A 72,089-nucleotide genomic window follows, 5' to 3' on the forward strand; every position below is an offset into this window, starting at 1 on the left:
GACACCATCTCATCAGGAGGTCTGTTCTACACAACATAGGAAATCTTTAGCGTTGTGGCACCTACCCTTTGGAATTCACTCCCCTTAAATATTAGACAGGCGCTTTCTCTGTTGTCTTTTCAGTACCTACTGAAGACCGTCCTCTTTCAACAAACCTTTAAAGTTGATACTTTTATCCCAATCTGCATCTCTACTTGAATTGTTGTACAGATGTTTTCAATGTTTTAATATTTGTTGTTTGCCACACTGGACTCCTTTTGAGAGAAAGGGCAGGATATAACTTTATTAAATAAAAATTGTGCCCCATCTTCCTGGTGATTCCTACAAAAAGTGCCACAGTTTAATGGGATCAGAGCACATCACAATAGCTTCTACACTACCAAGGCCAACATCTAAACTGGGCTGGAATCTAAGTCCCAGAGAAGTAACAGAAACTTCATTCTTAGGTTCATAGCTGCCTCAAGTTGCATTGCTATCCCAAAGAATTTTTTTTTTGCAACAATACTTTACAACACAACTGCTGTCATCCCCAGCAAGCACAGCCAGTTGTCAGGGATGAGGGAAGCTGCTGTCCAATCCCATCTGCAAGACCGCAAATTCTCTCTTGTTGTATGGTGGGGCAGGAAAGGGATGTCCTCTCAAGAGTTTCATCTCCACAATTAACAGCCCTCTTCTCTTTTCCTCTAAATGAAACATGGGTAGAGGAAAGATCTGTAGTTTGGAAAATCTTATGGGATATGTCACTTGCCCCCTTGCTCTAGAATCTGTTATCCTGAAGTTTTTTAGCATGTTGAGCAAGTCCCCTCTTTAAGGTTTTCCAGTAGTCTCCTTTATTGTGTAACATCAGGCACCAGCTTGCATTACCAACTGGGTTGGACCGGAGTGGACAGATTTCTTTTGCTCTGTAAAATGCAATGGATCCATTATCTGCTGACAAATGACCTTGAGGTTAAGATTAGGCTGAGGTGCAATAATGGTTGCCTACTGCTATGCAGCGTTTGAACCTTCTTCCAGTTTTTAACCAACCACACTATACAGTTCACCACACTGAACATTCTTGGGTGAATGGAAGCTTACCAACTTTACACATAGGGTTACGGGGCCTAGATATGTCCAAATTCTCCAGCACACATAGCAAACATTGAAATGGAGCAGAAAGGGAACAAGAAAATCCACAGAAGGCATTATTTCCATAGGAAAAAAATATTTTATTTTTTTAAAAGAATGAATTCGGTTCGAAACATATGTGGAATGTGAATTTTCATAGATTTCATTTTCTGAAGGGGGCTAACTGCAATGTTGAACAAAAGCAGATTTCAAATCTATGACAGTCTAGTTTTTTTTAAAAAAGAGAAAAAATATTTATAACTCAAGCATAATACTGCGTTACTTACAAAGTGGACAAAGGAATTCTTAAATAAATATTCATGGTACACAATTACAGCACAAATATGCAGCAATTTGGCAACCTTTTCTTTTTTTTCCTGGATACTGTGCAAAGGGGAAATGATGGCCTTTAAACAAGCTGTAGCTAAATACATAGCAAAAGTCAGATTTTTATACAAAACATCTCGCTTAGACTTTATTAAAAAACCAATGTTGCTCTATATACACAATCTGGTTAAGAAAAGATGTTTGCTCTTGTTTCCATGTGTATTTTTATTTTATATTTATTTAAAAAGGTGAATAAGGCTACTGTAACACCCCAAATCCATATACAGTAACTCTGAACTTATTTACAGCATCTTCACCCTTAGACATGATGGTGTAAATTTCAAAAAGTTAGGCGATGAAGGGGTAATTCAAGCAAGGCATTTACAGTAACTTTTCAAAGCTGAACCAAACACCAACTAAAGGAAGTTGGTAAGATTGTCATTATTCTGCACAAGACACAACACTGATACACAGGGCTCTTCTTCTGTTTCCCTTCTCCCCAACTGATTGCAGGTTGCTTCTTCTTCATTGATTCATCCAATATTTTCTCCTCTCCAAGTTTAGTACATAATCAGAATGTAACCAACTGACTAAACATACTCTTGATTAAAAACAAAAAACAGGCCCATCTATTACCCCCCCCCTAAAATCTTAATGATTTACAAGAAAAACCTTTCATGGATGGATTCACAGAAAGGAAGGTTTTAGGAAAGAACTACATCTGTATTGTGATTAGTTACTATGGTAACCTCCCACAGAACCATGCTTCTCCCTCTGCCCCGTTTCTCCTTCTTGGACCAACAGCATTTTCAGGATCAGAAAATACAAAGAGTAATCATTTCTATGACAGTACATTTTTGCACGTGCTCAGTGGAGATTTGAGAACCTTAAAATGCTGTAGTTACATGTTCTTTCCAGTCCAGAAAGTGAAGTGTTGCTATGGTAACAGGACTATGTGAAAAGACATCTATTTTGCATAGCACATAAAAAAGTAGGACCTCCCCCCCCCCGGCAGGGTGTAGAGGTTGGAAGGAGGACAACAACCATGCTTCAAGCAGAAACTTTAAACGGAAACTCTCCTGATTTGTGACCAGCTGAAATACTCCATCTCGTAAGGCAAGGGGGAATAAAAAAACAAAGACACAGGAAAAACACACACATCAGAATATCCCGTTGTTAATACATGATGTAGTTATACTGATTTCATGATGTTTTGGGGCTTGTATCTCCTAGTCTACTAGTTATGCAAGACAGCTTAGAGGGCTTCATTATTTTCTCAGTGTTGTTCTTTTTGGAGTGAAGCTATTTTCCCCCCCAAGCATTGCCAATTTTGTTTTTCTTTAATGCTGACAATTTAAGTTTGATCTCATTGCAACAGATGAAATTCACATCTTCTGGTGTACAGTCTGTGCAATCTCTCTCTCTATATATATTAGTAATCATAACAAAATCTGCTACTTTATATTCCTTGGGTTCTATACACCTACTATAAATAAGTCATACCTTACATCTCCCTCTTGTGTGTCTAAATGTATTGGATCTTTATGGACTGTGAGCAGTTTACCATATGTGCTTTAACTCTGAAAGAAAATACCCGAGTTAATAGCAGTGTCCACTACTGGACTACCTTGCAAATGCGCTGCCAGAAACCAGAGTGTCAAAAGGCTTCATTGGAAGAAAAATAAAATCCTGATTAAGTTTTAGAGATGTGAACAATTTTTTAAAAAGTGATGGAATTATAGCCCTCTTGACTGTTAAGCGTATGATTTTTCTATGGCATATGTTGCTGTTTTCTTAGATGCTTTTTTCCCTGTGATTAGTTAAAATGTGATAAGCATAGCAGCTGAGTCTGCTTTTAAAAAAAGCAAATGTCATTTGAAGCAGACTAAGATTTTGCTACAGCTAGTTCAAAGCTGTACATCTTATTGCTGGTACAGTAAGTACCACAGCAGTCCTGCCCTAATATATCACCAGTGGCCTTCTATTGTCTTGTCTTCCAGGCACGTTTATTTACTGACACTCCTTGCCCTAGTTTGAGGGAGAAAACGATTTCCCCCTCACACACTGCTATTTGAGAATAACCTTGGCATCCTTCAAGTAGAGACCCTAATCAGCTGTTCGTGTTGCTGTGTGTCCCAACTTGCTTCTTAGAACTCCAGATTTCAAAGTGCTGCGCTACCTAAATTGTCTGGCTTTGTCCAGTTGATATTCCAGAGGCAGGAGCATTCTATCGGCCCTTTCTTCTCCCCATGCACTACTTATCTTATATTCTCAAGTCTGCTGACAAGCTAGCTTTTGGCTGGAAGATTCCCTTATTAGCAAGCCCAGTTTCCCCCAAAGCATTATCCATTCAAGTGAGGCTGCTATCACAAACAGATGGAGTATGGAATGGCAAAAAACATTTAAAGTTTTCCAATAGTGATGCAGGATGTGGAGTGTGAAAGAATACTAGTGTGAAGAATGCCAGAATGCTACCCAACTGAAGTAAAATGCATCAGGGACTGACTGAAAGCAAGAAAGCGATTAAAGTCTTACTTAAAAGCAGAGGTCTGTATGACAAATCCATAAGCTCTTAAGAGATAAGTACACACAAAGTCACAGGGTTGCATTTCAGGCTTGATGACTTCAGACTTCTTCCCAGAATGCCTTAAACCATTAGCATCCATGAGTTGCTCCATCTTCCCTGGGCTTTTTATGCGTGCCTGAATGCCTGCAGCACATGGCTTAGAAGGTGATGAACGTACAGCAGTTGGGTGGGTTTTTTCTATGCAAATTCTTCCAGCAAGTAAATGCTTGTTCACCGAGGCAGGAATTCTAGGCTAGAGAAGCTGTCCATCAGAAAGTGGCTCTCTGTATCAAGGTGGGGACTTGCTGTTCCCTCCACTGCACCTGGTCCAATAACCAGGACAGGGGTTCATCACAACCCCCACCCCACCCCCGCATCGTGGATAGCATTTGACCAGAAAGAGAGCTTCAAAAAGGTACCACGCTGAGTGTTCATCAGACCTTGTAATAAATGTTTGCAGGACTCTGAGGGGGCATTTCTTGAACTATGTACACTGGGTGTCCATAGTCACCACTGACTTTTTCATAGTGTGGGCAAAAGACACTATCTGCAGTCCTCAGAGGAATGATGATGTCACTGGGTTCAGACCCATTGTTGTTCCCACTGCGTTTTGGGGTGGCTAATGTACTAAGTGACAGAGTTGTTGTGTGCTGGGGTGAATGCTTCCTGTGTCTCCTTCGATATTTCAACAACAGAACCACCAGAGTTATGATGATGATGAGGAATATGATGGACCCTGAAGCTATGCCTGCAAATAAGGCCACCTCTGAACCGAGGATACTGGAATGTCCAGCCTTGCTCCCATCTGAGTTGGGACCTAAGAATAAGGGGGGGGGCAGAGAGAAAGAGAGAGAGATCTAAGTTCAAAATGGTCAGTATCCCATCACCACTTTGCAGTACTGAAAGACTTGACTGTTGACTGAACTTTGACAAACCAATTACCCTGCAAGACAGCTAGGCACAATCAACCAAAGTCGGCCATACATATTAAGCAAGACGCATCTGTTTCTCTCACTTTTATGTTGCTCCCAAACCACACTGTGTTCTTTTCATCTATCATCGCCCCTCAGCAGCAAGGACTGGCACTGACAAGGCAGCCTTTGATGCACCCCATGTCTTAACAGATGTTGGTCAGCTCAAAGCAGCTAATGGGGTTAAAAACAGGGGGAAAGGAAATTCTCAAGACTCGCTGCTGCCCTGCCACTTTTTTTTCCAAACACTAATTTGAACTAAACTTTGCCATTGTGCTCCTACTCCTGTCTGGAGGTGCATCTTTGTTGTAGAGCAGAGGAAATTAAAGCAAGATGGGAAGTAAGTAAAAATGCTGAAAGACCCAAACTTCATTTTAGTTTTTTTTTTCATTTTTAAGCTGTATATTCAGTTGAAATAGAGGGGAAATGGAGCCTCCGGCTGACGTTTGGCCTCATCCTTGGTCAGTTTGCTTACACAGGTCTGCTGATAGTGAGATGGGTCCCTGCCCTGCCCTTTTGTGCAGCATCCAGTGGAGCATCTTGGCCCACTAGATCTACACAGGCCAGCAGGTATGAGTGCTGGACATAGCTGGTAGCAAGGGGGCTTTGCTGGATTCCAGTGTAGCTGCAGCAGAAACAAGGATGACAAGCGTGTTTTAAATTAAATCTGGTGCTTTTCTTGCTAAGAAAATAATCTGAAATATAGTTTTACTGCAGTTTGATGTGTGTACCAAGATCAAATATTGCTGTGAAGGCTAAATTTAGGTAAAAAAATCATCTGTTGTATGCTTAGCACAAAATTGCTGATGCCTGTTCAATAACTGCCAAGTAAAAGATTTAATAGCATGATAGCAAATAATGTCACACAGATAAGAAGTTATAAAACAACAAATGCGGACCCTACAGTCAAATGACTGAGCAGTGATCTCAATCTGGTCTTCTTCTCACTGACTTCCTTGTTCAAGTGAAATAAAGAGAAGAAAGTGATGTTACAGTGGTGGCCGGTGAGGAGGTTTGCTGAGATGGCAATAGCAGAGGAGAGGCCTTTCGACCCTTGTTTGTCAATGCCGGGAGATGGCAATGCAGACATGGATGGCCCAGCCAGAACATGATTGCCTGAGTGGGTAATTGGTTGTCCTGCCATAGGTGTAGGCTGCTGTTGTCATCAGAGGTGACCATGTCCTTGAATGATGCTGATGCAGCATCCCATATCTCTACTGCCACCTTCACTGCTGTGATATATATGTGCTGTGGCATGAACCACCTCAACATCTGCCACTGCGGTATTTTTCATTTGAGTTTTAAGATAAAGAATCTTCTTTATACTAATCTAAGTATCAGCTCAGTCATTTTATAGAGTTCAGATGAGTTATTCAGAGTGTTGATGTGATCAGCTAAAGGATGACAGCAGTAATTATACATGTATTAAAGCGAGTCTTATCAAGTGCTATGAGAATGCTTCAGAAATACTGTTAGAAGACAATAGCTACAATCTAGTGCCCAGTTAAAGATCCTTAAGCCTAACTGAAATCAACTAGAGTTAAGTGTGCTTAACTATGTACTGGATTGCAGTCAATGATCACAAAGTCAACTTTTCTTGTAAGCCAGCTCTAATAATAGTTGTAAAACTATTTCAAATAATCTCTATTTTTTGCAAGTCAGTGTTCTTATATGGAACCACTAACTTTCTATAAAGTGCAAATGAAAACAGAGAGGCTTCCTTTTGCAGAAGTAATGCTCTTTCACTTCGCACACAGTGGTCTACATGCTTCCTCTCACTATGCAAATATCTGTTCTACTTCTTGTTTTTATGATTTAATAAACTCGTAGTTTGGACAAAATGTGAGAAAAAAGTCTTTAAAATAACCTCCTTCAAGATCTAAAAGCTCTCCTGTTTACCTGCATGATCCTTTACAAAGGGACTTGTTGTGGAGCTTTTCCCGTTGGTACCAGCTTCCTGTTCCGGGCGTTTAGTTGGATCAGCATTATTTGGGGACCCACCAGAATTGGGAACTGAAAGAACACAAATGATCACTACAAACTAACAATAATGTGCTTTATAAGCTGGTTATCAATTTTCACGAGGCATGAATGGCTTTGAACAGAAGATCCTTTATGCGGGAATACAAGAAGATATGAGAATGTAATTTTCTCCTTTAAAGCAAGCAAGCAGGGAAAAAAGCTATATAGTTATTTCAGAGATTTGGATTGTGAAGCTAGGAGCAGAAAATGAAGGGGATCCCTGAAATTGGCAGGAAAACCTTTGCAGATGACATTTCAGCATAGCTGAACAAATTGATTGACTATTAAACCAACCTCTAATTAGAAAGAATACTTTTTTCTGCACAATAGGTTATCTGTACATGAAAAAAGGACAATGAACAAAACCCTCTCTTCTTTAGCAAGGATTTGTAACAAGCAAACTATGGAAACATTAGCTCCCTCTCCTTTTCATTTGTTTTAAATAATGTTGAGCTCTGAAAGTGTGCGTTAATATTTAGAATGCAAGCAAGAATAACTGCAGTACATGTTGTTCACGGATGACCTTTCCTTCCAAGGAGAGCTCTCCAATGAAGAGATCTTACTGCATTAACTCTTCCTGTAAAATCCGTCAGTAACTTAGGTGTAGAAAATAGGCTTTGCCTTCAGAATCTAAGAGAGGCAGACTAATATAGACTCCACTGTTTCATGCTGTTTCACCTTATTAGCAGAAGCTGAAGCACTCAATGGGGCCCAGGGGCTGATCAAAGATGTTTGATGAATAAAACAAATGGTCTTTACCTTGTCCAACTTTCATTAGGATCTTCATGGCTTTTGTCTGGCACACCCCTCCCTCCTGGTTATCCAGGCCTTCCAGTGATCCATTAGACGTTGCTGATTGAAAAAACAAAAACGGAGTAAAATATTTCACCATGGCACCAGGTGAAGTTACACAAAACAAGGATACCTGAAAATAGATGTTATCTGTCCAAATTTACTCCTGCTGTTCAGGTTTACCCAGAAAAAAGTTGTGAAACGTTGACAGCCAAGGGAATGAACAGGCTGTGCTATATACCTAAAGCTGGAACACATCATCCAGTTTCAAATTTATCCAGGCACTTTTCTTTCATGAACAACTGACTGTTTTGTTATTATGCCACTGGTTGAAAGAGTAGAAGTTCTCCATACCCACACCTGGGACTTGGCTGGGGGGGAAAGGGAGCCCTGCCACCTCAGCAGAGCAAGGCACTTGCATTCCCCCCCCCGCTCCCTTCAAGCCAGAGTTCTACAGATTGAACAAATGCAGGCGCATGGGTTGTAACAGAGCTGTGCTATGGCTTTAACTTACAATTTCCAGCTGCTCATTTGTATACTCCAGTATCTGCCAATATACAATTCAACCTACAACTGTCAGAACTGGGAGCACAACATCTACTTCCCTTTCTGGCTTCTCTTGAACACAGGGAAACTGTGCTCCAGCTTGCTTTAGAAACTCTACAGAAACTGATATATGCACTCACACAAAGACAAACTCAAATAACATCCATCCATCCATCCATCCATCCACCCACCCATCCGAAACAGAACTTGGCAAAAATCTCCCTGCAGCAATCCCCCTTCTCATAGATCAGTGCACACTCCAAAAGGATTGGGGAAATATATGGATCAGCTGAGAGCCATAAGGGAGGGGAAGATGTCAGCAGCAGGTTGCTCAAGAAAGCTGGCAGAAGAGTGGGATCGGACTGGGGGAAAGGGTAGTTCTGGGCATTTTAATTATCAACTGGAAAACAGGGGGCACTTTGAAGGCTTTAACGGGCTGAATGGAACTTGCAGGCCATGACAGTACTTAGAACAGAACTGAAGTTATCTATTACATGGACTTTGAAAATGTGAACAATTTTTCAAACACTGAACAGAAAGAGTTTTGCAGACTGTCTATCTTGAAGAACAGTATCATGACAACTTCGTAGTTGACTATAGCCCTCTAAAATTTAATATCAACTCTTTTTTTAGTATTTCCTCCTACCCTAGTGTCCTTTGGACTTTCCTAGGCACATTTGCAGCAACACCTGGCCACTTACTAAAATATTAAAGGAAAGGAAAAGAAAAGGCCATAAGAGCACTTGTAGGGGGTTCCCATGGAGAAAAAGCAATTAAATGGCACTTCTGGTGCTAAGAAGAATCTCCTTTTCATCTAATTTAGATCTGGCCACATAAGTCTTCTCTTCAGTTATCCTGTATCTTTCTTTCTTTGGAAAAAAGATGTACCATATATACATTCCCTAGTTCCTTCATATGCCCATACTCCCTTTCACTGTCTTCCCAGCCCCATGTTGATATTTTTCTTTCTCTAATCTTCTCACTAGCTGCAAAATCTATGAACTTTTTCCTTGCCTTTGATCTAGTTCCTGCTTTTGTTCTATGTCTCCCTCCTTCTGGGTGTAACATAATTCCTCACTGCATGAACTTCCCTTCTTACAGCTCCCTCTCCTATTATCCTTATAGCTGAGCCTACCCAGGCGGCCTTGGCTGATTTCAGTTTTCCATCTTACACAAAAGTAGTTAGCCAGACTTCACCTCTTCATTTTCTAATTTATTGCGTACATTTTTGTTAATTGAGGCATTTGGTAGAAAAATGTATCTGATGTGCACATCTGCAGTGCCAAAGCTCAGAAAATAATGGAGATGTATAGCTTTGTTCTGTTGCTATTTTTTCTCCCCTCCCCTCCAAGAGTAAAGAAAATCAATACTAAGAAACCAGTTTTGGACATAAATCAAATGCATCTTTTGCTGTGTTTTTATGCCCTCTTTGTTTCTGCCCTTGTGCCTGTACACTAGCCAACAGTATATAGAAATGCTGAAATTGAGCTTCAGTAGAGAGAATAACTAATAAACAGTGACCATCTTGTTCTCCTTAATACTAAGTTGCAGGAATTTTGCAACTTTTGCAGATTAAAACATAATAGAGTCAAAGTGCGGTTGGTGTCACTCCATGCTTAAAAAAAAAAGACAATCTTGTTTAACCTGTGATATAGGCAATGGCAATACAGTTCCAAACAATTCACAGCTTAACCTCTGTATGACACAGCAGAGAAGGCTGCAGAAGAAAAAAACTCAAACTAGAGCCACAAAAGGAATATAGGAGTTATTATACCATCATGTTCCTAAACGATCCCTACCTGCCTTGCAAGTAAAATCAAAGTTTCAATGCGGATTTTGCAGAAATCCCTGCTAAAATGTTGAATAAAATTTACAGTGGGGAATACTGCGTTCAGGAAGAGTGGTGAATGTTTGGCAAATGATAACGCAGACCATTATGCTGACTATTAACCAACATAAAGTCTCCATTTCAGCAGCCAAATGCTCCTTTTGGAACTAGTTTTCTCTGGGAATCCTCACAGATACCTAGTTTTCCTTATCCCCCAATGAATAAACTCTTTGGAACTGAGATTTTAATATTAATTTAGAACAACAACAACAACAACAACAAAAGGCTCCTGCACCTCCTGGATTCCACATTTGTTTGTTTTATGGTTCTGCCCTTTAAAAACAGTAATATTTAATTTACAATATTTTAACCACCATAGAGGATTTTTCTTAGTCATCAACATATCTTGGACAGTGTCTGCCTGGGATGCAAGTCTGTGTGCTATTTCAAGCTCTTGATACCTGCTGACATATGAGTGTATAAACAACGAGAGAGGAAAAATAGAATATCCCCAGATCATTTGCACCTTTTACAATATTTGTCATGTTCCTCCTTTTTAGATAAATGTAAAGATTTTTTTTTAAAAAAAGTGACCCAATATCAAGCTTCATCACAGCCATACTCCAACTGGGCAGCCACAGGCAATTCATTTTGTTAGCCTCCGTTCCCATCATGGAAGGCTTAGAGGTCCCATCATCAGGAAATTAGACAAGATTTCTCTCTCTCTTAAAGAAGAACAGAACAGCAACAAGAATCTCCTGACTCCACTGAGATAAAACTATGTCCAGTGCCACGTAATGGCCAAATTACAATTACACTATCCACACAGTTCCTCACCTGTATAAAAGGGGGCATTACTGTATCATAGGGCAGTTGAAGGGTATCAGCATTGTAACAAAAACTGAACAATCATAGTACAGTAACTGTTAAATTCCCGAGTTTTTTTTCCTGCCAAGCTGCAAGTTACTTAGGAACAGACCAGTGGTCTGCCCTGCTTTTGCCAGTATCTCTCAGCAAACTGCAAAAAGGGAGACTCGGATTTGCAACACGGATGTAAAGGTCTAGCTTACTTTTCTATATTATCAGAGCCATTTCTGTTCCATGTTAAGTCAACAGTAAGGTTTCCATGGACAAATAAAAGTGAATACTTTTTCCATTTTTAAAAATATCACATCACACACACATACATAAAATATTTTAGATATAAAATCTTTTTCGTTATTACCAAATAAACCTGCTACAGAATTTGTAACTAACCATTCCAAGACCAGCCTAATATCACTGGGACTGATGCCATTTTTGCTCTTACAAAGTTACCTGAAATTTCTTTTTTATATTATTATTTTTTATTCTGGATCACTTTGGGGTGGTTTGTGAACTGCTTTGAGTGCTTCATATTAAGGCAGAAAGGTGAGACATAATTATTTTTAATAAATAAATTAAAGTCAGTCCACCGAGGACTACATAAACCTCCTGCTTTTGCTGTCTATAAAGTTAGCAAAACTGGCCACTGAGCTGCATCCTGCTTGGTGTGTCACATGTTCTGCAGGCTAAAGTAGTCTCCTTGCTGGTTTTATGTTAGTTTTATATTATTTTTAGTTTAGTTGCTGTGTTTGTGTTGGTTTTGGCTGTCTTGGTTTATAACTGTTTTTAGTGTTTTTATCATTTAAATGTTGCGTTGCATTTTTTATTTCTGTAAAATCACCCAGAGATATAGGCAGAATATAAATGTGATGCACACTCTAACGTAACACATTTTTGTCACTGAGATATTATTTTATCTCAATATTCCAACTTGTGTTCACTGAAGTTACAGGAATTATAAATCTATAAAGAAAGCGTTAGTGCTTTATTGAATTTGTTTTGTATCATTGATGCTTTTTTAAAAAAAAGATAATGAAGGAACACAATTAAAAACTAAGAGAGCAATGTAGAGCAATTGTAAAATACAATCCAAACATGGTTTAGAGCGAAAGGAACCTGTTAGATTTACTTGGCAGAAAATATTTGGCCTTCGACTGGTATACATTAAAAGTACTGGAAATTGTATAAACCAAGTTTTGATCTGTCACATTTCTGTGCTTCAAAAACTATACAAACCCTGTTTATAATTATAACGTGTTCACTCTAAATGCAGAGGAAAAGAAATCATTGAGACAGACAGACAAAAAGTTTCTGGGTTATGATTTTATGCAGTCCCTGTGGAGCACAAGTAATATTACATTTTAATATGCCTTCATTTGATTGTTATTACTCTGCCTCCCAGGAGGCTAAGCTACTGCCTCGATCTCGGCTGTTTTCAACCTATCGAGTTAGTAACATTGCTCTAATCAGATGGAGAATTAAGCTGCTGGATTTCTGCTGGGATACAGCCTTTCATTCACAAAGAGATTAGAAATGAAGCAAACACAAAATCAAGACATATGCTCTCTTCCAAAGAGAATGCAAAATTGCTTTATAAAAGCGAGAAAAAAAATCACTGCAATGAAACCACATATCCTATTGATCATCTACTAATTATATTATTACGCTTTGGCTGATGGTGTCCTCTTCAACCACAATCCCATTTTTTGTTTTATTTAATATTGTGTACTTTGGTCTAGACTAGCATATCTCAAACAATCTGTCCAATTTGAGCTAAATAATATAGATGATAGATTTTATCCGCATTACCCTATGAATATTCCTGTAAAAGCACATATGCACAACTGGATAAGGAAAATAATACTGATAAACAAATGCTGTATGATTATGGAACTTCGTCCCTGGTGATATACATTTGTCTCAGTCATTATCATCATTCAGGAAGAATCTCAAAATGCTTTTGTTCATCCTGATGTTTGGTAGTTGAAAGATAGTTGATTTTAGCAGTGTTGAAATTGTTATTGTGGAGGATGTTTTGAAGTGCATTCTGACTAAATATATCTTCCCCTCTCCATCGTTTTATTCACACAATAACCATACGAAGTAGGTTAGGTTGGGCAGTCCAAGGTCACCCAGTGAGTTTCATGGCTGGGTGGGGATTTGAGCCCTGGTCTCCCAGGTCCTAGTCTCTCACACTGTAACCACTACGCCACACTGGCTTTCAGAATACTAACCAAATCCAAAAACATGCATGTTGCTTTTCTGTATATTTGGTTGATCCAATTCAACAAATTCCTTTTGGGGTGACCCCACTCTTATTTCAACCATGCCTCCCAAACATCCTCCTGTTTGTTGTGAAGATATAAACATAGTGCTGGCAGTGATGGGGTAACAAATCTTAAAACATTACCCTCCCATTCTCTCTCTCCCCCCCCCCAGAAGTAATATGTCCTGGCTCAAGAACTAAGGAGGTTGATCAACGCTTTACCATTGGTGTCTACTTGGTATTGTTTATGTGCTATTTTCTGTGTTGTTTTAAACTGTTTTTAGTGCTTTTTCTTGCATTTTGCACATTGCCTTGAGACATGTATGGACGGCATGCTTTGAAGTGCTGTCTCATCCCATAGTCCACCTGTTGTAGCTGGATAAACAGTTTCAAAAAAATGGATTAAAGAGACAAATTGTGATATGAGTTTACACACCATGAGGATAAATCCAGCACTCTGGATGGCGGTGGGCGGCTCTCAGCCTAAGGTATCACATGCAGTGTACACACAAAACTAGAGCTTCTCACCATAGTACATATTGATGGCTAAGAATGACCAGAACAAAGGTTACCAAGTCAAGAAAATTACTAAGTCAAGGTCAAAAAAATCTTCTCCTGGGTAACCAAGCAGTCACTCTGGCTGCCACCCTCAAACAACTTTGTCTCATTGTCTTCAGCGGGATTAGAACAAAGTGGGAGGCAGAGAACTGTCAAGCCCACCCCAAGGCTTCTTCAGAGATAGTAAAAACAATATTTTCAGCAATTTATGTTCTTAAAAAGTAAGATTCTTAAAAATTAAGAAGACTTGAAAATGTGAGCTATTATCTAAATTTCAGCAAATACTATCCTTAAAAGATAAATACGTTTAAAGAAATTCATAAAAGGAAAAAAATCATCAAAGCCTTAGAAACAGATACCAATAAGGGCTATTCTTTATATAAAGCTGTGCTTGATCTAATGTGAATTTACAGGATTATCATGTTCTTAGAAAAAATAGAAGAAAGTGTGTTTGATAGGAATTGCATATATATTCCGTAGCTGCTGTCAGTTGCTTTTGCCTTCATTAAATGCCTTCCTTGGTAAAACATCAAGTAATTACATCTTACACATATGTTATCTAATTTTACAAGACAGCTTTAAAAACACCATGAACCACACAGACTGAAAAACCACAAATCAAGGTGCTTGTTTCTGGAACAACTAGAAACTGCACATAAACCAGCTGTGGTGATCTAAACACAGTGTTTTAATTAAATGGTATTAAAATTGCTTTTTATACCAATCCTCTTATCCCAGAGCTTCAAGAGCTTGGAAGACATAGAAGAAGCTCATGCAAAGCCATGGAAGTCCTCAGTTGCTGTACTTGTTGATCTGTGGCAAATTTACTTTGGGGAAACAGTCTGTTTTTTTTACTAACAAAAACAATAAGGAACTCGACATTTTAAATTATCTTTAATTTTTGTATTTAAACAGGTTTCTAATAGGATCATTTGGTTGTTCCATATATAGATCCTGCTGCCTACAAATATATTTCTATTGTTAATTTAAGAAATGTATGTCGCTAAATAATATTACACATACACAATCATCAAGATGGGGACCAGACGATTCACTCCTCCCAAACAAGAGGTCCTGCTAGACACTTGATATGGTATCATACTTCTGAGGTCATCAGAGTAGAGGAGGCAACTGCCAGGGACCCTTCCATCATGCCCAGACCTAGTTACAGTTTATGACATTTCCCCTCCACACACATCCAACTACCATTCCTCAACTTCTCCATGACCTTTGCCTTGTGTGTCATGCGTTTTCTTAAGACTGTAAACCTACAGGTTGGGACTCATCATTTTTATATTTAATCTGTAGAACCAGTTAGGATTTTATGTACACACACTTTCTCCAGGATAAAAGGGTACCTGAGTACCCGTGAGGCAAAAAAGCAGAACAAACCCGCCGTCTTCAGCTTTGCCTGTCAAGCGATAAGGAAGACTTGAACCCCTCCTCTCATACATTGTGAAAATTGGGTTTCTACATGTTTATCACAGTCCATGCCTGACCCCTCCACATGATAGGGAACCCATTTTAGCCAACTGGCACAATCATGGTTTCCCATCAAATGGAGAATAAATGCATGGAGCATTCATTGGAAGAATTCTGGTTGCAAGCACTCTTCCTTGAATCTCATGGTGCTCTTGCAGAGAGGGAGGGAGACCAGCACATGCCAGTTCATTTCCTCTGACTGGCTTGGAGGCAACTATTTGTACAGGGTGGGACAAAAGTAGTGTCAGTAATGCAAGACTGTCAACTGGCAGTTTTGCTATGAAATTATCACCCAGGTCCATGCTGGTTTCACTAGTTTTCATTTCTCATTTACAGCTGGTCCTTTTTCTGGTCTTTTTCATCCAGCCTCTTCACAGGTCTGCACTTGTTTTCTGTCCTACGCAATAACCACATCATATGACATCAATATTTAACTGGAGCTCAGCCCATATGGCACTGCTGTTGTATACCCACTATTTTTTGTACTATGGCACCTATTAACATAATCTCTTAGGCACCTTTCCTCTTGGTTCCCTAAATGCTTTTTCTCCCCCAACATTTTCTTAAATTGCTTTTTACAAAACAAAACAAAAAGAAAGAAAAAAGAAAAACAAACCTACTTTATAAGGAGCAATGATTTACACAATCTAAATGTTTCATTACAGCTAAGAGTTTTCTGCGGCATTGTTTCAGTTAGTGTGTTCTCATCAAGAATTGCTCCTGGGAATGTTTTACAACTTTTCAAGTTGGGAAGAAAAACCAGAAATGTGTAAACACTGAAAGACAATGCTGTAAAAGTCCCACGAGAGTTAACACCAAAGTCCTCTGTTCCCGCAATGGATGTGGATGCAAGTGGCCTTACCCAATCTCCATGTTCTAGACATGGAGTAGGAGAATCTCATTAGAAGCGTATTTTTTTTAAAAGGGAGGGAAGAGAAATGGGTAACAGTACAAAAGTGCAGCAGTGAGACTGTTATTGCAGGCACCAGCAATTTGCAAATACTCAAGCAGACTCAGTTTGTACAACACTCACAGACACAAGCACTAGTCAAAAGTAGGGAAAGGACTATCACATTTATCCAAAGGAATTTCCTTTCTTTAAATGCTGGACAAGAAATTATCCAGGGTTTTGTTTTTTTAAAAGCACTAGCTTTAGAAAAAGGTATTTGAATTCTCCTAAACTTTACTGAGCAAAGTCTCTCATCTGAGAAGGCCCTGGTAAACACACTGAACCACACTGTATATGGCAATTTACAGAGTTATGAAGGCCATGCAGACAGGTCTCTGCTTCCAAGGAACTTACTTTTGGGATGAGCCATCCAAACCCTGGTTGGGGAGTAGGAAAGGGCAGCACAGCAGCAGATCCACCTCTTTATCCAAAGCTTACCACTCACACTGGCCAGGGGGAAGGTGGGGACAGTTTACTTTTGTTGATGTGCCAGCTGCAGGCTACTGAGGGTCCTTGAGAATTGCAAGGGATCTGCAGGGCTTTGGATCCAGTAAATTCAATGCCACTGGCACTCTGCCCTGAAACATGTCTTCTCAAGGCCCACTGCTGCCTACCATCATGCCCACAAAACTCTACCAGGGCAGAGCCTCCCTGTACACACATACCAGTGGCACACCTCTGCACTATGATAATAATGAAAGGACATTATGCACCATTATTCTTTGCCATCACCATCAAGGGTTGTCCTCTAAAATAGACAGTGAGAAAACACCGTGAGGGAGGAAGACGGACAAATGCTACACCATGCACTCAAAACTTGATTGCAGCTGGGGTCAAGGATGCAAAGGGTAAGCCAAAGCCATGCAGCAAAGGGTGAGCTTTATTAAAATATCATCAGCCTGCTCACACAATATATTTGCTCTGAACACATTATACCCGCCTAAGTGTTCTGCGCAACTTAAAAATTGTGTTTGAATATATTTGGTGAATTGATGCAATATGAAGGAATCATCATGCTTATATTTCTTTCCCATCTGTAGGCTCATATCACAATTTATGTTTTAAAATCCACTAGGTATGTTTTCTCAAAATAAACTAATGGCAAGCCATGCAATTTCTTTAGACCAGAGTGAGTTCTATATATATTTACACCATTTTCTCAAATCTCAGACTTGGAAAGATTCAAAGAAATACTTCCCAACCTGTTCTATGATCTTTCCTTAAACATTCAGTTGAACAAAATGAATTCACATTTGAGTTACACCAATTGTTGTAAATGATGTACAGGTCTATTCAGGGAAAAATTGCCACCTTTGTATAATCTGGGAAGGTATCATCCATTAACTCACAGATTTGCCCTAACAATTTCTGCCTGCCTCCCCTAATCTCTACAATTTGTTCCCCCTACCCTTTTAAAAAAGGTTAAAATAAAAAGTTTCTATTGGGGTGGAAAAATATAGTAAACTCCTTATGTGCAGTCTACTGTCACTAATTGCATGCAATGATATTAATGACCCAGTAATTGCTGTAAGTGTGGCACTGAAGTGGAAAACATCATCTTGAGGCAGGGTTCATCTCTAGGTGGTAGGACATCACCATTGACTGAGTTAATGCCTAGTGACATTTTAGAATATAACACTACAGATGAAAAAATGTGCTACTCGCACGGCTCTAACAGCTTAGATGGACATGATGTTATTTGCTGTGACCACAGAGAGTCCAGCAGAAACCCCAATGAAGTGACACAGTAAGGATTTGCCCTACAGATGAACCTCATTCCTTTCAGGGGAGATATTCTCTAGTATAACAATCTAGTGCAATTTTCCACATGTTTGCTTCAATAAAAGAATACCTTCATCTCCTGCTTTTATTTCTAGCACAAACAGAGCGTTACTGCACAACACAAAAAGCTATTTAGATCCTCTGGCCACTGTCTATCACACACAGACAAATGATTTGGCATTTTAAGTCTCCAGGTCAGTTATGGAGCCTTATCATTTAACACAGTTACTCTACTCATTTCATTTACTTATTCTATTTATATTCTTTAATATTACAAGGATGTTTCTTTTTGTTTTCACACTGTTTTGCAAATTAATTTTGGAAAGCAGTAACTAAACAAATAAATTTAGTACAGTTGTGATTTTATGAGTATGTACTGAATAGATTTCTGCCTAGAATCATAATCCTGTCTTTATTAAGATTGATTTCAGAGGAATGAAAATTCATTGCATTTTGAATTTGGCCACTCTTTCCCACACCAGTAGGCAAGAACTCCAGCGCTGGTTTCTTTACAGAATAATCGTAAAACAGGCTTGTGAGTTGGTGTATGAATTTCTGAATATGTTTTAATACTTTTGTCATTAGCCTTGAAACCTTGGAAAGGAAAAACAAACAACAAAGTAACAAAAAGCAGACTTTCTTGCAGACAGAAGGCACTACTGAACAGCAAATCCATCTCTCCCATGCATTTAAACCTTCATGACAATCCACACATTCATAGTTGAGACATTTTATTAAATTTACTGGAAGCAGCTGTGAATGATGTATGCAACCTGTGTGTATTGCTTATCAATGTTGCCCAACAAGCAGAGTTTTGACTGTATGCTTTGCACTGTCATATCCTTAAGTATTTTAGGTAGAAATCATTGCTTTGGTTATAGAATGGGCAATCTACTACCTAATCAAGTGCTGAAAATATATGCAAAACACTTCTGAGTTCTCAGGAACAGTAATATAACTTCTCTGCCCAAGGTAGGAAGGACAGTGTGCAAGCAGATGCAGTCTTCCACACATTAGAAATGGGACACAAAATGATGCTATATGCACAGTCCCCAGTGTAGGATCTCTTCATCCAGTATTTGGAGCTCCAGGAACACTGCTCATTACAACTGGGGCCTCTTTATACAGTGCAGAATGAATGTTCAGATTTGTGAAAGTTTACAGCATCAGTCACTTCTTTGGAGTCAAAGTCCCCTTCCTTTTTTAGAAAGACATGGACTTGGATTCAGGATCCCTCATAGGAACATGGTAAGCTGCCTTATACCAAGCCAAACATTGGTCCATCTACTTCAGTACTGGCAGCACTCACTGACTGCTAGTGACTCTCCAGGGTTTCAGGCAGGAGCCCTACCTTGGGATGTCAGGGATTGAACCGAGGCCCTTCTACACACAAAGCCACTAAGCTATGGCCCTTCCCCAAACTAATTGGCACTATCAAAACTGATACAGATAGTTAAACCTTGGGAAGTTAGGCAAATAATGCTGTACAAGCTATCCCTCTGGATTGGGGGCACCAGGTATATCCCTCTTCAAGTGAAAGGGCAATAGAAGTAGGAAAGGGCTATGAGGGCATGCCTTTAGATCTGCCCCCATTGTTGTGTGTGTTGTGCTGATTTCCGTGTGTTCTGGTATAACTTCTTCAGCAGGAAACCTTCATGTTGGTTCCCTGAGCTATTCAAGAAGCCCGATCTTTCAGGGTCTTTAACTGCACAAGGAGCTTCCACAAGTAGAGGAGGATCCCTACTGCAAAAGTTATAATAGAGCATGGTAATGACAGGGGCGGGGCCAAAAGCATGCCCCTCCTACCCTTTTCGACTCATGTTGCCCCTTCAGGACTGTATCACCTGTAATGACTCTTACTTAACTGCATTCAAACTAAGACTCTAGATTAAACATAGCTCTAGATTAAATCATTGATTTCAGTTATTTATTAAAAGATTTTTATACCGCCCTTGACCAAAAATGGTCATAGGGTGGTAAAAAAAGAAAAACCTAATACTGTACATAATAAACAGAAGTTAATATAATGATAATAAGCCATGTAATTAACATCAATCATTGTAAAAATGGCAATCCACCAGCCTCTAAAAGCCAGACCAAAAAGGTAGGCTTTTATTTGGCATCTACAAGAATATAAAATTGGGTTGAGGTGCATGTCAGTGGGGTGGTCATTCCAAAGTGCAAACCCACTACCAAAAAGGCTCTCCCACAGGCCCCACACTATACACTTCATTTAATACAGGGACCACAAGGAGACCCTCTTCTGCTGATCTTAATGCACAGGGAGGGTGATGCAGATGAAGGCATTCTTTCAGGGTTTTTTTATAATACAGATGCCAATATTTAAATTGTGATTATAGGAGTTTGACTATGAGTTTCCTACTACTGAGAATTTCATATTTCAATCTTAAGAAGCTGCAATTCTAAAGAAATTTCCAAGCCCTAATAAATTAACATCTGGATAAACATGCACAGTATGGGTGCTATCCAATTCAATGACAGTTTGGCCATCAAATTGTAATGAGATGCATATTTCATTTTGAATTTCTAGTCCTCATGGTCTGGAGGGAGGGAAAGGATGAACTCTTTGGATTTACTTGTTGCTTTTCAAATCTGCAAATTTTATTCATATAAGAAGTTTTCTGAAATAATTGTGACAAGGCATCTAATTCCTTTAAGGTCTTCCAGAACATTACGATTTAATAAAATATAATTGATGTATTTTGTTTTCATGCAGAAAATGATTCAATACACTACTGCTGCAAGGGGCGTCTGCTGACATTTTGAAGTGGCAACTATTTAAACTTAGCAAAGGTTCATTCACAATAATATTTAAACAATGGGAAAATGCCACAATGGCATTCATTTAATTTTTTTCAGCCATTTCTATCATGGTGCAGATATAAAAACAAAAAACCAGCATCGTCCAGAGTGTTTATGTCAGTATTTGTTTTGAAAGAGCTTAAATAAAAATAATACTCAGTATTTTTGGCACAATGCTCACTACTCTCTGATAAATTAAATGAAATACATCAAGACAGAAATTATATATAAAATTTGCAAGTGGAAATCTGGAAGTGGGGTTTGCTTATGTGGGGTTTGTTATTACACTAATATAGATGATAGCACCATATCATCCCACCTGTATACACACACCTTTTGCCTACCGCTATCTATGTAAAGAAACATTAAGCACATTTCCAAAATGCTTTATGTTGCTCATTTAAACTGATTCTTGCTCTTCTTTCATAGGCCTACTCTTTATCAAGATGCAAATGACTCCTTTTGATTTAATGAGAGTTCTTCAAATCCCTTAGCAAGAGGGAAAGGGCCTTAGGGCACTCATTTTGCAGAGTTTTACACCAGTAGTTAACTTTACACACGGGAGTAGTCCTACTTAAGTCAGAGATGCTTTATATACATAAAACTAAACCTCCGTGTATAAACCTTTGTGGCTTAAGTTATTTATTATGTTTAAAGCATTTTAGTTCATTTAATGCTAATCTGCATAATGAATACATAAAAGCTCCTTAAGCAGAGAAATGACTCTCTCCTTTGTGGCAGCATTTTATCCTTGGTATTGTTAAATCATTTATGAAGCACAGCAAGTGTGGGTGGGTGGGTGGAGAGTGCTAAAAATAAACAGAAGCTGGAAATACTAAATTACATATTATAACATATTAAAACCATTTCAGTCTGAGCAATTCCTAAATGATTTTAGGAATGAGGCACTTACAGGGTAGAGACACACTTACTGTTATGCCGGTTCCAGTGCGTTTCTATCTTTCCTTTCTCAAAACAGGGGTACATGATGCTAGTCCAACCCCACCCCTTTTTACTCTTAAAACCGTGTCGGAACAGCTCCAGCACATTTTTAAAAATTCAGCTTCAGGGAGATTTTGCAACTGATTGGGAGATTGACCCCTTTGTGTTCCAAATGTGGCCAATGGAAATCCTCTGCCGCAGGCTCAGAGACAGTGATGGGCCCAATGCTTTGTAGTATTGAAAGGTCTGAAGGCAGCAGTGGGGAAGGAGGTGGGCCCAGCACACGGCAGCGTCACTTAAAATTTTTGAAGTGTCTAGCATGCCCACAGCCCCAGATTTCCTGCTGTAGTACCTTTACAGCTAGTTTTAAATGAGAAACTCCATTGCTCTGCTTAGATAGTGGCACCTAATAGGAACAAAGACAATTCACAGTACTGTAGCTTTGTTATGTGGACTGGGACACAACCAGGACTTCACTTCTTTAGTCCCACCAACTTTGCACATCAACAAGAACCTGAAGCTCTGCCAGTCTTGACAGGGTTCCTCCCCCACCCCCTGCAGTAATTTTATTTGTAAGATTGATATTTAATTCAACCTAATCTGAATAAAAATAAGAGTGTCTTTAAAAGGCTTCCAATAACTGACCATTTTATATAATCTTACAGGTGGCTTTTGAGATGAGAGTTTGCCTACATAAGAAATGCAAGTTATAATCAGAAGTGTATGTTTTCTTAAAAATAAATTCAAAATAAAGCAGTTATGAAAAACCACGTAAGCTCAGTCTATTGAAACAAAACAAGGCACAAAAAGTGTGCCTAGGATCAATTTGAAGAGGGCTAGGGGAGGCAAGTGTTCTGTCTTCAGAAACTAGCAGTGTCTATTATTATTTATAAAAACACACATAGCTATTTTTAGTGTAAGAATTATTTATATATCGCAAATAAATGTGGAATTGTAGTTTCTTTGTTAAACTTTAATCCACAAAGCATGTAATAACTGTTTTAGGATAGGGGGTTTAAAAACAACAAAATCAGGATTAACTACCATTCTTAAGATTTGTCCAGAAAGAAAACTGTTAAAACTTTCTCACTTCAGATAAACTTAAAAACTGAAAAAAAGTTAGGGTGCGCAAGGCTTAGCACATGGCATGGAGCACACCGCCTTTAATAACAGCAGATCCACTAAAACAATGAACACAAGCACAAGGAAGTCCAAATATTCAAGTGATTGTTTTGTTCTGGATGGGTTGCCTGCTTCTATTTTTGCCTTGCCCAGTTTAATAACTGGCCTGCTTTCCTGACATGTGGTTCTTCAGATGCTTAATTTGGAGTGTAGCAAGACAATTTTCATTGGACGGGCAAAGACAAAAATTGGGGGGGCAGAAGGGTTGGGGCATCAGGCACTATAAAAGTGGTTTCTGGGAGCAAAGTTTTCATAGGTAATGACAAAAATAAACCCCAATTTATGCATTTTAATTAGGAACTATGACTTGTTAAGTTTACAAAAAATGTGAATCAATTTAAAATATAGTATTTTCCACATGCAAAATAGTTGTGTAAGCTAAATAACAGTGAAGCAAATGTATATTGTGCAAGTCCTCCTACCATAACGATCTGAACTACTAATGAAGTCTAATGTGCTGTGATTTCTCTGCAAACTTGCACAGGAACTGTTCACTTGAAATTCCTTCAAATATGTTACTTTCAAAAGCCAGTATTATTAAGTTTGCTTTTGTCTGATGAACACCTGTACGGTTTCAGCACATGTGTCAAAGTTGAGAATGAATTTTCACACACAACTGTAGATGCACTAAAGGTGAGTCCTGCAGCACACAAAGTGTACATGCATGGAAAGGCTTCCTTGTACAGGTACAATGTTTTAGTAAGCTCGTGAACTGAGTTCAGTTCTCCTGAGGCATCTGCTTCCCAAAACTAACTACCCTGGCCTCCTCTGCAATGCCAGGAAAACAATTAAGAGAAGTTTCACTTTGAAAATTAAATTCATAGCTATAAACAATACTTTTCATTGGGAAATGTTTGGCAGCATGTCACACCGGAACTATACATCTCCCTGAACTACAGGTACTAGAATGAATTGTATAAGCACACAATCTCTGTTCTAGCCAGCTAGGTAATATGGCTTCTGATGGCTCTACCAGCAAATCTCACACTCTGTTTTTGATAGAACATGTGTTCGTTCACATGAGAAAATTTAAATAAGATTAATTATTTATAATGATCGTTTGCACAGTTGGGTGGAGGTCTCAAACTGTTGCAGCTAAGGCTCTACCCACATTATACTCTTCAAAACAATTTTGAAATGGAACCAGCTTGAAAGGATTGAAATGATGTATTTTTCCTTTTTTTCTTTTTTTTTTAACAAGCTAGGGAAGAAATGTACCCCAGACATGCATGCACACACAATATTCCAGCTCCCCATTGCCTAGGCTAAGTTAGTAAGGTCTCATTAGGCTTCTGGGCCTAGAAGAGCCAGCTCACTCACCACTCTGCTTCTTCTCAAATCCTGCCCTGGGCTAGGCTAGGCTGCTGCACAGTCTAGGCCCAAAAGGCTAGGCACACCCACCAGATGCACTTATAACACCCACCACCTACAGAGGCTGGCTGAGCACTACAGGGGAGGGGGAGATGCTGTGCAGTGCATAACAATACTTCCCTTCCTCCAATTGCAAACCCTTAGGTTTGCCAACTCCCTCCCCCATCCATCAAGATTTGTGTTCATTCACACATTTAACACCTGTATTTGCTGTGTTTGCATCCCCGTTACCTTTGTCCTGCCCCTCTCCTTGGATGACAAAACTGAATTTCTAAAAGCTCAACTGAAGTTTTAAGTTACTGCAATGCTAAAAATATGGGTGCTCCTGCATCTCACCATGGTTCCCTGTTACAGATGACACACCAGAAGCAAAAATATATTCTTGAGTCACTCATTCATCTGTTATCACTTCTATGTCCTGTGGAGCCAACATGAAATCACATCAGCCCAACTAAGGTTCATTTGCAGTTTAAGGATTAAAACCTAGCCTTCATCAACATAGCAATGAGAGAGCAAAATCATCTTAAGACGCATAATTAAATTGGAGTCTGAAGGCGTGGTTTTCATTAAACTATGGTACGTTTGAGAAATTGAATTGGCAACAGGCGTCAGTCAAAAATCATGTGACAATATCCAAATAAAGATGAACTTGTGTTTATATACATGCATACAGAATTTTCTCACAATTCTAGATGAACCTGAATCTATTATTCCAGAGCAGGAATGGGGAACCTGTGCCCCTCCAGATGCTGCTTGACTATAACTCCTTTCTTCCTTGACCACTGGCCATACTAGCAGAGTATGATGATAATGATTTATTACCCACCCTTCACCCTGAGGTCCCAGGCAGGTTACAACAATTTCAACTAAATAATTAAAAAGCAATTATGAGAGCTGAAGTCCAACAACATCTGGAGGGCCACAGGTTCCCCTCCCCTGTGTTATAAGGGGGTCTCAAAATTTAGATTATCCACCTGGCCTTCAATTAATTTTTGGAAGGCAAATCATTTAGTATGGTTTATTCCTGACTGTGTGTTAAAGGGCATGATTTGTGTTAAGCAACCTTGTGAATTCTTCAGATTTCTGTTGAAATCTTACTGTCACCAAGATTTTTCTTAGATTTTGAATTAGCCAGTCATAATCCTTGCCACATAATACAAATCCTTGACACTGACCTATCTGTATAGAAAAATCTCAACACTTTTGCAGGGTGTGTGTGGCTTTCCATAATTCTGACATCAAGTGGCATCATGTAGTCAAGAGATTTATGATATGCTGGATAAGTGGCATTTATTTATTTATTAATTATTTGATTTATATCCCACCCTTCCTCCCAGCAGGAGCCCAGGGCAGCATGCAAGTAATGAGCCATTAATTTCAATAAAAGGAATAGTAAAGAATAAGGAATCAGGGTTACTCTATTGCCTCTGCTGAAACACAGGCTTTGCCTCTCCCCAATTGTCATCTAGCACCCACCATTCCACTAGGCTACCTGAACTCTTTCTATTCTAGCTTGCTATTATAAGGACTGTAACTTTACGAACTGGTGTTTCCTCCCCCCATTGCCCCATCCCTTTTTCCTGGTGTGTCATTTCTTTTACACTGTAAGCATGATGGCAGGGACTCTCACGTTTTATGGTTTTTTGTTCTTGTTTGGCTAAAGAAGACGATAAAAATGTTTTAAACAAAATAAATAAATTACAAAAATAACCCACCACCGCTACCAGTATCTGTGTTGTGACTGAAGAGATACCCAGTTTTCAGAACCCTGTCTGGTAAAAAGTTGAGAAGGAAATGACCTCTGCTTTTTTCTCCTTGGGTCCTGATCAGCTCAGTGTACCGGTTTCCAAGCTCTCTTCCATCAGGGAACAGACATCAAAACAAGAGAAAGGGTCTTCATGACAGTAATAATTAATGAGAGAATCTATCATAAAGCTACACTAATTCTGAATTGATAAAAGAAAAGCAAAAGGTTGCTTTTATGCACAGGTCACTGAGAAATGCTTTCTACGGTTGTTTATGTCTAGATAGCTCCTCTATAATATGTCTCAAGAGATTCAGCCTACCTCTGTTTAGCTGCCCTGGGCTCCTGCTGGGAGGAAGGGCGGGATATAAATAAAATAATAAATAAATAAATAAATAAATAAATAAAAAGCAACTGATGTCTTTTTATCACCTGGAAACATACCATTGGCCAAACAGAAGTGTCAACTCACAGAAAAGGCTTGGTGAAGAGACTCTAGGAAGGTGAATTAATCTGAACAGTTTTGTGGACATCCAAGTTAAGTATTCACCTACTCAGTAAATTAACAGAGGATGGAAGGATACACCCATTTCATGAGCTCATCCTCATTTCATGATTCACCACCTTCTCTTTCTTCTTGTTTGATGACTACATCATTTTCCTCCGAAGAATGAACAAGGGATGGGAAAGCAGGAACCTCGGCTACTTTTTCCTCAGAAGCTCTCAACTTTACTTCACTTTGTCCACATTTTTGTTTCTGAATTTTATAAATAATTATTTCAGGTGTTTGTAAGACAAAAAAACTTTTTGCTTACTAATTCAGGTGGTACTTTGGATGAAACATGTCTTCATCAAAACATGAATAGTTGTTTGCCTGAGTGCAATTTGCAATTGGTTTGGGACCCTTCTTTCCTAAAGGGGAAAGGGCTGTGGCTCAAGAGGAACAGCATCTGCTTTGCATTCAGAAGTTCCCAGGTCCAATTACTGGCATCTTTGGGTAGGGCTGGGAGAGTACCCTGTTTGAAATCCTGGAGAGCTGCTGCCAGTCACAGCTGACTAGATGGACCAATGGTCTGGCTCTGTATAAGGTAGCTTCCTATGTTCCTTCCTACCTGATATTTTCCCAGACACATGCACTTAAGTGGCAAGAACAATGATGACAACCAAAATATTCAAATCCTATACTTGGTGCTACTTCTTTATAGCATATATAAGTAGGATGGTGGAGCTGAGGCACAAAGGGAACTTTTATTACGTTGATGTCCAATTTTTGTAAAGAAAAGATATGCCTCACTAAGTTACAGCTTGAGGTTTACAGTCACAGGAGTATCTGAAATCAGATCTTTAAGGCACCACCAACCAATCATGCATAGCCTTCTGTCATGATGTTGCTACTTTAATATTTTTCCCGAGGTATTTTGATAGCATTCCGAGGCACCAGGCTAAGGGACAGTGAATTCTATAACCCCTGAATAATGCTATAATCCTCCCGGAAATGTAATGTCTATTATACCTTATTGCCATAATGAAATAATTATATGAAAATGAAGAAAATGAATCCTACTTATGGATTTACTCTGAGGAATTACTGACACAGATATGACAAAGCTGACAGTCTACCATGAAGTTCTGTTTGTGTCCATAACTCTCAAGTCATAATTAAAATGGTGCCATTTATGTCACAGTTGGCCTACTGTGGAAAATTAATCCCCATAGCATTAGATAACGGAAATATTTCATCCTCAGAACCAGCTATTTGAGCACAGACAGAAGGTTTTATGTTACAGTACACTTTTTCATCAGGCCTGCTGGCAACTGTCTCTAGTTTTGGTGCTACAGTTTTCACTCAAGTAAAACAGAATTGACTGCCACTTTCCTCAGAAGTTACAGACTGCAGCATTGAGCACTTCTGCATTTATGCCTACCAAAACAACAATACAGTTTATACATAATCTTACAATCAGAAAAATTGATTTTTAAATATTCCAGATTAGTTATTTCATCAATTCTCTGATTGCTGCATGTTTTAATTACTGTACACTGACATTGCTAAAACTGTTCTGTTTTTTATTCCTAAATGAATTTACTCAAAACAAGGAGAATGCATATAACTTGGAAATAGCTATTTACTTTTACTGCTATTCCCCCCTTTTCTCATTTTTTCAGTTATTTTAAATATGGTAAGTGTTCACTGTAAATGAATATGCAATAACAGATCAGCCCTCACAAGGGGTCGTGGAAGTGCAGAGTAGCCAACAACACACTGATGCATCTGAGCCCTGTGGGTTCCCACCAGCCAGGATGGATGGAAGCTGGATGGTGGAGTTTCCCCCCTCTTTTGCTTCACGAGCTCCAGGCTGACACAGTTGAGGGGTCAAGACTGGGACCTCCTGGTGGATTTGTAGGATCCACTGGATCCAAAGCTTCTGACCCCAATCCCTGCCCTGAAATGCTGACAGTAGCTTCCTGCCTACCCGGGCAAACTTTCACGAATTCTGCTGTGTCAAAGCCTCCTCATTAGCAACACTGCTCTCCACTGGCAGAGGCTGGCAGACAAGGGAGCTACACACTGTCCTAATCTTCCCAGCCATTAACATACAGGGGCTATTAAGACTGCAACCAGGGAGGAGGAACAATTGGGAGCTTTGTCTAACTTCCATCATAGGTTCAGAAAACATGGCAACAGAGGGGGAAAATAATACATTATTATTACTGAATTACATTTTAATTGTAATACAATGCCCACCTACTTAGTAAAGTCCTGTTGAAATCAGTGAATTAACTTTCAAGTAAATGTGTTTTAATTGCATCTTTTTTTTAAAGCTACCTTGATAGAATTTACCCTGACAGGCATAGCATACATAATAAACAGAAAGGCTGTAAATTAGGTGTGGGGAACTTTTGTTCCTCCAGATTTTGCTGAACTACAATTCCCATCATCCCTTGCTATTGGCCCATGCTTGCTGGAGCTGGTGAGAGTTCAGCAATATCTGGAGGGTTAAAGGTTCCCCACACCTGCTGTAAGTCTTCAGTTTATATGAAACTTTAGAAATAGAACACCCCCAGTTTCCTCCAAGGGAATGATGTACATTAAAGACTTCACAAATGGAAATGAAAGCCACTTTTTGATGTAAAAGATCAACTTGTGAATGATCTATTAAAGTTCAAGTTACTCCAATGACATTTTAGAAGTTTCTTATTTTTTCATACAGAAATAGTACTTTACATTTTTTGACCTTTTCTCCTGCCACCCCTCTTCTGTTTGCTTAAAATTTAATTGTCTAATTCATTGGGATTAAAAATAAATGATATTATGATTAAAAATTACTGTTGTTTACTGCTCAACAATATTTCAGAGGAGCAATACTATACCATTGCAAAAATAAAGTACATGAATAATGTGTGTTTAAGGCTTTAAATATTTTAGATCAAAAGCTTGCCCTATGGAATACAGCACTGCTAATTTCTAACATTCATGGAGCTTTCCATTGGTTGGAACCAGATTAAGATGTTCATGTCTTCCATAATTGTATTATGAACATTGCTACCACAATTACACAGCCCACATCTGTGAAAATCTGGCACTTAAAAAAAAAGGTCTAGAACAGCAGGGAGGTGCTAAATAATAAGCTGTCATGAAAATACTTTAAAAGAAAACAATACCAATCCTTTAAGCTTCTTATTTGATTGAATACAATGAATACATTAAAAAACAGCAAGACAGAAGAGAAACAAAAGTCATTGTTCACTTACATATGATGTAATAATCTTTGTTTCTCTGAAATTCCAGTCCCCAGAGGTTAGGGCTGAATTCTTGAAACTTGATGGTAAACTTAACATCTTGATCAGGCTTGGCACAGTTGAGCAGAGGTGTGTTGTCCTTTTTAATAGTGCAGCTATCTGCTTGGTCTTTATCAACCATATAGACCTTATAGTACTCATACTGGCCACCAGTTTTAGAGTCCACCTTTGGGCATATAATATCCAGTTTGTCTCCTATCTTTGGGTATAGTACCAGTCCTTGTCCAGGATGGAATCTAAAAGAATCAGGGGGGAAAAGGCAAAAAAAAAAGTCACCACATCTGATAAAAGATCATTTTTTAAAAGGGTGGGGCGGGGACAGAAGCAAAAGGGATACATCTTGGAAAACTGTAAGACAATCTAGGTTGTGAACATACATTTCAGAGCTATGGACTTCCCCCCTTATCATGGCACAGTAGGTCAATGGAAATTGATGGGGCAGGGGAATGCCTTGGCACAGGCCACAAAAGCTCTATTATCCCCCACTTTAAAATTAAAAGAAATCAAGAGCAAATATGTAAACATCCTACAAAGTGAGAAGGAATTGTTCTCTGAAGTGGGAGATATCAGGTGGACAATATTAAGTGTGCTGTGGTCTAATGAAGGGGCTCATGGAAGCAAACACTCTAGAAAGCTTTACAAGTTATGTTTCTCTAAAGTCATATAGACATCATGAGGAGGTAGGTAGGAATATGTTGCTTTTCAATGATGCCACAGGCATTATGTAGGGCAGATGATGCCACTAAAGCTAAGCAGGTCTGGGTCTCATCAGTGCTTGGATGGGAGACTGTTTGGGAAGCCACCTTGACCTCTATGATGGAAGAAAGGTGGGTTATAAATTTACTGAATAATTTAGTGTTACATACAGCAGTTTCCACAACAATAGCCATTAACACAAGCAGTGGCTGGACCCTCCCAGTCTAACACATGGATACACAGGGAACCAACAATGGCAGCAGCCTCCAGGCACAAGATACACATCTGACCTCCTTTTGTCTACAATACTTCCCTCTGCGTGCTGATCCTTTAGAAGGCTTTAACTCATATCTTTCCCTCCTTTCTTTCACAAAAGGGAAAGCTTCACTGTCCCTTAAAACTATGGCAATTCTATGTAAACCATTCAAGTGTACAGTATACTCATTTTGTTACTGTCTGGTATCAAATGAACATGTGAAATATTTCGGGTTACTTATAGTTGGCAACTCATCAGTCAAGCAAGTGGCTTTATATTAATGTGGTGCCTTAAAAAAAACAAATGTTGTAAAATGAAAATAACTGCTTGGAATATTGATTTAACCACAAAATGAAGACATGCTCTTGTAAGCAACTAAGGCAACTGTAATCTCCTCCCCCGCAAGATACATGTGTTTCAATTAATGCTTGGAAACTGAACATTACAGCTATGGATACAATATCCTTCTAATACCTACAGCTGAAAGCCTCCTTTTCGTCTTTCGAAATCTTTCTTGTCAGCCATATTGCTGTAAAGACCTTCCTTACTAGAAAATGTCTCCGATGACTGAAAACAATGGCTTCCTAATGAAGTGCTCTATTCAACAACTAGCATTAAAACACCAAGCACTCTTTCTCCCTCTCATACCTACACGCACACGTGCACCCAAACATCACTCCAATTAATACTATAACAACAACAACAATAATAATACAACTCTAAATGAAGGATTCCTTTATCTTGTCCTTAAATAAATCCTCCAACTACTTAGCCCAGCTCTCCCCAACCTGGTGACCTCCCATGCTGGATGGGGCCGATGTGAGTTATAGCCTACAATATCTGGATTGCACTACATTGGGGAAGGCTGACTTAGTCTACATGTAAGATGGTGAAGGAGGTAAGAGAATCCTAGCTGCGAGTTTGTGAGCTTAAACATAGGAAACTGCCTTTTACTGACCAGATCCTTGGTCCATCTAGGTCAGTTTTGCCTACACAGACTGGCAACAGCTCTCCAGGGTTTCAGGCAGGATTCTCTTCCAGCCCTACCTGGAGATGCCTGGGATTGAACTTGGGACTTTCTGCATGGAAGGCATATGCTTTACCACTGAGCTACAGCTCTACCACTGAGCTACAGCCCTTTCCCTAAATGGATCTCAACTTGCCTAAAAGTTGATAAGATAGTGTTATGAGCATGGGGGTTGGGATGGATGATTCCTGTGGGTTCGCTTTCTAGCCTCTGATTTGGAATCCTGTGCCTTGGAATGAGGAACTCTCAGCTGGTCAAATGAGTCTTTTTTTAACCAAATAGATTGGCCAGGTAAGATAATGGGCCGATCAGTTGCCTAGCAACGGTAAATGGACCAGGGAGACCCTTTTGTCATCGAAACTCTTCAGGAGAGCATCCCCTCCACTCCTGGCAGCTAGCAGGTTGTGCTTGTAGTTTTAGTGTGTCTAGAGAATTGCTGGGGACTGGAAGGCAGGCAGAGAGAGACTAGCTCTCTGCACCATGGCATTTGGGGTGCCTCCTGCAACCCTGATGGAAAAGCTGGATATTAAACTGCTGATGCATCCTTGAGCTCAGGTTGGAATGTGTGTAGATAAGGAAACCATATTTCATAAAGACACCACAGTCTCCGCTGACCTTCTTCCCCAAAAGAAACCAAACCCTGGAGGAGGGCAGGGACCCCCGAAATCTCACCGCTCGGAGATTGGGGGAGGCGCGCAACAATACTTTAGATCAACAGTGTTTCGGCATCTTCATTCAAAAACAAGCTGACAGTGCAATCCTGTGCAGGATTACTTAAAAGTGAATCCCATTCAATTAAAAGGGGCTTACTCTCAGGTAAGCATGCTTACAATTGTGCCTGGAATGGCAGATTTGTCCAAACAAGGTTGGTACCTTTCATTCAAAAGAACATAGCCTGATAGCAAATAAATATTTTTAAATGTACTCTTTAAAAGCTACAAGAAGAAAAATGTGTGAATATTTGTTTCCTAAGTTACTTACTCTGGAGCCATTTTACTTCAAAACCTACACGCTCATCTACAAGGCTCAGACCTATGGGGAAAGACAAGGCTGTCAAGATATTTACAAGGAAATAAAGAAATAAGAAAGCTATATAAACCAAATTAAGGGGGCAGAAAGTTTAGATACTATGTGAAGGTAAGAAGGCTTCGTTGTTAGTGGCTTTAGTGAATTTTTGTGAACAGACTTTTACTACTGTACTTACAGGTTTATCTTTGTAGGTTTTTCTCTGTTTCTTCAAGTAACATATGTTATAGTGTTTTCCTATATCTTGATCGTTTCATATTTTTAATCCATTTATCTGTCTGTCCATTACCCAACTTTATTATTTCTTTGCTGTCTTGTGTTTTTTGGGGGGTATTCTTGAATGTTTTGCAAAGGCAAAATAGAAATGTTTTACAATAATCTAACAATCAATGCTTTTATTGTCTTAACTGGGATGACCACAAATTCTGATTAATCTTAAATCCAATTTTCCTGCCTTAACTGCTATATGGACTGTGGTGTTAATCTGTGAAATTTTGCATTCACAAAGCAGAAGCTACTGAATGCACTTATGTCACTATCCCTGTGTGGGCGATGTGGGCTGCATACCATCTGTAAACATTTTACATGTCCATAATCCAGTCAAGTTTTCCTGATTATACTTTGAAAGGGGTGCTTGAGGCAATAGCCCGCAAGGTAATTAAAAAACTTTGGTTCAAACAGAAACGTAACCAATATATTGGATCAAAAGTCTCCTGAATCTCATGCCTACTGCCAAACCATGTCAAGGCCATGTCTTCTAAAGAGTTCAGCTTGAAGCTGCACAGCAAGGGTAGGTTAATTATGTCTGTAGCAGTTGGGTATCTTCAAGAGCAAAGGTATGTGATGCAAAGTGCCAAATCCAAATGCAAAACCTGGAGCTATTAGCTCTCCAGCCACTTTACTGTTCACTCTCACTGCAGATTTTTATTCAAACAAGAACCCATTGAAATTAAGCAGGGCACAAACAAGCAAATGCTGTACTGTTAATCACATGCACATATATGCAAGATAAGGGGAGACAGAGAACATATTACTTTTAGGGCTGGCATACAGGACCAGATGGAGACGATGAACAAAATTGGTTTTAATCTCTCTTTGTCTGCCTTATTTGCCCTTCTTGCGGCTGCTGCAACAGAAAATATGGAGCTGCATATGGCTACTGGGATCCATTCCAGCAGCCAAGAGGCACAGCCTGATGGCACCCTTTGCCAATGCATAGCCAGCTTTTATACCAAAGTACTAGGGCAAGCAATATGAACATGAAATACACAAGCTCCAGAAACAGATGTCAAATTATTTTTATTCCTAAAAAAAAAAGCCTCCTTTTACTCCTTGTTTTTTACTCCTAAAAAGTGAGTGTGAATGGTGGCATTTTAAACTTAAAGTATTAACTCATATAAGTGAGAATTTTGATTTTTATCATTTTAAAATTTTGTCTTTTAACTAGGCCTTTTTGTCTATGCCTCCATCATTCTTTACGCTACAAGATTTAACATCATGGGATTGGATTCAGAGATAGTGGTGGGTGGTGCCAGAGTCAAAAGTGGGCAGGTCAATAAAATTGTAGTTTTATACCATAGGCTTGCTTCTGCAGACATACATGTATGTGTATGTCTACATACACACCCTTCTCTATCCTCCATTCAAGGAAGCAGGAGGCATTGTCAGAGTTGATGACACATTCCAGCCGGGCAAAAACACTCAAGGTGAGTGTGAAGCAGGGCCAGGAAGGTGTGTAGACTGGCAAGAAGCCTGAGGGCCAGGCAGAGGGGCTTAAATTTGGTCCCTAGTCTTAAGATTCCCCACCCCTGATCTAACCCACTGTAACTACATGAAAGCTTCATTGTATGCAAGTTCATATGACCCTCCTCATATGTTCAGTGAAGGTAGGAGAATGAAATCCTGGCACTTAGCCACACATACCCCTCGCTCCCAGCAGCCACACATTCAGCGTCAGCGAGAAAAAGGGGCCTTATACCAAATGTGCAGCTGTTAGGGGACACAGCCGACAGGCATGCAAACAGTGGTAGAGTGGCTGTGCTGATCCGAGGTCATTTACGTTTTGTATGATGTCATGTGTTAATTTTCTTGAGATATATAATTTTAAAATTACATTATATATAATTTTAAAAATCAAAAAGAAAAAAAAGAAGAATGGTGGAGTGGGCAGTGAGCATATTCACACTCCATGTTCATTGAATGTGTATGTAGGGAGCTCTAAGCACACCCCCTAGTTCAAAGTCCTATTTATTCTTTCAAACATTATTGTGCTTATTTGTGTATTCAATTTGATTACAGCATGTCAGGCCAAACACACTGGTAGGAGGCGGTTGTTTTAACAGCTAAACTGCATACAAATTTTCAAAGACATGCTTACCCTACTAGGCTTGTTTTTATCTATCTCTGTCATGATTTCTGGAGCTTACTGTACACAGGACTTGAATCTGCTTCTACTGGACAAGCAGAACTGCACCCCCAAAACTTGCTTCATGTGAAAATGCAGGTATCTCTTATTAACACAACAAGCATTTTTATATGTGTTAGATTTTTTTGAATTTGAACGACATGTGTGTGGTCCTTCTTTTGAGAACAGGTAAATCAATAGCACCTTGTCATGAATTTGCCTTCCCTGACTACTTTACACGTTCAGAAGACACCTCGCGAGGATCACTTGAAGATATGTTGCTTAAATATAAAAGATTCTGGATTCTAGTAAGTAGATCAGACTGATCAGGTTATAGTTGCATGGAGATCACTAGCCAAGAACAGGATCTTGCCTCTTTAAGAGGAATACCTGTCACTGACAGGGGATTACAAGGGCAATTTCTAGACGATATTACAGCCACCATTTTCGATGGCTAAAAACTCCAATAGTTAAGGCATGGATTACTCTCTTTCACAACTGAAACCCATTTCATGCTTTCCATTCTCTTCAGGGATTAAAAAATTATAAACAAAAGCCACTTGTAATTAGATATAGCTCTCATATACAATAAACATGCCTCATTTTCCTTTGCCAACCTGGAGTGAGGTATTGGAGAAACCAGAATTTGGACCTGAATCTGAATCCTTTAAATTATGAGACTTAGCTGACACTGGAGCACTCAAGAGAGACTCACTACAAATAGAAGCTGACTCTGCCATTATAGGGATTTTCATGTGGTTTGAGGGGTGAGGGTGCATGAGAAGACCTTTGTGGTGGCCCCCAGGTTGTGGAATGTCCTCCCCTCTGAGGCACGTCTTTTGATACCTGGATCTTTGGTAAGTGGATGTTCTTCCTTCTTCCTATACTGCTACTGTGGTGATTTTGTCAGTTTTGTGGTCTTTTAACTTGATGATTTTAATAGATGTGTATTGTTTTAAACTCTGATATTTACCTCAAAATTGCTCACCTCAAAAAAGATACCGTAGAGCTTGAAAAGGTTCAGAAAAGGTCAACCAAAATACTCAAGGGGATGGAACGACTCCCCTATGAGGAAAGATTGCAACATTTGAGGGTTTTAGTTTAGAGAAAAGGCAAGTAAGAAGTGCCATGGGAGAAGTGTGCAAAATAATGCATGACATGGAGAAAGTGGATAGAGAAAAACTTTTCCCCTTCTCTCATAAAACTAGAACTTGTGAACATCCAATGAAGCTGAACGTTGGAAGATTCAGGACAGACAAAAGAAAGTATTTCTTCACACAGTGCACAGTTAGACTATGGAATTCGCTCCCCCAGGAGGCAGTGATGGGCACCAGCTTGGATGGATTTAAAAAAGGATTAGACAAATTCATGGAGGAAAAGGCTATCAATGGCTACTAGCCATGATGGCTATGCTCTGCCTAGGTGGAGGCAGTATGCTCCCAAATACCAGGTGCTGCAAACCACAGGAGGAGAGAGTGCTTTTGCACTCAGTTCCTGCTTGTGGGTTTTCCATGGACAACTGGTTGGACACTGTGAGAAAAGAATGCTGGACTAGATGGGCCACTGGCCTCATCCAGCAGACTCTTCTTATGTTATGTAAACTATTCTGTGACCATTTGCTGAAGGATGGGCTACAAGTACAAATAATAAATAAAATGCTGCTTAGAATTATGAAAAGAGGACAACAAACTCCAAGGAGTGTATACAAATATTTTCAAACCGAGATTCCAGATGCATTTCAAAACTTAAAAAAGCTGTTCTTCAGGGGAACAGGTATTTAGTGCAGGAAAATGATACATTTGTTACTTCTGTTCTGAAAACCTGTTTGCCAGAAATCGTGTCGCATGATCATCCATTACTTGGGGCTTTTATCTTGTGGAAGAGTGGTGTGCACTCCACCAACTGAAGTCACATAGACAACATAATGTATGAGATAGGCAGTCCATATGGAATCTGTCTTATATGTCATATCATCTGTGTGGCAGAAAGGAGGATGAGGGCTAATATGACAACACACCAAGTTATACATGGAAGACCAAACGTGCAAAAGCAAAAGAACAACCCATGTGTATCATTTGCCACAGGAGGATGAGCGCTTCCAGGAGACTATAAATGTTTCATCTATATAAGCCTCAAAGCTATTGTTCTCTTTCTTCCAACTGACTTTTTTAAAATCCCCAACTGTTTAGGGGTACGTTGCACTTAGCCTTTTCCACGGTTTTTGGTTTCCATAGTAACTGCAGTAATTTTTTTATTGCTTTATTTAAAATACTTCATTCCAAGGCAATCTCAGAGGGGGTTACATTCAAATCAATAAAAAATATTTAAACAAAATAAATAGAACATGCTAACATGAACAGGATGAACAACTCAGTGGACTTCTCTAAATGCCTGGGCCACCTTTGTGACACACACACACAGCCAGATGCAATGCTGCCATCCAACCCGTCTCTAGCCTGCTTCCTTCTCAAGAATATTTTCACTCATGAGACTAGGACCACATTCACCTCATACATTGAGGAAAATAGGAGTCTTCTAACAACTCTCAGCACCCTTCACAAACTACCCTTCCCAAGATTCTTTGGGGGAAGCTATCACCACATCCACACCAGACATTTATTCCACTTTTAACAGTCACAACTTTCCCCCAAGAATCCTGGGAAGGGTAGTTTGTGAAGGCTGCTGAGGGTTATGATACACCCTATTCCCTTCACAGAACTCCAATTACCAGAATTCTCTGGGAAGAGGGGCTAGCTGTTTAAACCACTCTGGCCTCTGGAGCTCAGTCAGGGGAATAGGAGTCTTTTAACACTCTGCACGCTTCATAAAATACACTTCCCAGGGTTTTGGGGGAGGGGAAGCCATGACTGTTTAAAGTGGAATAAATGTCTGGTGTGGATGTGGAATAGAAGTGCACTTTCATTTGAGAATGCAGTACATTGGCTACAATGCACATTCCATGTGAAGATCTGCTCTTGATCCTATGTTAACACCATTTACATGGAAATTCAGATAAGCAGAGAGGAGCTCAAGGATACTTTTAGTATCATATGTGAAAATATCATCAGTCACTCTCCCAGTCCTCCCACAGGAGCTCGCTACAACAGGACTTTGCACTAAGACCATTTTACTATGTGAATATTACACTGCATAGAGTCTTCCAGTTAAATGAACAGGGCCTAACAGTTCATTTACATCCAAGAAGTTACAGCTGATACCTACTGTTTCGTAAACAGACCCTTATTTATTTGCTGTATGTCAGAGAAAATATATATTTTTAAAATATACTTTGCTGTACAATGTTTTGCATAACACATGAACAAAAGCTAATGCTTCATTCAGGACTTTTAACACACTGAATTTGAGTCCAGTGACCAGCACCAAATCAGTGCACTTAATGATCTTCCCACTGCAACTGTCTACTTGCTTTTTCCAAACAAAAGCGAGATATAAAATCCAGGCCCACCTGCTTTCCTTTCACATACAAACCTAAGCTGTTTTATGTTGGATATCTAGTATTTGAAAGAACACAATACAAGTTGGAACGTATGTAGGTCACATATCATTTACGGAGAAATAAAGCCTGTTTTAGTTGCAAATGACAAGTAATAAACACTACTTTTATAAATTTCCTCCTTACATGGTAATATTACAATTACTTTTATTATTTTTATTATTTTTGCAATATGGTGCAGAGAGCAATTACTGGAATGCCATAAGTACTTGTAGCACTAGAAAGCTTTGTTCCATTTGCTAAATCAATTTCAGTTCCCACAAAGCAGCAACTAATATACAGCAGCTTTTTTTGTCTACTAAATGAAAGAAATCTTTTATTGAAGTGATGAATATCCTATTTTAGAATTGCATTATCACACTGGTAATTTTTCTTCCCATATGAATCTTCCCAACTTCAGTGGACTCATGCCACCATCAGAAAACCACCAATCTACACCAAGAAGCTGCATTCCCCAGAAATTGCTGTTCTTCATCATACTATAATACTTTATTCCCCTATTCTGCAGAAGAAGAAACATGGAAAAATGCCTTCAGTAAAATTAGGGGTGTGTTGTTGTAGAGATAAATTAGTTTATAGAATTTCTACATGGAAGTAAGCCTTTGGTAGATGCAGGGCAATTAGATGCTCATTCTTGCTACTTCTTGATGAATCATGCATGTGCCTCTGGCAGAGAGCCCAACTCTTGACACTTGACCCCACTCCACATTTTACTACTCCAGATTTCAGTCCCTACCCTCACAGTTCTCCCCCTCCTCCTTTTTCCTGTGTGTGTGTTGGGGGGGAGGGAATTGTTTTCATAGGAACACACTGTTGGAAATACGGAAAGCTTTCTATATTTCCAACTGTATTTGCAATAGCACTTTGTCATAAGCATGTGTGTAAGGAAGAGTTCTGGTTGTTTACAGAAAAAGGGCAAAGCAATTTCACACTGGGCTAAAGCACCCAGAGGAGAAAGTGCCACTGCATTCTACATTTGTTGTTAAAAGTGGCAAGTCTCTTATATACACATACACCCCACACTTAAAAACCACTAAATGCAGAAAAGACACCTAAAATAACAAACCAATGAATAATTGAGATAACAAATTGAGTGTAAAATGAGTATCTACAATAAAACACACACACACAAACACTTCAAAAAAATATAGCATTTTCTGGATAGCACTTTACTGCCCCCTTTTGCACTTTAACATTAGAACAGGTCTAAGCATGAATACACTGTTCTGAATATCAGCAAGATAACAGAGGAGTACAACAGAGATATAGGTTTACTAAGAAATGGATCTCAAACACTGTGTTTTGAAGCATTACAGTAATTACCAAAGAGGTAAACCATAGCAGTGACAAATCATGCAAATAGTAAAGAACAAGTCAGTAACTGGAGGGTTAAATTCAAATCTTCTGCATTTGTATGGGCACATCCACACTTGGGGGGTCTTTCCTGTTATTTCAGGTGAACTTTGTTTTGCATATTTAGAAGGCAAAATGCCAGTTGAAGCTGCTTTGTTACAGTTATGGGAAAGTAAGGCATAGAAAGAGACTGCACTGGGGCCTCAGCATTTACAGAGTCTTAAGTGAAAAATGTACCTGACTTTTTCTTTTTTCAAAGTCAGGACCTTATATAGTGGCATGCAAAAACTATTTAAATGAAAGTAAAAAATGAGAAGCCCAAACTAATTTAAATGCCCTGAAAGCCTACACAGCATAAACCAGTTCAACAGCTCTGAAGTATAACTTCACTGGTAATATTCTATGGGTGGCCATGCCTCTGTAAACCTCTTCTTTTTTAAAAATGTAATAAATCTACCGCCTAGTGGCTGGTTATTTACAAACTACTAATTCACACTGACAATGGGAAAGAAGGCACTCCCTCCCTCAGTAACCTCAGATTCCATTTGACAAAGCCCATGTGTGCTATGCGCCTTTATATTTAAACTTAATCCATTTCCTTCTGTCATCCTAAAATTACTAAACAAGTCACAATAATATACATTTCACTGCCTACAGCACTGTGCCATTGAACCTTCACTGTAATGAAAGCAGACTCCCTTTTTGATATAAAGACTGGTGTTCTATTTTGTAGCCACAAAATACAGGAAGAGCTTGATGCTGTATTAAAGCGCTGTGTGTGCATGCATACACAGGCAACATTGTTAAAGCTATTATGTCTATATAATGATAATCAATTTGCTAATTTTTTTAAAAAATATTCTGTATCACAGCCCCTGCAAAGATCTGTTGACTTGGAGAATGTTTGTGGGGCTCTACGACTGGGGAGCAGGAAATACCCTTTCCTTGAAAAGGTGTAAAGATTTAAGTATATAAGGTGAGAGTGTCAGAAGGCACCTCTTTTCAGAAGGTCAGAATTTCAGCTCTACGTAAGCTAACAGAGACCGGCTGGCATCTGCCAAAGGCTTTGCTTTTTAAAGGGCACAGTAAATCACAAGCTAAAGCTGGTAGAGACAATGCAAAAAGAGTGTGGTAGTCTAGCAGTAAAACAGCCTCCCTTACTCAGAAATCCTCTTGTCAGCTAGAATGTAAGGAGGCAACCTTAAAAGTTTTGAGACTCCTTCTTCTTAATTACAATTTGTCAGCACCTGCACAGTCTTGTTCTGAGTCACACAGCAAGAACAAAAGAGGGTGGGGATTCTCTTGTCCTTTAGCTGGAATGCGGAAGTGGCTATGCCTTATAATATAAGAGACAGTAGTTTCCCTGTTCCTTGAGAGAAAAAGAGTTTGTGATTTTTGCCAAGTAAGGAAATCACAGGGGTGCAGAAGCTTTGTAAAGCATGCCTTTTTCAAGCTGTGATGTAGAACATCAGTCATTTATAACACTGGCAATGCAAGTAATTGAGGCCAATTCACACTAACACTTTCTCCTAAGCAAACTGATTATTACAGTCACCTCATAATACTGCTCTTACAAATAGGTCCAACACATACACAATGCCACAAGCCTAACCAGTCTCAAAAAAATTAAAATGGCAGGGTTCAGTCAGTATGGAAATCACACTTGTTTAATACCCAAGGAAGAATCCTCATCATACAAATCTCCTAAGGTAATTAAAAATGTGCACAGAAAGTGCATGAATCAACCTCAAGTATATTTCATACATTTTAGAATGTACATGTAGATTTCCCCAACATCTTTGTGACAAAATATTTCCACTCAGACTTCATGCTCTGCTCATCCATCTTCAACTTTAAAAAAAAAACGTAAGGAAGATTTGTTAGAAAAGGGGCAAAAGAGAAACCAATTCTAAATCCCTCACCTACAATCTTGATCTAATCCAGTCTTTTACGCAATGAATTTACTACAACTTTGGCACATAATATATGACAAGGATTGCAAGATAGAACAACAGATTTGTCTAAAAACACACAACTAACTAGAGTGTGGTTTGGGACGACCCAGCATCAATACTACCATGTTAACAGGCACCATGCTGACCTACAGTTTGTGTCTTATGGGGCCGCATTAGGCACTGCCACACAGCTAATATACAAACATTCACATCACAATGTGGCATGTGTAGATTAGTGCGACCTGTGATTTGCCCCCATGCACGGCTGCTTCACACACTGCAAAAACACAAACCTCAAATTTGCTATTACATGTGCAGCTTTCCCAAATGTACCTCAAAGACACACCATGTGCTTGACATGTTGACATTTCACAATTTAAGTGTATGTACACCTAAAATGTGTGTGAAACACCCTGAACATACCAACAGATACACTACGAATATACTTAGACTGCTAGAAGCCAAAAATGAATGACAAAAACATTTGCATACATGGGAGTACACTGTAGCTGAAAACCTGTGTTAGAAGTCTAGAGGGAGGTGCTGCTTGAAAGTTACAATGCAATACGGAAAAATGTGATGTCTAATTGTGGTGACTCAATGGACAAACTCGTTTTATTATTTTTATTATTTCACACTGGACAGTGCAAATGAAAATAATGGTTTCATATCAGAGTTCTAAGATCTTTTATAAAAGATATTTTCTCATTTTTACAGAAAGTCTCATTGCTGTATCTGTGAAAATTGAAATGGACTGCCTTCAAGTCGATCCCAAATTATGGCTACCCTATGAATAGGGTTTTCATGGTAAGCAGTATTCAGAGGGGGTTTACCATTGCCTCCCTCTGAGGCTAGCCCTCCCCAGCTGGCTAGGGCCTGCTCAGCTTGCCACAGCTGCACAAGCCAGCCCATTCCTTGTCCATAACTGCCAGCTGGGGGGCAACTGGGCTCCTTGGGACTATGCAGCTTGCCCATGGCTGCACAGGTGGCAAGGCATGTAACCCATGAGCCACTCGCTGTGGGGGTGATCTTTAGCTGGCCCTTTACACCCAGGAGACAAAAGCAGGGATTTGAACTCACAGATTCTGGACTCCCAGCCAGGCTCTCCTCCCCACTGTGCTATACTTCAGCAAAAAATCTAAACACCTGCTTAAATTGTAATCGTGTATGGGTGAGGGAAGAAAGAATTAGGTCCACATTAAAGGCCTTCTGCTGGGTTTTTTTTGTTCCTATGACCTTGCCAAGTATTTATTTGGAGCCATCTCCAAGGGTGTGAGCCAAATTAGTCTGTGACTCATGGCGTGAGGTGTGCATCTGGACCAGGAGACTGGTACTAGAGCCTGCCTTGCTTTGCATCTGGATGATAAAAACTTACTGTGTAGATCCAGGGGTGGGGAACAGAATCCAGCCAGTAGGCTGGATTGTTATTTCCCCCACCCTCTGTGGGTCATGTTTGACAGGTGGGTATGGCTAACCATATGTCTATTACTAGATTTCACAATGACATCAAGTGACCCGTTTTTGCCCATATAGTTTTGACTATTGGCGCTTGCAAGGTACTGTGCACCGTGCTTTGCAGGTGCCACAGATCAGCTACTCCTCTTTTGGCCCAACTACATTTTTACCTGCCCCACACCAGACATAATATGTGAAGGACTGTTTAAAAGTATTTAATTATGTGAGAACTGTTTCCCTAAAATCTGGACTACAAGAGTTGGTGTTCGCTCTGTTATTTAACGACCATAAAGTAAGTTAGAATTTGGGTTGCAGAAATCATTTACTGATGCTTATTTTGTAGATTTGGAGACATAGAAACCTTGAACCCCACATATGTATTTTAAACTATAATCCTACACGCACATGTCTGGGAGAAAGTCCCGCTGAACCCAATGGGGCTAACTTCCGAGTAGATAAAGCATAGGATTGTGCCGTTAAAAAGAACCTCTCTTACACAGTTTAATGGTCTTGCCAACCAACGTGATTTCCCCTACTCTGTTCACCAATAAAATTTAGAATTACCTTGAGAAAAGAAAAAAGAAAATGATAAAAGTTAAGCACCGCAGAATGACTAAACCGGACTGTTCCTGAAATCAAACTGAAAATTAATTAAATGTGAAGAAAACAACTGGAGTGTGGACAGAAGATGCAAAAGGACTGCAGAGCCCCTCACAGGAGTCAAGATGATGCTAACTTCAAATGGCACATTTGCCCATTGAGGCATACAAATCAACTGCTGCTTGGCACCAGTTAAGCAGATTACCAGCTTGTACTGAAGATGCCCTACTTGAGAGCCAGCATCACAGCAACATAGAGATTCACATATGCAACTCTGCCCAGACTTTTAAGTGTCACTTGCTAAAGCAGGTAAGCTTTAATGAAGGTTTTGATATTCAAGAGCGAAGATACTAGCTTGAAGCAAAACAAGGCAGATTTTGTTAGTCTGGCCTTTTTGTGAGCCACTTCATGCCAACTGTGTGTTTAGGGTGAGGTACAATAGCTCCTACTGCAGTCAATCATGGCCTATCATGTTACGTTGGTATTGTGACCTGGCTCCATATAGCATGACTATCCTACTAAGAGAGTATGGGTCAGCAGTACTACAGGCAAAATGGCATCGCATAAGCTTTCCCATGGCACATGTTTGGGTAGAGAAATGGGCATAACTCATCCAAGCTCAGTTGCCATGGCAGCTGCTGCCACCACCATCTGCCTACTGTGAACCAAGGTAACTTGAAGCTGAAGGACCTCTCACCGTGTTGGGATTTATAGAAGCAAAGAGAGTCTCTCGTGTATCTGCCTTCTGCAAAAGCCCCAACCTAAGTGAGATAAGACCTCCCCTGCCTCTTGAGTCCACTGGCAAGAGTAGTGGGCTTTTGGTAGAGAGAATCACTCTGTGCAATGAGAAATAGTGGGGGCAGGGGCACACCACAAGAAGCTCCTGGCAGTTCCTGCCTTCACCCAAGTATGGTGAAGACTCATCAAATACAGCATGCTCAAAACATTTCAGTCTCCATGGAATTCTACATTAGCAGAACCCTCCATACACACCCAAGTACCCATACCCTTGGCATTTGTACATAACCATTGCCTCACTATCCTCTCTCCCTCCCCTCCCCATTGTGTGCCCTTATACCAGTGGTGGGGAACATCTACGCTATGGGCCTATATAGGCCTGCCAGACCTCCCCATTTGGTCCCCAAGGGTGTTTTGGCCAAGCCACTCCTACCTGCCCTATACCTGATGTCAGGTGTGGGGCAGGCAAGGGCAGGACTTGGCCAAAGTTTATTTATAAAGCCCCTTTCAAAGTGCAAGGCAAGGTAGCACTTCAAGAGGGGCTTCTGAAGGTATCTTCATTTGTTCCTCTCAATCTTGCCCTACACTTTAAACAGAGTTTCTGAAGATCTGACAATTAGCATCGTGAGAGGGGCTTCTGAAGAGGTGGGAAAACAACAACTCACCTGACATCATAGTGATGTCAAGTGATTGACAGGTGAGCAGATCCACCCATCTGTCAAACTTGACTCATGACAGTGTGGAGGATATAATTTGGCCCACTAGAAAGGCTCCCTATCCCTGCCCTATCCCAAAATATAGATGGGAAGTTCCACAGGAAGGAAACGGATATTTCTTGTTTATGTTGCAATGGTAAAAAATAAAATAAAAAATGTACATTGGGATTTTTCTGAGAGTACTGTGGGCAGCCCCCCTTTTGGTCACTTCTCTTTCCCAAACCAGCCCTTCCCCCACAAAAAAAAGGCAGAAAAAGAGAAAGCATACTTTACTTTTCCATGGGATCTAGGTGAAAGTGGGATACAGTATAATTAGAGCCCTGAAATGCACCTAGAACTGAAAGAGGAGGTGAGAAATCATCACTCTTCCAGCTTCCTCCTCACCTCTGTACAGTTCAAGGGAGAAAAGAAGTTACCACCCTCATCACCTCATGACCAAAGGGGCAGTGAGTAAATGAATGGGTGGGGGCTAGAGTCTTTGTGTGCGGGCCAGTAGAAGACTTAAAGGGTGCTACATTGGCGAGCCCCAATAAATAATGCTATATATGGAAATGGAAATGGACTGCCTTCAAGTCGATTCTGACTTATGGCGACCCTCCAAACAGGGTTTTCAAGGTAAGCGGTATTCAGAGGGGGTTTACCATTGCCTTCCTCTGAGGCTGAGAGGCAGTGACTGGCCCAAGGTCACCCAGTTAGCTTCATGGCTATGTGGAGATTTGTACCCTGGTCCCCCAGGTCATAGTCCAACACCTTAACCACTATACCACACTGGCTCTCAATGCTATATATAAATAAAATAAAATATGCCCATCCCAATTTACAACAGAATTACTGTGGTCAGCTACCAGGATGGATTTGCCTTGTTTCTATGCATAGGATTTTGCTGAACTTTCATCAATACAAGACATTCTGGGCATACCTCTAGGTTTTCTGCTCTCACCGGCCACAACTGGGCCGTTTTTATATCCAGAATTAGAATGGTGCATGGCTAAACATTTCTAATTCTAAAAGGCATACACGGTTTTAAATAGATCCCAAGCTGACTGTTACAGTATCTGCATCTTTTCCCTGCTGCTTCTGCAGAAGGGGCATCAGTCCGATGACATTTATTAACACAGGATTAATAATGCATCAAGAACCTGACACTGATGGCGGAAAGATCCTAGAGGATGGGATGTCTGGGTTTATTTTCATCTATTCCTTTAATACCTTTGCACTTCAATAAGTTTTACATAAAAACACTGCAAGCATTGTCAGGAAAAATTAACCTAGAAGATTTTACATTCCATTTTTATATGAAGGCAACTTTTTCAAAGTTTTAAATGTGGCATTTTCATGTTACCAAGATAAACATTAGATAGCCAGATCTGCTACATGTAAATTTTGTTCACATGTTATCCTGTAAAAGTCTACTGAAATTAGGTAGCGACCCAGGTATGCTTGACAGAAATAAAAACAAAGCTGTAGCATTCCACATCCTGCTACCTTGTAACTGTCTTCGCTAGATACAGGTCAAAGACTGCCAGGTGTTGTATTGCAATTTTTAATGCAAAGCAAGCAAAGGGAGAATCTGCAATAATGTTTGCCTTTTTCCCCATAATCCTAGTGTATAAACCTTATACATATCAACTGCATCGTCTTAAAATCCACTTAGTTAAATTGGTTACTTTGCACCACATATAAGCTATTTTATATATTTGTCATGACTGCTGTAGAATTAACCATGATACCTTTGATTCAGCAGGAAACTGAAGATAATAAGCTTCAACTCTTTAAAAATTGCAAACTTTAGGAGTGGATCCAGCTTTTTAAAAAAACCAACTCTTAATGTATTTCCAATTATTTTAATGGCAACTGACTTGAGGACCTAATTACACATGTCTTTTGAAAAATGATGGAACAATGTATTAATGATAATGATTCTTTTTATGGATTGGATAACTCAAAGTGCTCTCACATATCTGACAAAAGCAACCTATGCAGTCTAGGTCTAACTATCCTGTGTAGTAACTTGACAAAGATTCAATGCAGATGGGGTAGAGGGAGTACTTCAGCATAGAATTCTTTATCACATCACCCAACAAACAGAATGGCATGCTGTAGACCATGCACTTAAGCTATTAAGACTCCTGAATATTCAGCAATTCAGAGGAAGCAGAGAGAACTAAAGAAAAAAAGACAGAATCCAAAAGTTAGGTGCCTAAATACACACATATGTATACACTTGTATTTATAAATATATACACATTATTTGGGGCCAAACATTTCATATTGAAACTTTAAAACATTTGGGTTGCAAGGCAAATGGTAAATTGAGTGCTACACTATACTGTCTGCAAAACTGAATTAGACCTCGGCTTCCACTGACCTCAGAAGTAGGATCAAAAATATTTCTTGAGACATGATAAAGTCATAGATATGGCCTGCAATGGGAATATAATTTAGTATCATTACAATAACAACATGTCCTCCACCCATAAGTTATCCCTTCGGTCTGTATCTGCCTTAATGTGGAACTCTACCAATTTATGGTTTTGAAAATGGGAATGGACAAATGAACACAATATTTTGCTGTTTTTAAGAGAAAAATTCAAGCAACATATGAAATGCTAACAGCTTGCTTTGTGACATTTCTTTGTCACAGAAAACACTACCCCCCAGCTGCAAAATTCAGTGTACCACGAGCCTTCATTTGAACAAATCTATACAGGTAAGGGCAATGCTAAGATTTGCATCCACCCTTGTTTCCAAGAGGGAAAGACATAAAGAAGTCTGCTTGAGAACTACTGCACAGGAAACACTTCATAAATAATTTCCTCTTCTTCCCCTACGCAGTATCAAATGTGCACAGCTTTATCTGCGACAGTCTCTGAAATGTGACATGACAGGTAAGTTCGAAAGCTAAATGTTGGATAATGGTTAGCAAACAAATGACATTGGTTTTTGCATTATTTCTTTAATCACTTTAACCCTTGTTCCAACAGAAAGCATAAGGCCAGAGTAATTCAGCTGCTTCTTTTGTGATTTGCCTTCCATAAATATGCACCAGTCTGCATTTGAAAAGCTGAAGGAGGCCGCAAGCTTGCTGGACATTTATCATGCCCTGTTCCCTGTGAACAAGCAAATACATTACTTGAATAGCCCATTAGCAATCATTGTCAAATGCAGAATGTAAGGTGCTTGGATGTGACCAGCCTGTAAAGTAGAGGACACTGCCCCTTAGCTTTGCATAGTATCCACAGCTGAAATGGATCTTTTGCTATAGATTTCTGAAGGTCAAGCTAGGACACTGGAGAAGATCACCATGCTTAAGACTGTACACATTACACAAATACTCCACTCTCTGCAGTGCATTTATTAAACCATATCAGCTTGTAGTAGCTTGTCAATTTTGGGTTTGGAAATATAACTATGGGTCAAAAATGTTTCAAAGACCTTCTGCAAACAACACAAAAATATGCTGCAATTTGGAAAAAATTATCAGTTGGCTTTCTCGCAATATGCAAAAACTCAAAGCACAACAACCCACAAAAGCAGATTACAACTAGTGTTAACATATGGGGGTTTGCCATTATCTAGTTTACAAGTCTGTGTTTTCTTACATGTAGCCTTACCATTCATCTTTCTTTTTCTACCATATAGGCTAATGATAAAATAAATACTTCTCATCTGTCTAATGGTGACTCGATGTGTAATAATGGCTGATTAGTTTTTGACTTCTTTTTGGCCCTTTTACTAATTGTGAAGGCTCTAGCAAGACAGTCTAAGGTATTTTATAAAGGTCAGTTAGAAGCAGATGTACTGAAGAATGCATGTAGCTGTGAACCACTTTTCTTACTTTTACAGCTACTACAAGCCCTAAGGATATATGGCAATCAGCAGGGGTAAACTTCCTTTATGCTGGCCTAATTCCACTGAAATTAAAGCAACAGAGTTTGGTTCAATTATTTGAACATGAAGAAGGTCCACCATGGTATTCAGCTCTGGATTTCAGCCTTTCAGAAAGAAATGCCACCTGGACTAAGCGCTTTAATTTATTTGAGGTGTCTGGAAAATGTAAAGATGGATTTCTCTATTTCTTTCTCTTCTCAGGGATTGTGAAATAAGCAACAAAAAATTCTCTAGAAGAATCATCTGGCCAGGGCAGCAGGGGAGGGGGGGGAGGACAATATGGAATGTTTATTTTAGCTTCTCCTGTGGAGTGTGAGCTTGAGAGCACTGTCTGAAAGATGGCTGAAATCAAAAGCCTTCTCTCTTTTCTTTTCAGATAACCTCAGCACTACCTATCCCCTCCACTCTCTGTTCCTTGCCAGCACGTCCCTGCCTGAATCCCAAATAGATTAAGGAAACAAACTCCAAGTGCAGCTAATCCTACAGAATGGCTGTCGCTGGTAGGCCAGGAGTTAAAAAAGGGAAATCTTCTATATCAGAACAATTGCAGTGATCCGAAGTTTTAATCAACCCAAATCTCACCAATAAAAGAGGCAGTAAATGAAATCTACCTTTACCATATTATACACCACCAATGAGCAAGAACTGAGCAGCTTTTCTTTACTGCTTTAACCAGCCTGGCCACAAGTAGGCCTTTCATACTTTCTAATCCCAGCCCCCAAGTTTTTTGCAGTTCTCACATAATACCTTGCAGCCCTGAAGCAAGGCCCTTAGTTTCTACATCCCTTTCATAGACGTGTCATTTCTAACATCAAGCTAATCTATATGTTGCCATGGTATCCCCCTTTGCCTTTACATCTTATGAGCTGCATGGATTTACCACATTATTTTTATCTGAAAGACAGAAAATGGTGGTTTTATTGCCATACAATCAGATTACCGCTGCTAGTTTCTCTATGCCTTTTTACCATACTTCAATCAAAAGGGATCACTTTCTTTATACCCTGCCCTTGATTTACATTACATCTGTAAAGGCCTAGTCTGGGTTGTAATCCCCTTATTAACTAGGAGCAGGGTTGATTTGCCTAAAAATAAAAGCAAATTGTGTCAGACCTTTTCACTTTGTTTTTGATTCGGAACTACAAAATGGATTACTAAAGAAATCTTCAGAGTTCACACGGCCGCTATACTACTGAATTTAAAATGAGAATTAAACAAGTTAAACAAGAGGAACGATGTCAACGGTTTACATTTCCCATCATGGGTGAAGGGATGAATAGAGTTATATCTTTGTATGCACAAGCTTTACAGAAAAACAATGGAGCCACAGGAATTTTCTTTCCAAGCCGTTCTTACACTCTTGCCCATTGCCTCTCCAGTCTACTTTACATTTACCAGATACAAATGAGGGGGATCTATAACTTGGAAATATGAAAAGATATCAGGTCCTAAGCCTGACATTTATAGTAATTAGGCCCCACATGCTTTAATCAAAATATTTTAACCAGTCAAGCCTACCACCTTAGAAAGGGCATGTTTATGTAGAAGACCAAAAACAACCTCAAAAATAGTGGTACTATGTTGTTGTTTTAACATAAGACAAAGACTGGATGCACTTGATTAAGTTTTGATCATTTTTTTCTGTCAGAATATCCTGCCTTTGTTTGCATCAGAAAAGTTGTAAGTAGTCAAGCTTGTTTAAGACCCCCGTGCCCCCCCCCAAAAAACATGACTGAATAGATTTCCTAAAGGTACAACACTTCACTGAGATTTCTCCTGGGGTAACCTTCAACCAATTTCCCATTAAATGAACATTTCATGAACTGATAATGTATTGTGGCCCTTAAAATAGGACGAGGGGAAAAACCCTTTCAGATTTTAGCTTGACTTTCAGTTACAACCTATTTCATACTACATACTGAACTAACAATGCTATTCAAAAGTAAACTCACTGAGTTTAATTAGACTTACTCCCAGGTAAGCGTGTATAAGATTGCAGCATGTTGTTGATGATGATGATAATGTAAAGTATTACTACTACCAAGGAGTTCAAGGTGGTGTACAAACATGGTCGTCCCCCTCCTGAGTGTACCCTCACACCAATCAGCTCCATGAGGTAGATTAGGCTGAGACACAGTGACTGGCCAAGGTCACCCAGTGAGCTTCATGGCAGAGTGAGGATTTGAACCTTGGTTTCCCAGGTCCTAGTCAGGCACTCTAACCACTACACCACAGTGCCATATAGAAGGCATATAGATATGAGGCGTTGAGATAATTGCTATAAATTATAAATATATAAATACAGCAATTATGCTCCCAATCATGTGTTCTGACTGTAGAAAATAACAGAAATTCAGAATTTTCTAGGGTTGCCATTTTTAAAAAGTCAAACAAGATATTGATGTTTTGCAACAGAAGCCTTTTAAGGAGGGTACAGCATTTAAAGGCTGCAATCCTATATACACTTACCTGGCAGTAATCCCCAATAAACAGAGGAGGGAATCTTAGTACTGAGTAAGAATCACTACAGCCAGTGTGTTGTAGTGGTTAAAGTGTAAGAGTGAGACCTGGGAGACCAGGGTTCAGATCCTCAGTTGGCCATGAAGCAATCTGGTGATCTTGGCCAGTCACTATTTCTTAGGCTGCATACATACCATACATTTAAAGCACACTTACCTGCCCACAATCCTGGGAACTGTAGTTTACTTCCTCACAATTCCCAGTATGTTTAAAACACTACAGTTCCCAGGATTATTTGGGGGGTGGGGGAATATGCTTTAAATGTATGGTGTGTTTGCAGCCTCAGTCTAACTTAGCTCACAGCATTGTTGTGAGGATAAAATGGCAGGTAGACTCACATACAGTGCCTTGAGCTCCTTGGAAGAAAGACAAAATATAAATATAATAAATATAAATAAGTTTTGTGCTAGAGGGGTCTTTGCCTTTGAATGCTAAGTGACAAAATTATGGCTTCGATTCAGACAAAGTCATGCTCAGAGTAGATTCTTTAAAAATTAGGAATATCTAAAGTCCCATTGGTTTCAGTGGCTCTGCTCTAGGCACGATCAAGTCTTGATCCAACCCTATGTTTTAGGTGAAATCTGGAAAAAACACAAGTGCTTAATTTATTAAATTCAGCTTGCCTGAAACAAACCCACATGTGTGTTCCTGGCTATTACAAGCAATAGTTTCAGCTTGCTCTGCACTGAAGTATTGGGCCTCTATATTATGAAGCAAACCTGCAAGGCAGATTGTTATGAGTTTTGGAGGTCTAATTAATGTGAAAATACCTGAAACATTTTGAGACATGCTATGTATCTCCCCTTTCAAACAAGAGGCATGCAAGTGTTCCATTTTCAGATTTGCTAACTCATACGGAAGTACCCAATAATTTTGATACATAATCCAGTGTGTGAGTCAGTTCCAAGCATCTTCACATATATTACGTTTCTCCAACGCAAGCCTATAATGGTTAGGATTAAGAAGCAAAGCTTCAGGATTCCCAAATAAATCCTTGTCAAGAAGGAGTGGTTCCAAACACATTGCAAGATAGCATTTCAGCAGGCTCTTTATGCTCCAGTAGGTTCAGTTTTCTTGTGAAGCAAGACTGTCCATTACTTACAGTTTATCATCCTGACAAAATGCAAGGAATGGGGATGTGAAAGCACTAACAATTCTATCCCTGGTGCTTTGTCCCCTTCCTTCCTCTTTTCTCTATATTAAAAGCGACAAGATTAACCCAAACGCAAATTGCAGAGCACAGTTCAAGGGGCTATTCAGTCAGCAGTGAATGTACATTTGTTTGCCTGCAAAAATAAATAAATAAGAATTTCACAAACAAACAATGAGAGGCAGGCTGTTTTTTGCCACTGAAAAGATGGCTTAAATAGGGCCATCAATTGTAGGCCATTTTATCAGTCCCTGACAGGTTAGTGTTTATTCAGGCTAACTGTGGTGGATTTTGCGTGTAATAGGTTATCAGAGATATTATTTGTCTATTTGTTTGCTTTCCCTTAGTCAAATTAACATCTTAAGGAAAAGAGTCCCAGGGCTGTTGAATAAAGAAAAATGATTAGCTGGCAGAACTACTCCATTTAAAGAATAAGGCAACATCAGTTTAGCCAATGTTATTGATAATTCAAGCTTCATCTCTTTCAAACTAAAACCCACTGAATAAACTGCATTTTGTGGTTTGTACCATTAAGTTGGGCAATTGTGGTCATGTTGGCTCTAGAGCACCAGGGTCAAGACACATGAAGCAATTTATTTTCATGGATGGGAGTAGAAGGAGGGAAATATCCTGGGTTGATTAAGTGTCACTGTGGTTACCCAAGAGTTTCTTTTGCTATGTTTTCCTTATAACTAGTTTTAATGCCTTAACACAACAAAAGTAACATCCAAGTAAAATATTCTTTCCACCTACATATATGCTTACACCCTTATGCAAAGTACTGTATCCTTCATTGATAAAAACATGAATATTTTAATGAAGGAGCTATTAAGTTACAGCACAAGACAAATAAAAATGTAAATTAACTACCTTCTTGTTGTCCCTTCCTAACCACCTGCTAAAAATTCTGGTCACTAAAGCAAATCACGAAACAATTGTAGTTTAGGGGATTAGGCCATGAAAGAATTCAGATCACTTTCTTTTACAACCTTATACAGTATGAATGTGACTAAAATTCTTATTTTAATTACTTCCCTATATAATAGAGTTATGAATGTTAAATGGAAGAAATATTTAACTTCAGTAAATGAATTAAATGCTTAATATTATAGCAGTTATCTTTGGAATGGTCTTAAGATTCTCCTGCAAACTTACTGGAGTGGGAGGGAATCTTTGCATAAGACAACTGCATTTTATTTTGTATTTACTGAAGAATCATTCACAATTATTCAGGCAAAGATCAGCGATGAATTCTACAATGAAATATGTTATCCATAAGTGAAGATCTGACCACACCATTTACACACAGCAATATTACTAACACATTTGCAAAGTTCCCCAAAGTAGAGGCCTCCAAGGGGCCTATAAATCACAGGCCACAGCCATTTTTCTTTTATTCTTTAAATGCCTCATATCACTACTAGCTTGTTTCCGTATTTAAATCACATCAACAGGCAGCACTTGTTTGAAAGTGCTACATTTGAAGCTGGGATTAAAAGGGGAAGTAATTAAGCTATAGTTACAACTTGCTCTTGATAACATTAGATCTTTTATGGGTTTACGCAACAGGGGAAAGAAGTTAAACAGAATCACTATTTGGGGGATGAGACCATGTGCTGTAAATAGCAACTCAGACAAACCATGAGACTGAAAATGAAAGCTTTGGGGGGAAGCAAAGGCAGGTTAAGTCTGGAAGCAACCAGAAGCAAGATGACCGCAGTACAGTGTGCTGATATGTATTGGAAGAGTGACCTCTGTAGGAATAAAGAGTACAGCAGCAGGCAGGAGAATACCCTTCTTCTCTAGAGCTGAACTTAATGCAATCAAGTACTGTATATGACTTTCTCATTCCCAACACACACACACACACACACCTCGTGTAATTAAAAGAAATGCATGTGCTCCTTTAAATATATATCTTCTTGTTTGTTTAAACAAGCATTTTAAATCTTGCCCTTCCTAGGTTTTAGGGAGAAATGTAATAATGAGCTTGAATCCACTGTGCCAGCTGCAAGTAAGGACTGTTTTCTACACATACACAGCGGTAATTTCTTTGTATGTCTATCTAGGGAGGGAAGAAAGCACTGCTGGGCTGAACACAAGTGCCATGATGCTGCTAAAGATGAGCCAGTTTCCTGCATTTTAATGAAAATAAATGGGCCTTCTTTACTTTTCCACAAAAAAGATGTGTGTTAGCAAGGTCTGCAACCTTGCTCGTAAATCTTCCTTTTTTTGGAAAAGGACAAGAAGAGAAATCTATAATGGAGTAGAAGAAAAATGATGGAGTCGGAATGTGATTTCTTAAATAAACTCTTTTGGCTTCTAGATCTAAATCCAAACTTGCAGTCATTGCAGCCTGATTCCGCGGAGCCTGCAAGCAATATACAGTATCCAACTGAAGAGCTATTTCACACTTGTGAGACAGGCCATTTCTTCAATGCATTGCTCACTTGAAAGTATTTTAACAGCCATCTGACCGTGTCAGACCTTATATTCTGTTTGCATCAAGCAAGCTTACTCAGGTTTTATAGTCAAGTTGTGATCTGTTTGTTTTCAATAAACTATTTCCTAAGACATTATTAAACAAAGCACAGTTATCTTGGCTCCTTAGAAAATTATTCTCTCTGCTGCTGCTGTCCAGACTTTCATCTACAATTCTTTAAAGCTCATGTGTGTGCATGCACACACACACTAACAAAGAAACCTGACTCAAAAGAGGTTTCCCTAGATTTCAAAGTGTTAACGATCAATTTTGTCTGTAGTAAAACATTTTCTAAAGTGTGGGGGGAGACAAATTCTCTCTTATCAAGAGTCTTCCTTTATTCAAAGTATTCTTGAAGTTCACTATTAGCTGTGTACTGCACAAAACCTTCCATTGCTGTATGTTGCTCACTAATTAACATGGCCTATCTGTAGTTCAGGGGCATGTGATTTTTATCCAGAGGTTTTGAGAAAGAGCAAATCTCTACTGCAATTGTACATGCCAGCAGAGGAATATGATCTTAAACTCACTGGAATCAAGTGGGAAACTTCTACCAAACTCCCACCTCTTGTCTTACTGCATCAGAGATCTGGATAAAACGCTCAATCCACTTCAACAGTTATTTGTAGAGATGTGCCTTGACGCTCTTAGGGATACCTCTGTAATCTTTTTTCTGCATGGATTTGTAATGGAAGGCCAGACTGGACAATGCACCTTCATGCCTCATCAACCAGACTCCCAAAACCACACCTAGGATCAAAGACTTCACTTAATCTAATGGTTAAAGTAACTGGGAGCTTATATAGTTGGGGGAGTGAGCAGTTGGTTTCTTCTACCCCTTTCCATACTTCCTCACGCACACCCCTCACTCAACACCACCGCAGCACTGCCCTCATCTGGACCCATTGTCAAAATGGTCTGAACTTCTGCCAGGCTCCAGTGCTCCACGAACCAGGCCCAACATGGCTATTTGCTAGTTGGCATCGGACTGCTTTCCTTCCTCCCCCTCCCGCACGACGTACCCTAAGTTCTTCCCCCACCGAAAAACACGCAAGTACTTTCCGCTGGGCTTCCTTCATTTTAAAGAAAAACCTACGCTGTAAGACCCAGATGGCAGGCACAGAGGCTCCGATCCTTACCTGTGGATCAATGGAATTCAGCAGTGATGCATTTAGGATCGGCAAATTGTGTGAGCGCAAGTAATACAAATAGCTGAACCTTACTTTGCACACACACGAGGAGAGTTACAAGACAGCCTCACCGCCTCCTAACCAAGGTCCATAGCCTCGAACTTCTCACTCTACCCTACACAAGACACAGGATCGATTCACACGGTATAAAGACGGGCCAAGCCGAAGCGCTTTCCTCTATTTGCTCCCAGACAGCAGACCCGCTCTCCAAGCTCCCATAGGCTCCTCTCTCGTTCTACCCATTTTGCGATCCTGCGGCCTGCCCGCGCGACTGATGCAAGCCCTTGCCCACCTGCCCGCCCGGCACCATCCGGGCTGAGGAGAGATCCGGGCTCCCTGTGCACTTACTTGGAGTTGGAGGAGTTCCAGTAGATGGGCTCCAGCACCAGCGAGCTGGCCAGCGCCGTCCGGCACAAAAGCACCCAGATCCCCCAGCAGCACCTCCCTAGTGGGGATTGCCCCCGGCGCTCTACCATGGTCGGGGGCGCCGCCGGCGGGTCCTGCCCAAAAGGTTCGCCAACTCCGCGGCGCCCAGGAAGAGGAGGAGGAAGGCGGCGTCCACAATCCCCCCGGCCAAGAAGGAGCCACAACCAGAGAAGCAGATCCTGGGCAGCTAACGAGCTCGCCCTCCCGGCTTAGTGGGTCCTGCGCACGGCCGCCGGCATCGAGCCGCAATCCCCAAGTGGACGAAGGCGGGCGAGAAAGAGAGCGCCACCGAGAGCCTCCCGTCGCCGGCGCCCGCCCAAAGACGACAACCAAGGACGGACCGAAGGCCAAAAAAAGAAGAAAGGAAAGGGAGGGATCCCCCAATCCCTCGTCCGTCGGCGCTTCTTTCGCCCCCTCTATAAATCCACCTGGAGAAGGAGATGCAGCAGGTCCCGCCCGGCGCATCCACGGGGCTTCATTCTCGCCTGGCCCCAGCGGTCTCCTGAGGGAAAGAGAGAGAGAAGAAGGCTGGCTTCTCCTGGCGTCCAAACCCTTCTCTCCCGCGGGCGAGCCCGGCGAAGGCAGAGAGAAGGCTCCGGCGGGCTTCCAGCGCCCGCGCCGACGACCAGACGAAGAAAGGCGAAGAGTGAAAGGCTGGCGAAAGCGCACGGAGAAAGGCGCGCGCGCGCGCGCGCTCCCACGCAGCCAGCCACACAGCGCCGCAGCCGTTCTTCCCCCCCTTTCCCCTTCGCCCCGCGCGCTCTCCTCTTCTTCCCCCGGATGCGCAGCTTCTCGCTGGCACCACTGGCTTTCTGCCGCGGACTCTTCCCTGGCTTCAAAGGCGAGAGTGAGACTCCCAGCCCCGCGTTCCCCTCCTGACTATAAACCCGGCCACACCCCTTCCCCGGCAACTCTTGCGCTGGTTGGGTGACGCCACTGTCACTTAAGCACACCTCAGCCCTAGACACATACTCCAGATTCCCAAAGGGGCGGGACCTGCGCGGGGAAAGGAGGGGGCAGGGACAGGTAACGCGCCCTCGCCGATAGCAAAAGACGCCTAGACGATGATGGCGAAGACGATTACGTGTCCGCGGAAGGCAATTGTTTTCTTCCGATCTAAATATTTTTTTTAAAAAATGTTTTTAATAAAAACTATAATCTCTGTTTTCTTTTAAATAGAGACTTTTTATTTATTTATTTATATTTTCAGTCGGACTTCCAGAGTCTCTTTTGAAAGATGTGGAGCCGGCGATGGGCGGCTCTTCTCCACTCCCAAACTTTCCTGCGATCGTCGGATTTCCCCTCTCCCGAGGAACCGGCTCTCCCTGTGCGACTTGAGCGCAGCGCTCCTCGGGCTGATCCTCCCAACTACGGCTTCACAGCGGCGTTATAAACATACTCGCGGAAGTCCCTTGAGGACCCCTAGCCTGGAAAGCCCGTTTGGAGGATTCCATGCCCTCGCACCCGCACCCACGTCGTTAGCTGCAGTGCACATTAAAGGCCGTGACAGAAACGCGCCTGGCTCTCGCTCTTCGGAGCCTGCTTCCAACCCTACTGAGGATTTTACTAGAGATGAGAATGCGACCCAAACTGAGAAATTTGTAAGGGAAATAAAGGTTCAGAGTGGGACGCAGGGGACCCCCCCCCTTGTGCCTTTACTTGGAGCACCTCTTCCTCACTTGGGTGGAGCGGGGTGTCCAAAGATTGATTTTCAATTCTCGTTTCCAGCCATCTTCAATTCTGCTCCCCCATCCCCCACTCCTTCGTCTGAAGGCGCACGGAGGGCACTTTGACGGCCACCCACTGGCTCCGGTGGGTGGTTTTTGGGCGCGGCGCAACTTCTTTGGCGAGGAACACAGTTGGGGAAGCAAATCGGAGGGTGTGGGTCTGTACTGGAGTCCAGCTGTAAAATAGAGGCACCCGAGAAGGAAAGAGGGAGCAGCGAACGGAGAAAGGCCGGGCCCGGGAAAAGACGTTTCAGCGTAGCAGGTTCCCCGGCTATGCAACCCAATCGCCAGGTCTGCCGCGCTCCGAGCCTGACGCCCTCTCTAATGCCATAGAACCACAGCGCCCACTAGCGGTCGCTACGAAAACTGCAGCCGATTACAACGGCGTCAGGGTTCTCAGACCTTGCGATCCTCACGCCGCCTTTACGCAGAAGTTGAGGGGGAGTCTTTTCCCGTCTTGAGTTTTAAACTGACCGGGCTCCGGGAAGGTTTGGGGATAACAGATGAAACGCCCTGCTTTCGGTCCCCTCTACCTAATCGGCAGCCAGCCAAAACAAAGGAACGCAAAATAAAATCCAGTTACAATTAGATGCGCGCCATATGTTATGAATTATACATTTGCGTGGCGGAGGAGTAGGAACTCCACATTATCTAAAACGATATGAATGGTAATGGATATAACAATCAAGTAATTTTCCTGCAATGTTTTGAGGGATATGCGATCTCTAATATGGCACGGTTCCACTATTATTAGATTGTTCTTTATAAACATTTGCTTCAAAATAGATGCAACGATGCCACAAACTGTTATTCTTTCCGAGTTTAGAAGCGGAAAACTTTCTCCAAACATTGCTTTTACCATCTGAAGCAAAGACAGTAGAAAAGAACTGTTAAGTCCATTGTATACCACTGTTCCGTCTCGCCCCCCCCCATAAAACTTCATCCTTTGCTTATCGTTTGATTAAAATAACATGAAGATCTTAACATTTTCAGGGGAGGATTGATGCTTCTTTTTAATACTATGGGGGGGGATAACGTATACAAGTTTTGCTGGATTTTTAGTCTTTTTTCAAGGGTCGGGGACAGCGTTTCGGAGGAAGCCCTGTGAAACTCCCCCTTCCCAAAGTGGGTCGTGCGACTTTCCTAAAGAAAAGGCTGGTGCCGTTTGCCCAAATCCATACCCTGCAACCTGGTCAGGGCATCGCCGCCTCCCCACCCGCCTGGACTTTGCGAATTGCGCCGGAGCCTCTGGCTCACCTAGCGCCGAGGGTCTGTCGCCCGCCAGCCTTCTTCGTTTGCCTCTGCTGTCGGGGAGGGGATGAGTCAACGATTCATTCGGTGTCATTTGGAGAAATACCCGACGCCACCCAGAGAGGAGGGAAAAGGGAGGGGGGCAATCCCAGTTCGCACCTAGGAGACAATTGTTGGAAAGGTGACTCAGCTACGCGAAGGTGAAAAGAAAAACAAACCAAACGGGTAGATGGGCGGAGGCGTCACACACAATTGCTCTTTCCCCAAGAGCCAGGCATCCCATCAACGGCTTTTGCAAGGACTCAAGATAAAGTTTGGTGAACTTTGTTTAGAAATGCCTGGGTTGAGCTGCTGTTTGTTGCTCTGTTAAAGAAAGGAGGGGTGTGTGTGTGCTGAACAGGCTTCTGATTCCATCCTCCGTGATGTTGACTGTCCAGTGGAAACGAAAATAGGCTCAAAAACAGGATAGCCGCCCGACCGACAAACGTTTCCAAAATTAGTGCCAGCCTGGAGCTGTTGGGGTTTGGAGGGGAGGGGGGTCCGGAATAAAAGCCAGCCTTGTCAAAGAAGAGGGATCCCCCTTCGACTATAAAGACACATCTGGAAAGCCTAAAATAGCCCCACGTAGCTAAAAATAAAGGATGTAACAAACGAAACTTGGCTGGAAGAAAGGGAAGCTGTAAATAGCCATGTCTGAGATCGGAAAACTTTTTCAAGCAAACATTTTCTTCTTAGGGAAGTCATCACATTCCCATTTCAAAAGCAAACTCTTGAGGACAGGTGTTACTACTTTTGACAACTACCATCGGATATATGCATCTACTCAACAGGAAGTCCCATTGAGTTCACTGGGATTTACTTCCAGGTAAGCAGATACAGGAGGGCAGCCTTAAGTGTTGCGAAAATTCTTCTTAACTTTGTTTTTTTCATCCGACTAATCTGGCCTTCTCCAACCTGGACACGTTTACAAAAGTTAGCTTGTGTGTCTTACCCCCCCCCCATGGCTGAATGAGAGCGATGCTCTTGGTGGACAAGAGGAGGAAGGCAAAAATGAGGCGGGATTCGGTTGCAACCGTACCCACACCTGCTTGGAAAACAAGCCCCAGTCGACCCAACAGGGCTTGGTTCCGAGTAAACATGCCGCACGCCCCGCGGCTTTCGCCGGAGCGCGATAGTCTTGGGCAATCCGGCGGGTTGCCTCGGAACGAAACCAAATCCAAGAGGCCCACCAAGTTTCCAGCAAAGCCGGCAGCCGGATGGGATGGGGTGGGATGGGATGGGGTGGGGTGGGGGGATTTAAACACTCCAAACCCAAGACGACATTTTAATGGAAAGCGATTCTCCGGGTTGGGTCAGGGTGGTGGTGTTTTCTGAAAGGGTGCCCAGGATCGCTGCCCCGTGCCCGTTTCCCAGAACTTCGGGGTTTAATTATTATTATTTTTTGCAGCTATCCATATTAATCTTTCTTTTCCACCTCCGGGCAGACCTAGAACCACTTTTGCAGGGAGGGGAGGGGAAGAGAGAGAAAGGGGTTTCTTCACCTGAGACAATTCCTCAAGATCCCCTCCCCTCCTCGGAAACTACAGTAGCGGCCCCAGGCATTTGCTCATTCGAAACCCAACAAACCAATCTGGAAATAAAGCCAGAGGCTAAACTTTGTGTTATTATTAGTTACTGAAGCGCATGTCCTTAACCCGAGTTACCATGAGCGAATGAGCAATAAAATAACAAAAGCAATTCGGTGTAAACCAATGTAAAGTGATGCATGATGGGACAAAATTTAAATTCACATGTACACTCGTGGGGTCTGAACTGGTGGTGACTGACTAGGAATGAGATCTTGGGGCTATCATGGATAGCTCAGTGAAAATGTCGACCCAGTGTGCGACATCTGTAAAAGAAGTCAAACTCCATGTTAGGAATTATTAGGAAAGGACTTGAAAATAAAACTGCCAACATAATACTGTTACACAAATCTATGGTGTGACTGCATTTGGAATACTGTTTACAGTTCTGGTTGCCTCACCTCAAAAAAAGATATTCTAGAATTGGAGAAGGTTCAGAAAAGGGCACCCAAAATGACCAAGAGGATGGAGCAATTCCCCTATGAAGAAAGGCTGTGGCATTGAGAGCTTTTTAGTTTAGACAAAAGGCAAGTAAGAGGTGACATGACAGAAGTGTGTAAAATTATGCAGGGCATGAAGAATGTGGATAGAGAAAAGTTTTCCTCCCTCTCTCATAACACTAAAACCACCAGTGCTAGCTTCCCAGGGTAGACGCTCAGTAGCGCGGTGACAATCAGGTTCTCCTAGGGAGACGTTAACCTGCGGCGTCCCCGTTGCTTAAATGGGGATGATGGTACAGATCGTTTCGGTTGTCCCTAGAAAAGCGACTTACTGGGCTGCCAACCACAAACCATTGCTTCTTTCACTTGAGGGCCGCACGTAGCGAGGGGGTCCTCGCCCTCCCGCAAGCACGGAGGAGGAAGATAGAGGCGTATCTCAGAGAGAAAAGCAGGACTCGGCTTTGGGCGTGGTGGCTTTCATTGTGACGAAACATTGCTTTGTATTTAGGCTCGAAGGTGGTGCGAAAACCCAGGAAATTGCTAAATGTAATAGAACATTCTCCAGAGAAAATACATTATAGGAATGCATCCTTTAGTTACTTTTATTTATTTATTTATTTAGGTTTAAAAAAATACTGAGGGGGAGGGCTTATTCTTTGGACACCGGTGCAGGATCAGTACCTAGGATTCACAGGAAACTCTTTCCGTACAGTGTAATTGGAATAGGATCTGGACCACCTGCTCCGATGAACAAAAAATCAAGTGTGGGTGGGACTGGTGAGAAAGTTTTCTTCTGAAATGATATTCAGCTGTTTTTTCTGGGCTTTGGAAAACTGCTCAGTGTGGGAGCAACGAAGATGCCCTAGATATGCAAACATTTTAAACAGGACCGTTGGCAAACCTGACCTATCCCTACCTTGTGAACCGGGCTGCCTCTTGCGAGATGGAAGCAGCCCTTTCTCTCCTTTAAAGCCTTTTGCTTTACTTTAGATCCGTCTGCAATCCTCCTCCTACGCTGGCTTGCTTGGAACGAAGAGTTACTGACATGAGGAATCGCTACCATGTAATTGGGCCTCTCAGACGATAGAGCTAGGAGGCACTGTTTCCCACTGGGCTTTTTGCAATGATACACAGAAAGGAGGCCTCTGGCGAAACCTTGACATTAACAAAGACCCAGCAATTGTGCACCACCAACACCAGTTCCTCCGGAACCAAGTTGATCATTTAGCTTCCGGGTTAAAGAACTTCAGTCCTTCGGGGGTTGGGGTTTTATACAGGGCACAAGGCTCTTAAACACACCGGCTTTAGTTCCCCCTAAGCAGGCTCAGGAACAAGCCTTGGCAAGCTGCATCAGAGAACAGCCAGCATATATAGGGAAGGTCACAAAAGTAAAGAACTCAAAAGAAAGCACTTTTTAAAACACCACCGCATTCTGACCCAGCAATTTCTTCTTTCCCAGGAACTGCTCCTAGCCATAATTTCCTTTCCTATCAACCTTCTTCAGGCTAGTGGAATCCAAGCCACCACAGGCAGATCTGCTTTCTTCCAGGTGGGCACACTGAAACCAAAGGTGGCAATTGTTTTCCTCACTAATAAGTTACAAGACTCTACAACCTATGAACACTGCTAATCAATGTTCTTGGGATACATTTGTGAGAAAGAAAAATGAGGTGTTAGCAAGTTTCCCGATTCTCTTTATTCTTTACATTACCACCCATGTAGGGTAAAAGGAGAACAGGAAAGAAAGCAGGAAGCAGAGATTTGCTAATGAACATGGGGGAGGAAGAGGTAATCCTCCCTCCCCATTTGAAACAGACAGGTCAGCTGTTAGATTGACTCTCCCAAAGTACAGTTCAGTTTACTAGAAAGCAGAAATCAAGCTGTCACTTATGTAGAAAGAGATGTTAAAGGATCCTAACACAATAAAGAGGAGACAAATAACTACATTTTTATACTTTTTTAGTTGGAGCACAAATTTAAAACAAAGAATGCTTCCTTAGAATTAAACTGTAATGCACAGATACTGACGTCCTGGATCTGCAGGGATGGTGAACAGGATGGGTGTCAGACCTGGCCCATCCCGGCTTCCGGGAGCCAGGTTGCATTTCCCCCGTTAAAAGCAGACCTTTGCAAACCACAGCACGCTCAAATTACTGATTTTTTTTCAAAATTAACACAAATCTTTGTCTTAAAAAAACCCTGTTCTAGAGTTCTCTCTACAAGGTAAGTGAAAACAACAGCCCTGTGGCACCTTAAAGACTAGCAAATTTATTACAGCATAACCATAATAAATGTGTTAAGTCATTAAGGTGCCACAAGACTCTTTGTTGCTTTTGCTGAAAGAGACTAACATGGCTACTCCTGTGAAGATTAGAACAAAATTGACACCCACAGTTAAGATTGCAGATCAGCAACGTGACCAATTTACTGTCCTATATATGAAAAACATACATGAATTTATTAGGCAATTCTCATTAAAATGTTCAGTAAAATTAGAGCCATAACTTTGGCATAGGCCCAGTTGTCAGCACAATTTCTAACCACAGGTGTTCTAAAATAGCAAGATATGCTCTAGTTCTATCTCCACACACGGAGATCTGTAGGTATTACATACTGTCCCAAAAGACTAGAGGAAACATTAAGCACACAGTAAAACCAGAGTTAACGTATGCTTGTTCCTGCATCACTTTGCTTGATATCGGCTAGTGCTCAGCAATGTTCACACATACGCTTATAGCAGCCTACTGTTTCTGATAGTTCTTACGTTGCATGAAGCTCAAAAGAGCAGCACTAAGAAACAAACAAGGCTCAGCTTCTCTCAACAGCAGAAGCTGCAAAAGTAGAGACCTTCCCTTCCAGTCCAGCACCAGGACCTAAACAGGAAAATTCTAAGTATATTTAGCTGCTGTTGCAACATATTATAACTCAGTACTATTAGAGGTGTTTCATGTCCTGACCGCTTCAGTAATCAGATATCCATTCTATTTCACATCTTAAAATGCAGTGTTTTTCTTTTTTGGTAGCGTATACAGAACGCAGACACAATCCAGTAAAAAAATATCAAATGCAACAAAGATGTTTGAGTCCATGCATCTTTTTTAAAAAAATAGAAACTACACTTGGATAGTGCAGAGATATATTTTTAAAAGATTCCTTCCAATTCAACTGCTTTTAGTTACCATATCAGTTTCAATACAATATAGTTTAAAGCAAACTATTGAGAATTGAAATAGTTGTAAGTTTCCTTGGATATTTTGCTAGGTTTTAGAAAAATGCAGGTGGAAGTAAGAACAGCACAATGCTTACAGCAGTATTAATTTATTAAAAACATTCTCAAATATATTGCCCGTTCAGCTGTATATTTCATCATCATCTTTTCATCCTGTAATCTGAACATGAGGCTGTTTCAGATCTAGGCCACATACTGGAAACCTGACACAAAAGATGTTACATACTTGCACAACTAAAAGGGCATCATCACTCTCTGTTCCATTTTGATTCAGCTACTGAGATAAGAACGTTATAAACCAACTATGGATACTGTAGTTCTAGAAGAAGCATAGTACATGACAACTGAAAAATTGCACGAGAAAAGTTATGTTTGAAAATTAATCCATTTATCTAGATGCTAAAAATATTGGGGACAAAAGCGTGCAGGATCCAAATGCTCTGTGCCCAAAAAAAGGACACACGTTAACCTTCATTTGTGTTTACCATTACAGTAATAAAAAACCCCAACATTATTCTAGTGATCCAACAGCAAATCTTCCTATGCCAAAATATAAGTGCTCCAAATGGGTTATATTGATGGCTACATCAGTCTAATATCACAAACCATGACTATTATGCAGGCAGATATGCTAGCGAATCCTTTCAGCAGCCACGAGAGTTAAAAATATTGTATGTAGCAATTTTAAACTGTCCATTATGCTATTGCAGGAGGAAGATATAAAGGGCAAGGACCAAAACAACTATTAAACTAGGTTCATGAACCCAAGGGAATTTTGACTTGTTCTCGAATATAACCCCATAGTGCTGGATGACAAACTGCTTTGAAACTGAGGGAAATTTCAAAAGTCAACAATTCCACTGAGCAAGCATGAGCCTAATCAACTATTTGGGTCCTGGACAAAGAGAGAGATTCTGAAAATGAAACAAGGGTCCCCAACAAAATGAAAGCTACCACTAATCCAGCGATAGCCACTGAACAGCACAACTGAAGTAGTTTCAATTGTATATGCAAGTTTGGCATAGAGGGTAAACAAAAATATCAGTGACCTTAATACTTAACTAGTGTGCTTTTGATTATGGGAAAACAAGTTTCCATTCATTAACATAAATGTACATGCACTAAAAAAATTTACTTAAAACGTATGAATTTAAGACTTCACTTTATTCGGCAGATTGGTTATTTACACAATTGGGAATGCTGGTTGTTTTATCACTGGAATAAAAACAATTCTAGCAGAGACAATACTGAACTCCCTTTACACATCTCCAGCAACACTGACCAACTTTTTCCTTACCTGTATCAGGAACATCAAGCACAATAGTGGGATAGTATCATAAGACACCAATATTACAAACCACTGAGGATCCAGTACACTGTGGGAATTTACCAATACTTTTGCCAAACTTTTTTTCAAAAAGTCAGCAAACCAGCATTAATAGTTAACATCAGAGTATAACTCTGACATCAGTGGGTCAATAAAAACCTTATCAGACCATACATAATTTATAAAATGACCTGACCTGCATCAAGTCACTTTATCACAGAATCAAAACAGATGAGAATAGATTTATTCTTTAAGAAGACAATGATCTGATAAGGATTTAACTCAACAGAAGTTAAAATAAGAGATGCAGAGCACAGCCCCTATTAGAACAAGCTAACTTTTCAGATGTCCAAAAAGAAAAAGAAAAAATCACGAAAGAAAATAAAAAAAACACTTCAACATGAAGCTACTATACAAAGTTTGTTTCATTTTCCATTAGAGTTCAGAGCTGAAATTTAATCCTGACTCTTTAGTGAGAATGATAGTTTTGGCCTAGACTTTCCCTTGCCTAGGATCATTTTTTGCTCTTCCTTCTGCTGACGTTGTCTCTCTTGTTCTAGTTTCATCCTCTCCTCATGAATTTTTCTTTGTTCTTCAACAATTTTCAATTGTTCTTCAGCCTATAACATGAAAACAGTAGAATTTAGATATATGGATAATCCTCACATGCTATTAGTTACTCCAACATTTCTGTACAAGTATCCCATACTGTAGAAACCATTTCCTCAAAACAACCAAATTCTACACTATTAAACATTCTCTAAAGTTATATGAAAACGTAAATAGCTTGGTATGCATGTTTATTGCACACTCCTGCTACTGAGTCTACACTCATAAAACTTTTTATATCCTCATTATTCCAAGGAAACAACAGTCATTTTCAAGCTCTTTACCAATCAGAAAGTATTTGCTTTTTTAAAAAGTTGAAAATTCTTTCACAATACAGCAAACTAAGAGTGCAGTAGAGACACTGTGAAGTAAAATTGATAAGTATATTTTCTTTAAATTCTCTCATGATTATATACCTTGAGACCAAGGTTTTACTATCAGCTTCAACAGGAGTAGGCAAGATCTCAAATCTATTTACAATGAACAAGAAATATGGGCTTGATCTAAAAAGTGCACTTGCTGCATGCAGAACAGCTGTTTCAGCTCTTGTACCAGAAAATTATTGCACAAAACAAGTGAAACTAAATTCAAATATTTTTTCCATTTGCAAAAACTGTTTCATAGGTGTTAAAACTACTATAGAACATAGCTATTCTAATGCTACGTGAACACATTTACTAGTGTTTGCAATCACTTGTGGAACAACTCTAAAGAGTAGTTTAATTCTGCTTGGTGTCACACTAATTCCCATCTCCCCCTACCTGCTTTTCCCAGAGCTGTTTAGGAAGCCTTGTGGAATCAGTTTTCAGGAAGCAAGAGAAGAAAGCTCACTGACCTTCTCTAAACACACTGCTATAATTCAACACAGAGTTAAATGTTCTTAAATGCACTGATTTCAATTGGCTCAAGTATCCTTAACACAACCAGGTTGTAGACTATCATCCCTGCACTTCTACTTACCAATTTAGCTTGTGCTTCAGCAATTTTTCGATTATTCTCTTCTAGTATTCGTTCTAGCTCCTCACGCTTTGCCCGCTCTTCCTCCTAAAGGGGAGGACAGGGTAAGATGTTAGAAAAGTAAAATACTCACTCACCCATCTGCACTAGTCTTCCTAGGAATTCCTTCTGTGAACTGACTTAAAGGGGCAGCTTTATAGCCACCGTCTTTGTCTTTCAAACAGCAAATTGTGCAGCCACTAAAATTGATCTCTAATTCTAAATTTAAATCATCCCTCCCAGTCCAAACAGCAATCAACTAAACCCTCCCTAGTCAGAGAATCCTAGCCAGTTATTATTAGGTATTTTAATATCACACAAATCAACAAGGACAACTACAAAAACTGGATAGTATTTACCAAATTAAAAGAGTAATATATAAAATATAAATAAAGTGAATAATTTGTCTCACCAATCATGTATACCTACGTATTCTTTACCTATACTCCTTTAATCAGCATTAAAAGTTGAATATTTACTGTCTTGTCCAGTGTCCTGCAGAGTGTGCTCCTCGGCTGCCATACGCGCCAGCTTCCTCTTTAAAATGATTTGTACTGTTAGCTTGGCAATGCCTGCATCAGCAGCTCAACCATTTATAAAGAAACAACATACAAGGAAGGCTGAGCTGAGGAATGCAGATGTTTACGGTAAGAAGGAACAAAAATATGTAAAACATTCCTAAGGCAAACAATTAATAAGAAAAAATACATTTACTGTTAGCGAAAAGTACAAATGGTAATCCATACTCCGTGGTACTATGGGCTTCCTTCGTGGGTAAATGGACTAAACATCCTAGAGTGTGACAAGCTTAAAGACAGTATCAAACTGTCCTTCTACAATTTTAACTGGAGTTCAGGAATCCAGGGAAAGTATGATATGGAAATTGCATCTGAAACTGGGTTTCCTTCATAAATTTAAAGAAGCTTTGTTATGCAAACCATAAGCAAAAATATGGCAAGAAGGTTCAAGAATAATTTAAGTTACCATCACAAATATTCAAATTATTTAAATATTTGGAAGTTTTTTTATAAATCAGCCTGAGGTCTGCACAAAAATATAGTTAATAGGAAACAAAGCAAGTACGTGAAGAAGATACTTCTTGCTATGTTTAGTAACCAGCTACAGGTTTGCACCCTTCACTCCAGGAATTCAAGGTTATGATGTGTGGTAAAAGTCTTAATGATATCAGTCACTATTATGCTTATCCACTGTTGTTCAACAGTATCTACTCTTTGGGGAGGGACTACTATTTCAGCCAAAATCCATTGTACAAAGATGTTTTTTAAAAAATTGCAATCTTAAACAATTCAGCAGTTATTTATAGTGAAAGTTTTGATTTGTATAAATTAAATTAAATTTACAGCACATGCAATTTTTTATTTTATTTTAAGCATGCTGCATCATAACAAAAAACCTGAGGGGGAGAAATTAACTTACTGGAGCTTCTCTCCTATTAACTAGTGAACTAAAACCTCAGTCAAATCACCAGATTAAAAAATATGGTGTGAGCTGTCCGATACTCAGTACTACTTTCAGTAGAGTTAGAAGAGTTTAGCTTGAAATTTTGGGATCCTGGAGTGATTAGTGCTGGCAAGCATTAAAACCTCCAGTAGCAAATTACTGTCTCACAGAAAGACATTTTCAGCTTCTGCTCCAGCTGCTGACAGAAGAAGTCACATGTTTAGCTCAACTTCAGACATGGACAACCTGCTCTTTTACAACTCTCTAGTCTAGAGAAAAAGAAGGAGTTGTTAGTAGTCACTGAAAAAATTGATCTCATGAATTTGGCATAAGCCTTTCGTGAAGAAAGTGAACAGGATGAGAGTTCCAGTATTAGTCCACTGTGTTTTCAAGAAGAATGCATGATTGCCTTTAAGGGAGAATAAGATAATCTATTTGTTTAAAGAAAGGTAGTGCGGCTCAGCACTAGACCCTGCTTTTCATTTATTTTTTCCCTGACTGAAGGCATAAAGCCTCTTACAGTCTAGGTAGAACAAAACAAATGAGGGATACATAGTCACAGATTGTTTAACCCATTCCCCCAATACGAAAGGAATGTGGATATATCCTGCAGCCATGGCAAAAGTTTCAAACAATTCTCAAATATGTAGGTCTGTTCCATTAAAATTGAAGTATCCTTGCACAGGTTTTTGGAGAGTAACCATTTTAGGTATCAGTGAGCTCCTCTGAATAAGTTAGAAATTAGGTTTCGCAGCAATGCAAGTTTACACAAGAAGGGAATTAGATTTGCTGTATTCCATCTCCTTCTGAACGCAACAGGAGGCACAACCCGACAATGAAAGTTTTGCCATGGACTGTCTCTACTTTCCAAACGACCAAGCGTTACCTCTCTGGCCTTTTGTGCCGCAAGTTCAGCTTGTCGCTGTCGCTCGAGTTCTTCGAGCAACTGTTTTTCCATGATGCGCTTAGCCTCCTCCACCCTGCGGAGAACTTCCCGCTCAATCTCATCTTTTCGTTTCTCCAGTTCTTCTTCTACTCGCTTTGCTACAAGCTCCTCCACTCTTCGGGCTGTCTCTTCCTCAATAAGTTTCTCTTCTATTTCTTGTTGCCGACTATGACAGAGAAAGTCAAAAGATTTGTCATCTCAACTAGTCATCTTCAGCATTGTCATATACTAATTATCGCACAGATGTGTGCATCTGCATACTGTATATGTGTAACGTATACATACACAAGTAGTAGAACTATAGGATTTGACAACAGTTGTTGCTTTTTGCCCCCAGTTTCAAGAGTCTTTAAATATAGCAAATGCCAAACATGCTAGAATGCATAGTTCTACTTAATTCATAGGGTCGCCATAAGTCGTAATCAACTTGAAGGCACATAACAACACTTAATTTTAATGATTTATTTCTACATAATATATAATTGAACCTTCTCCCATGTATATGTACCTGACCCTTGAACTCATCAACAGAGACCCTTCTCTAAGTGATATCTGGCAGGCTGTTACTAGGAAGAGGGCCCAGCCCCCTTAGTGACAGCACCTCAGTTGTGGAATCCTATCCCTAGACAGTCTTTGCCTGGTGCCCACTGTATAGTTTTTGTTGTCAGGTAAAGGCAGTTTATTATCTCAGACTTTTGAGGGGCACCTTGGGGGCTTTTAAAGGATTGTAAAGCTCTGGTTTGTTGAAGATTAAGACCTATTTTTATTGATTTGCTCTACCACGGTATGTTATATATTTTTATTGTTTACACTGGGTTGTACTCAATGTAGTGCTTTTGCTGGTTCTGTCAGCCCAAGGATGTCTCCTTGCACAATGCAACATTGTCCCCCTCTCCTCCCCTTCATGCCCCTAAATCTGTTCTGGGTTTCCCAACTGTCCAGAGCAGATTTGGGAACAGCATGGGGTGCACAGCAGTGGAAGAGAGGGGGAAAGTCCCACTGCACCAGTGCAATTATTTAGTTGAATACTGCCCATTGAATTTTAATAGTTTCTAAGTATGCTGCTCAGAGAATAAACAAGAAAGGAATCCAATGTTACACAAGCAGAACTGCTCAAAGAGACTTCTTCCTCTTCTATGCAGCCCCCCCCCGGCCC

The 72,089-nt window shown here is 40.4% G+C and overlaps 2 protein-coding genes across 4 annotated transcripts in view; both read right to left on the minus strand.

The window, feature by feature from the left end:
• Positions 1-1,233: 1,233 nt before the first annotated feature.
• EFNB2 (ephrin B2) lies at positions 1,234-58,169 on the minus strand. Its single transcript, XM_061626621.1, has 5 exons — positions 57,245-58,169; positions 29,876-30,159; positions 7,753-7,845; positions 6,871-6,984; positions 1,234-4,817 (listed from the first exon to the last, which is right to left on the minus strand). Exons 1-5 carry the CDS (start codon positions 57,370-57,372, stop codon positions 4,435-4,437), a joined length of 1,002 nt encoding a protein of 333 aa, XP_061482605.1. The 5' UTR covers positions 57,373-58,169; the 3' UTR covers positions 1,234-4,434.
• An 8,570-nt stretch (positions 58,170-66,739) lies between these two features.
• Positions 66,740-72,089, minus strand: part of ARGLU1 (arginine and glutamate rich 1) — a 10,329-nt gene continuing 4,979 nt past the window's right edge. The window contains exons 2-4 of one of the 3 annotated variants that reach the window (XM_061626622.1): positions 70,874-71,099; positions 68,491-68,574; positions 66,740-67,541 (exon numbers count right to left, since the gene is read on the minus strand). In XM_061626622.1, coding sequence (XP_061482606.1) covers positions 67,377-67,541; positions 68,491-68,574; positions 70,874-71,099 — 475 coding nt within the window. In that variant the 3' untranslated portion in view covers positions 66,740-67,376. Of the gene's footprint in view, positions 67,542-68,489; positions 69,064-70,873; positions 71,100-72,089 lie in introns of those variants that run through there. The other 2 variants (XM_061626624.1, XM_061626623.1) reach the window with 2 other exon arrangements.

This window comes from Rhineura floridana, chromosome 5 (assembly GCF_030035675.1).
Source record: "Rhineura floridana isolate rRhiFlo1 chromosome 5, rRhiFlo1.hap2, whole genome shotgun sequence".
Classification (NCBI taxonomy): domain Eukaryota; kingdom Metazoa; phylum Chordata; class Lepidosauria; order Squamata; family Rhineuridae; genus Rhineura; species Rhineura floridana.

Excerpts from the sequence above, each read along its gene's own strand:
- EFNB2 (XM_061626621.1), bottom strand. The coding sequence starts at position 57,372 with ATGGTAGAGCGCCGGGGGCAATCCCCACTAGGGAGGTGCTGCTGGGGG. Across the intron at positions 7,846-29,875 it reads CAAAGATTATTACATCATAT|CAACGTCTAATGGATCACTG; the intron begins GTAAGTGAACAA and ends TTTTTCAATCAG. Across the intron at positions 6,985-7,752 it reads CCTAATGAAAGTTGGACAAG|TTCCCAATTCTGGTGGGTCC; the intron begins GTAAAGACCATT and ends GTGTTCTTTCAG.